Below are 72,089 nucleotides of genomic sequence, written 5' to 3'. Positions count from 1 at the left end.
GTTCCTAGGACATATAAGCTGTCAGTCTGCCACCACGATGATTTTTGGCAATCAAGAGTACCACTCATCTCTTTTTATTAAAATACTGGCATTATTAATACAATGACTAATTACCCAGAAATTATGTATCTTGAACTTTTTAAACTACCGAGTTGGATAAGCCTTGTTTTGTCACCTTGCCCAAATCAATTCCATTTTCTAGATCTTAGTTTACTCTTTTGCAAAATTTGAGAGTTGGAATAACTCGGTGATCCCTCAGTTGTCTCATGGGACACTGAGTGATTTTGTTATGTTTTAGTGGCTCAGTCCCCAAAGCATTTGTTGCTGAAAGGGTACCCTCAATCCTTCTTAGTAATCAGACCAAGTGCAGAAAAAGAAAAATGATTTTAGTACCTGCTTACTCAGAAGAAGGATAGATTTCACTGATATAAGGAAATCTTGGATGAGAAAACTATTTCCACTCGTTTAGGGTGGTATAGTCTATACAATTTAGGGCATGTAGAATGAAGTGTTTTGTTTAGAGTAATATGGCCAGTATGTTGTCAGGGGTTGGACTTGAACTGGGCTATTCTTGTTTCTGAGGTCTAATCTAGACCTAGATCCTTTTTCTAGTATCCCAGGTTGCCTCAATCTTCTAGTAAGAGGTTGCCTCTTATCCATAATAATTGTGTGTGTGTGTGTGTGTGTGTGTGTGTGTGTGTGAGTTGGGAGTGGAGGATGGACAGTTTGGGGGGATACAACAGGGAAATGAGAACAGAGTCCTATAAATACATGCAAGAATCTCTGCCTATTGCCGACTCATGGGGGACCAACTTCTAGAAGAGTGGAATGATTAACCTTTCAGAGAATACATGTATTATGTATCTTTACTATTGGGCTTATTGAGTGATAATGCAAAGCCTTTTTTGTCCATAGGCTGTATTGTAGTGTGAGAAATGAGGGCTGAGAGATACCTTAACAGCAATGAGATCCCCAGGCCAGTGTTGCAGGTTTTTTTGTAAAAGAATTCGCAGTCCTGATCTGCAGACAAGGGTTTGGCAAAAAAAAAAAAAAAAAAAAAAAAGATTTATTACACTGGGAAACAACTTCCCAAAGAGCCAGTTCCAGAAAGGAATTAGCAAAGGTAGGTTTTTGGCAAAGATGGGTTTACATTGAGAAACAACTTCCCAATGGCCAAATCCTGATAGTAAATTAGCAAAGGTTTAGGGTACAGAATCATTTTTTTATTAGTCTTCTATGGTTTCGGATTAAGGAGTGATTAAGGGCTAATTTTCAATTCAATTAAGGGTGGTAATTGTTTCCCAGACCAAAGTGATTATCAGATCATTTGGGAGTGGGAGATTCCCTTGGGGACCTGATAGCTTTCAGGGGAGATTCTGGTGGGTGGGGATCATTTTTAGGAATTTCTCTAGGCCAGGTGGCCCACCTTTTAAGAACATCTGAGAGACAGAGTCCTTATTACATCTGGTGAACTGGAACTGGGTGTGATCTTAAAAGGCATGAAAAACTTGCGAAATCTCTCTCTTCCTGATAGTGATCTGCTACAAATCACTTGGGTTAGAGAGAAGACGTAGAGCCAGTGGCTGGCTATTCTCCCCAAGTGTACTGATAAGAAACCACAAATGGGAACTTGGTGCAACTAACTTTCAATCTCTGGGTTTCATTCTTTTTCGTGGTTGAATGAGTGTTGGGGATAAAATAGGTGAGGCTACAGCCTTGTGAGGTTTAAAAGGGATCTCCTACGGGAAGTCTAGTGACTAGACTTCATACCAGAATTTGCTGGCAGTTGAGCTCATTGGGGAGCACAATCAGCGCTGAGAAACAAAGCTTGACCCTGCATGTGGATTGATGAGATGCTGCAAAGAAGGGATAGCTTGGAATAGAATGTGGTAAGACAGGATTAGTAGACACCATCAGGTCTGAGAATACTATCTTTAGGTCTGAGGAGGTAGAGGGGAGAGTGTTCCCAACTGTCCTTACTCTTATCTTCTCAGTAAGTTGTTTTTCTTGTTTGCCCTTTGTTCTCGAAAAAGACCATGACGTCAAAAATGTGATGCTATTCCATGCAATTGAATTAAATTTAAGTGAGGGAGGGCTATGTGAGATCACCTGCCTCACTTTCCCCTCCAGAGCCATCTGGGTCCAGTGGCCAGATATAGATTAGGAACCACTAGAGATGGCCCTGGATGCAATGGGAGACCTTGACCTTTTTAAGCTAAGAGCTTCAACAGATCTCTGTTTGACTGAGATTTAGTAATTAAAGTTGGGTAGCAATTGAAGCAAAGAATGGCTTCTTTCATTTAGTAAAAAACAAAACAAAACAAAACAAAACAAAAAAACAAACCTAATTAATTAATCTGGAAGGGAAACCCTGAGGGTTTCTGGCCAAAATAGAAATTATTGCTATTTGCATTCTCTTTGAGTCAATCTGCTTAACAGGATCATATTCCCTAATCAATGTTGTGTTTATAATAATATTGAGGATATATCAAATGACTAAGTGATATGGAGGATAATTATTGGGGCAGTTGATATTGGGGAGAATACTAGAATGAGGGTGTTAAGATAGATGTCCCAACCTTTCAGGGTTATCATTAGGATATCATTAGGAAGACTTGTAGCCAGCTGAATTCTGGGAGCCCAAACTGCAAATGGGCATGAATTAGGGAATTAAGTTGAGAGTCTTACTCGGTGAATTCTATATAGGAAGATGCAAAATGTCCCAGTTCCTTTGTAGATGGTGTTTGATATGATGGAGGGAGAGCAGCTTCCCCAGAAATAGTGACATCATGGTTTCTTAAATTGTCTTCAACCTCTCTTCCACATACTCTTTATTCAGGGTGCTTTTAGTAATGCTTATTTAATAGTGCTTAGTTTTCACACAAATTGTTTCATTTCCTTCTTCTTGAACAGATTGCATCCCATGTCTAAAAAGGTAAACTTTGCATCTAGGGATCTCTTTTTTTTTTTTTTTTTTCCTTTTGAGTCTTAATTGTCATTTTCTACATAATGTATTTCCTGATTCCTTCACCTGTCAGTATTTTCCTTCCCACCTTTGTATATATATTTTGTACCTGTTTATCTGCATTTATCTCATTTCTATCTAGTCAAATTAAACTTCTTGAGGGCAAGAGATATTTTATTTTAAGCATGGAGTAGCTGCTTAATTAACACTTGTTGAATTAAACACCTTGTTAAGACAGCATTGAGAATCAAGCATAAATATTCTTCTGGTTTCACATAAGAGTCCTAGAGTTGGAAGGCATTTTAGAAGTCACCTAGTCCTTGAAGGATGAATTTTCCCTACAACATCCCCAGCAAGTATTCATCTGATTTCTATTTGAAAACTTTGTACCTTACTTCATGAGATAGATTATATCATTTTCATATGATTATAATTAACATTAGGAAGCTCTTCTTTATATTAAGTTAAAAAATCTGCTTTTCCTTAACTTCTACCTATTTGTTCTTAGTTCTGTCTTCTGAGGACAGCTGAAGGCTAGAGTTGGATATACTGTTAGCCTTAGAGTCAGGAAGACTCATCTTCCTCGTTTCAAATGTGGCCTCAGATTCTTCCTGGATGTGTGACCCTGGGCAAATCACCTAACCCTGTTTACCACAGTTTCCTCTTCTGTAAAATGAGCTGAAGAAAGAAATGGCAAGTCCCTCTGATTTCCTTGCCAAGAAAATGCCAAATGGGATCATGAAAAATTAGATATGACTGAATAACAATGTCTTCTGAGGTCCAAAGCAGAGAAAGTTTACTCTCTTTTTTACATTTCACCCTTCAAATATTTGAAGACTGAAGATATTTTCAGAGGGTTGTGTGTAGTATATGGATTGAGCATTGGACCAAGTATCCAGAATATCTGAGTTCAATTACTGCTTTAGATATTTAATAGCTGTGTATTACCCTTGGCAAGTCACTTAGGTCTCAGTCTCAGTTTCCTCATCTGTAAAAAGGGGATAATAATAGCATCTACTTTACAGGATTGTTGTGAGGATCAAATGAGATAATATGTACAAAATAATTTTCAAACCTTAAAATGCTCTATAAATACTCTGCCCCTTTGAATAAAAGACAGAGTCATGAATCCCCTAAACCTTTATTTAACTAATTAATGTGACCAACACTCCTTCTACCTTCTTGTTCATTTTTCTCTGGATAAGGTTCAGGTAATCTATCAGTAGCCCACATAAAGCTTGGTATGCAAAAAGGTACAATGTATGCATTCCTATGTTCATTTGTTTGTTTTTTTTCCTGGCACTGCTCATTGCCTCTCTTGTACTCACACAATGTCTAAGTCTTATTGTATACCTAGCAGTATAAGGACTGTGAGAATTATAGAAGTAGAGAATATATCCTTGCTTCCTCCCTCCCCCTCCACCCCAAAGCTTACATTGTGAGAACAGGAAGTTGTACCTATAAAAAGACAATTCAAGGAAATATAAAATTCACATGTGAGATTGTTTAAGATAGAGCCTGTGTACCACTGGGTACAAGTCAAAGAGTAAATCAATCAATAAACATTTATTAAGCACCTGTTATATAGCAAACACTCTTGGGTTAGAAAAAGAAGCAAAAGATAGTTGTTGCCCTTGAGAAATTCCCAATTTAATGGAAGAGAAAATACACACACATATATATGTAAACGAGCTTTATGCAGAATAAATAGGAAAATAATTAATGGAGGGATGTTAGGATTACTAAGTGAGAACTGAGGTTGTCTGGATGGTGACAAGGTGAGAATTCAGGTTTTCTGGACAATTACAAGGTGAGAACTCAGGTTGACTTGATAGAGGGGGCAAGCTCATTGGCTGGGGTGGTTCTTCCCAGAAGCCCTTGCATTATCCCACGCCCATTCTCTGGGAGGATAAAAAGAGACAGCACTGGGCGCAGAGATCAGATCGGCCTGGAGAAGGACAAGAGCTGGAGGAGATTCAGAGCCAGAATTCAAGAGAAAGACTCTGCATTGCATCAGGCTTGACGGGGCTCTCTGCAGGAAGGGAAGTCACTTCTAAGGACAAGAGTTAACAGCAACTACCTGGAGACAACGGTTCGTTACAGGAAGAAGAATCTGTCTGAGAGATTTGAGTAGACACAGCAGATCTCTTCCCAGAGAGCGATCCAGCAGCTTCTAGAGACGACAGCTCGCTACATTTGGCGCCCAACGTGGGGCTCGAACCCACGACCCTGGGATTAAGAGTCCCATGCTCTACCGACTGAGCCCAGAACAGGCGCCCGAACAGGGACAGACACAGTCCTGATTCCAGTGGAAAAGCTTCCAATCTAGATCTCAGTCTCTCTGACCCAGAACCGTGAGTAACGAGGAAACTTTGTTAAAGATTAAGTGAGCGTGCTAATAGATAAATAAGGAACTTAACTTGTTAAGGGCTAAACCAGGAATCTCTTATAGCTGAAATGGGGCAGATGTTAGCTACATTCAATCCCTGGACCTCAGCCGACTCAACCCCAGCCCCAGAAGCAACCTCAGCTCCACCCCCATTCAGGAGTGGTACTATAGAGAGTATAATCAAGATAATTGAGGAGCAGAGTTTACTTGTAACCTGGGTACAGATTGCTAAACTCTTGGCTGCATTAAGACACACATCCCCTTGGTTCTTAGAGGAAGAAAAGATAGATGTAGATAAATGGAAGCTAGTGGGATATGAAATGAAAGAATTTCAAGCAAAAAATGGGCCTCGTTCAATTTCTGCAGAAGTATTTTATATCTACAACATAGTTCAATTAGCCTTAAACTATCAAGCAAGTTGTAGGAAAAGGAAAAGTTCTAAAAATGAACAGAGGAGGAAGTGTGAGGAAAAAAGGAAAGATCAAGATCTTTCCCTAGAGCAAGAGGATTTAAATGAGGAATTATGGTATGATTCTCTTGAAGAAGCTTCAACCCTGCCTAGAGAACAGATTATTGACAGGCCCACATCAACCCCACCTTCAGAGATGGAGGAAGAAAGAGGGGAAGAGGCAGAAACACAAACAGAATTGCCTGTGAAGCAGCCTAAGCCTATGACAAGATTAGAAAAAGCATTGGTTAAAGCTAAGAGAGAAGGACAGGATATAAGTGATTTTATACATGCATATCCTGTGATTGAAAATACTGACTCTGTAGGTAAAAAAAGGAGAAGATATGCACCTTTAGATTTGAATAAAATTAAGGATTTGAAAAAAGGTTGTACCCTTTATGGGGCTACATCAGCTTATGTCAAAATGTTACTAGATGGTTTGTCTTATGAAGTCCTAACCCCAAATGATTGGAAATCCATAGCAAGGACATGTCTGGAACCTGGAGAAAATTTATTATGGCTTGCGGAATTTCATGAATTATGTAAAATTCAAGTCAGATGCAATTTGGAAATAGGAGTTAACACACAATTCATTTTTGAGCACTTAGCTGGTGAAGGTCAGTATGGAGAGAATTCGGAACAGATTAATTATACCATGACAATATATGAACAAATTGCTAAGGCTGCAATAAAAGCTTGGGGTGTCCTTCCTGGACAGAAAGATCGTGGAGAGGCTTTCACTAAAATACAGCAAGGTCCCAATGAACCTTTTGCAGATTTTGTGGGACGTTTGCAAACTGCTGTCAAAAGAACTATTGGAGAAAATTCAGCTACAGAAATAATGACCAGACATCTGGCTAAGGAAAATGCCAATGAGATTTGCAAAAGAATTATATGGGGATTAGACAAAGATGCTCCTTTAGAGGAGATCATAAGACGCTGTGCTACAGTGGGAACAAATGCTTTTTACACCCGGACAATGATGAATGTGGAAAGACAGGGTCCCTCCTGGCAAGGGCCTTCTAGAGAAACTCGGCGATGTTTTCAATGTGGAAAAATTGGACATCTAAGAGCTCAGTGTAGGTATGGAGATACAGTGAGAAGACAGGGTGAGAGAAGACCTAAAACCCCATGTCCAAAATGCAACAGAGGACTCCATTGGGCATCAGAGTGTAGAATAATTCAGGGAAATGGGATGAGGGGCCCAGGTCCAGGGCCCCAGGCAAAAAAGACTTGGGGCATGATGGCAGCTGATGTTACACCCAAAGAACCTTTAGAAGGTCAGGACTATGATTTAATCAACCAGCAGAAAAGCAATCACATGGCAGAAAGGGATTACCTGATAAGTGAGTCAAAAGGCAATCAGATTGCAAAAATGGATTACACTTGGGGAGAATACAGGCCTTTTAAACCAACAGGGCTGTGTCCAGTGCAAACAATTCCAATGTAATTGCCAGATGATGAGAAGAGATTTAGAAAGTGGTAAATAGAATGTAATTAGATAGGTTAACTGCCTGGGAGAGAGGGTTTGCTTGTATTTCTTCAGCAGGAGAAGGAATCAGATGGGTGCCAACGAGTCATATTCGCCTTGTCCATCAGAGAAAGACAGAAAAAGAGAAAGGCCTCAAAATAAAGGAGAAGATCTAAGAAACATCTGACACTGAAAGAGCATGGATAATAAGAAGACTGTTAAAGAACTTTAAAAACCAGCAGGAATCATTGGACTTCCTCACACAAGATGAGAATAATGGACAATGGACTTATGGACATTTATAAATTTTCAATTTATGATTATTTGATTATGTTATATACTTCTAGCATGCGTTATGTTACTATGTTACTATATGCTTATGTAATTTATGTAATTATCTGTAATACTTCCCATATTGATGGATTTATGTTTCAAGGTCATTTATGTAATTATCTGTAATACTTCCCATATTGATGGATTTATGTTTCAAGGTCATGACTGTCCTATGTTCTAAATCAAAAGAAAGGGGGAGATGTTAGGATTACTAAGTGAGAACTGAGGTTGTCTGGATGGTGACAAGGTGAGAATTCAGGTTTTCTGGACAATTACAAGGTGAGAACTCAGGTTGACTTGATAGAGGGGGCAAGCTCATTGGCTGGGGTGGTTCTTCCCAGAAGCCCTTGCATTATCCCACGCCCATTCTCTGGGAGGATAAAAAGAGACAGCACTGGGCGCAGAGATCAGATCGGCCTGGAGAAGGACAAGAGCTGGAGGAGATTCAGAGCCAGAATTCAAGAGAAAGACTCTGCATTGCATCAGGCTTGACGGGGCTCTCTGCAGGAAGGGAAGTCACTTCTAAGGACAAGAGTTAACAGCAACTACCTGGAGACAACGGTTCGTTACAGGAAGAAGAATCTGTCTGAGAGATTTGAGTAGACACAGCAGATCTCTTCCCAGAGAGCGATCCAGCAGCTTCTAGAGACGACAGCTCGCTACAGAGGGAAGGCACTAGAATTAAGAGAGCTTCAAAAAAGCTTCCTGTAGAAGATGGTATTTTTAGTTGAGACTTAGAGAAATCCAGGAAGTTCCATAGGAAGAAATAAGGAGGAAGAACATTCCAGGTATGGAGGATGGCCATAGCCCAGGACCTGAGAAATGCCACATTCCCAGAAAGACGCCTGAAATGTTCTTGCTTCTTATCTTTGACTTTTAGAATTTTGGCTTCTGTGGCTAGAAACTGGAAGTTGAATGGATTCCCATCAATTGGAGAATGGTTGGGTAAATTATGGTATATGAATGTTATGTAATATTATTGTTCTATAAGAAATGACCAACAGGAGGAATACAGAGAGGCTTGGAGAGACTTACATGAACTGATGCTAAGTGAAACGAGCAGAACCAGAAGATCATTATACACTTCAACAATGATACTGTACGAGGATGTATGCTGATGGACGAGGATATCTTCAACATAAAGAAGATCTAATTCAGTTCCAATTGATCAATGATGGACAGAATCAGCTACACTCAAAAAAGGAACACTGGGAAAGGAGTGTGAACTGTTTGCATTTTTGTTTTTCTTCCCAGGTTATTTTTGCCTTCTGAATCCTATTCTTTTTGTGCAACAAGAGAACTGTACGGTTCTGCACACATATATTGTATCTAGGATATACTATGATATATTTAGCATGTATAAGACTACGTGACATCTAGGGGAGGGGATGGTGGGAGGGAAGGGAAAAGTTGGAACAGAAGTGAGTACAAAGGATAATGTTGTAAAAAATTACCCATGCATATGTACTGTCAATAAAAAGTTATAATTTGAAAAAAAAAGAATTTTGGCTTCCTTCTTCACTTGTCCCAAATGCCGTCTTTTGTAAGAGATCTTTCCACATTTCTCCAGATACTAGAATCTAAGGCTACCTTCCACTTCCTTTGTATGTGTCTTCTATTTATTTAAGTATTTACACATTGCTTCAATTATTAAAAAGTAAGCTTCATGAAGGACAGGGACTGTTTTTGCCTTTTTTTAAATCTCCAACATTTAGCCCAGCTGGCATGTAGTGCTTGTTGATAGAATATAGCAAGACATGATTGTGAGATCTGAAAAGCCTTCATGTATCCAGTTGTGTCATATTGCATTTTACTGGCTTACCTGGTCATTGTCATACTTGATGATTGTCCTTTTTTTAACACTTTAGATATGTATACATCAAATATTGCATGTATAGGTATATAATATATACTTTAAATATCTATGTGTATATATACACACATATATGTGTATACACACACACACACATATATATACATACATATACACATATATGTATATAGACCAAATATTGGATGTATACTCACAATATTTGGTATCCATATAAATATATATTATGTTTATATTGTATATTTAATATATCATATGTATGATTATATACACATGTTTGATATACATAGGTATGATTATATATTATGTATTTGATAGCTCCCCCCCTAAGCTAGCCTGACTTGAGAATATGAAAACATATAAGAGTGATAGCATTTATATTGAATTATTTTCTACCATCAAGGCAGTAATAACCTATACCATAAATAGAGCACTCATAACAACAGTTACATAGTTGTTATTTACCAGTTGCCCCTCTGGTTATCCTCCCTCCCCTCCCTGCTTAGTTCACATTATGGCTTTGACTAGTGCCCTTTGAAGCAAGCAGAGACAGATGAGCAAGCATCCTACCCATCCACCTTTTTTTCATTTTGGAGGGAATGGCTCAAAATGAGTCTCTTAGGATGGGCAGGCCTAAATGGGTCATAATCTCCATGGAAGATCTATTATGTTACCTTTCCATTCTGACTCATCTCTCTTCTAAATTTCTCTCTCAAGAGTTCATCACCATCCCTCTAGCTACCCAGTCTTACAAATTTGTTATAATCCTTATCTCCTCGTTTTTGCTCATCTCACATATGTGAAAAGTTGCTAAATCTTGTTTCTAGCTTTTCAAATGTATCTTCTTTTCTCTACAAATTTAGGACCTCATTACCAGTACAATTGGACTTCCTAATTGGCCTCCCAGCTTAAATTCTTTCCTCATTATACTACTACAACTTCCACAGACCTGCCAATATTCCAATGACTCCCTTTTACCTCTAGGATCAAGTATTAGTACTTCGGTTTGTCACTTAAAGTATTCACAACTCAGTTTCTACCTTAGTATACATCATTTCTTTTCTGCCTTTCTATGAACTAGCCAAATTGATCTTTTTGCTGTTTCTCACATATATAAAAACATGACTAAAATATCCAAATGTGAATAGGAAATTACGGGTAATAGTATACATTAAGCAGAATCACATAAAAAAAGACTAATGAATTGCTATTGAAAAATTTCTGCTGGGGCAGCTAGGTGGTGCAATGGATAGAGCACCAGCTTTGAATTCAGGAGGACCTGAGTTCAAATCTGATCTCAGACACTTAACACTTCCTAGCTGTGTGACCCTGGGCAAGTCACTTAACCCCAGCCTCAGGGAAAAAGAAAAGAAAAGAAAAGAAAAGAAAAGAAAAGAAAAGAAAAATTTCTGCTAAATGGATATCAGATGACTTGTTTGCTTTTTTTTTTTTTTTTCTCTTTTGCTATTGCTGATGAACATCAACACAGAGATAAACATGGTTCCTGCTAAAAAGCCACGGTCATTAACAATTAGATTTATTATTTGATTGGTATATGTTTTATTTTTTAATTAAGAGTATCTAGGAAAAAAAATTCACCTGTTTGCCTAGCTACATCAATATAATTGATCAAATTAGTGGAATAATTACTAACAAATAAATATTATTTATAAATCTGCTCTATATATGCTTATCAAACCTGAATAATATGCCATGCCATACCAGGAAACTGATTTGCTTCTATTGAATTGTCTTGGGAAGATTCTGAAGATCACCTGGCAGGATAAGATACCAGACACTGAGGTCTTTTGTTAAAATAAACTGCCAAGCATTCAAACTCTACTGCAGAGAGTGCAACTCTGTTGGGCTGGTCATATTGTTTGAATGCCAAATATACGCTTACCAAAAAGATTATTTTATGAAAAACTCATACAAGATAAGCAATCACTAGCTGGTCAGAAAAAGCAATACAAAGATATTCTCAAGGTCTGTCTTAAGAACTTTAGAACTGACTGTATGACATGGGAGACACTGGCACAGGACCACCCAGCATGGTGTGCCCTCAACAGAGAAGATGCTGTGCTCTTTGAGCAAAACAGAATTGAATTAGATCAGAAGAAATACAAAATATGCAGTTAGAGAATCTACCCCAAAAGTTCATAGGAACTGTTTGTATCTGACTTGTGGCAGAGTACTCCAAGCTCATATTGGTTTGATTAGCCACATTTGGGCACAGTGTAACTTGACTTTAACATAGAAATAAAAGTGTCATTTTGATACTCTTTGAGAACTAAGGACAACAACCAATTATCCCTCAGTACACACATGGAGACTTTTAAAAAATAATGAAGTATAGTCAATCACATTTGCTTTCAAAGCAAAAATTTTATTGTTCCATTAATAAATAAAATTTTAAAATAGTTCATTTTACTCTGATTACTTTAAAATTTTCTTTTTGTATATATCTTATAAGACACAGATTATATTAGCACAATAGCTCATGCAGATGATTTATAAATATACTTATGTTAGAAGTTCAGACATATATTAAAAAATGTTTAGAAAAGACTCCTCTAAAAAATTATCATAGGAAATGTGTTTTCTTTACTGTATCTCAGCAACTTGAAGCGAATCCCTGGCTAGATCACCATAGTCTGGATAAAAACATCTTGGCATATAGGATCCCAGGTCCCTCTTACATATTCTCCTGAGCAAGACTAAACTGCTTATGGCTCACCCTTGTTTCACACTTATTGTCCAACTGATTTGACCAAAGCATCTTTTTTTTCTTCCAACTGCTTTACTCTCTCAGGATAATGTCATTGAATTTAAAATTTGACTCTATTTCTGCTGAAGGTGGATCCCATAGACTGAAATATGTTTTAAAACACATGATCAAAAATGAAAGTACTTCCAGGTATCTATTTAGGAGTACATACAGGGCTAGCACTGATCAATCAGGGGTTGAGGGTGTACTTGGAAGCATTGGATCTAGGCATTGTGCAAGGGGAGGAAGAGATTGTAATGACACTTGATATTATAGATTGCAGTAAGACTGAGAGCAAGACAGTTGTGGTTTTGGAGATTGAGTCCTATGGTAATGGACATTCAGAGGTGTATGTGGGAGAGTGAAAAAGTAAGTTAAGGAGTGCTGGGGTGATAACTGAATTTGGGAGCCACAACGGATTTTTAGACTGGAAAGAATGTGTTAAGGCAGTGATATTGAACTCAGAAACCATCCCTGTTGCCAAATTGTTGGTTGTCCTTCCTTTTTGAAAACTAATTATTTCTTGACTCATATGTAAATCAGATTTAAGGGAGGCAGTTAAGTAAAGTCTTCAGCTTCATTCTTCTTCCAGAGTCATTCAAGTGCAGTGGTAGGACAAAAGTCAAAGGTGATGGCCTGGGATGCAGTGGATGATCTTGGTGTGTTTGATGTCTAAGTAATCCACAGTGCTTGCTTCAGCTATCTACATGCCCACTGGAATGAATTATTCTCATCCACCTATTCTACTGGGGAAAGTCTTCACATGCTTAGGGTGGACATTCTTCTAACTCATCTATCTGATTGAAAGATCAAATAATGGAAGTCAGTAATATTCTGAGCTACAATCTGAGAGCTAAGTGACGAAGGGAATAACAACTTACTTCTTCCATTCATCTCTTTGAGGTAGCAAATGGCAGTGGAAGCTCTGAGGTCTCCCAGATCCAATAGGAGATTTCATCTGGTGTCATTCTTCTTTTTACTGGTCCAAAGCAATATTTCTTCCTTGAGATAACTCACTTCTATTTCATCATAATGGATCAAAATCTGTAATTCTTTTATAACTAGATAACATACATTTGTCTCAAAGTCATACTGTTAATAGCTACTACTTTCAAAGTTCTTCTAAATCAGCCATATGCAAATCATATGCTAGGAAAACTTTGGCCAACTGCCCTAAATAAATGAATACCTTTCTTCTGTATGTTTTATCAATGGCTATTTATTTCTCTCCTTTTTAGTGAGTGAAACTACTCACATCTGAAAAGGGTTCTCTTTATATTCTTGTATATACTTAACTAATATATTCATATGTCTAAAATATAATAGCAACATTTGTCATATATTGGTGGAACTTGGAGATAATTTTCTGCTCCCAACTCATAAGATGGATCCCTTAAGGCAAAGTTTCTTTCTTTCTTTCTTTTCTTTTTTTTTTTTTTTTTTGTGGAGGCAAGTGGATTAAGTGATTACCCAGGGTCACACAGCAAGGAAGTATTAAGTGTCTAAGGCTGGATTTGAACTCAGGTCCTCCTGATTTCAGGGCTGGTACTCTATTTACTGTGCCATCTAGCTTGCCCCAGCAAAATTTCTTAAACTGTGGGTCATAGGACCATGTACTTGAATATGGGGGGGTCATGAAAAATTTGACAACAGTAAAATGTATCAAATATTCTGCTAAAATTTAACTCTTTATGTAAAAAAAAGTGCACCCATCTCATTAGCATGCAAATTTGCTTTTATCTTTAATAAATAATAAAATTATATGTATATCAAAGAATTGTGTTAAAATATATTTATGATTTATTATCTGTAAATATTTTATTTATATACTTATTTTATATACTATATGCTTGGGAGCCATGTAAAAATTTCTTGGCCAAAAAGGGGTCATGAGTGGAAAAAGTTTAAGAAGTCTTGCCTTAGGAAATGACTGCCCAGAATTCTAGGCCCTCTAAAGACTTACATTCCATAAAACCATAGCTCATGAGCTCCTACTGATATGTTTACATTTTGATAATTAGACCAAGGATATAATTAATTTAATTGAAGAAAGTACCATAATAAGAAAAGAAACAACAAAACATTGGGGTGCACACAGGGGGCACATATGTAGGAAATATGTGATCCGGGAGGAATACACATGTAGTTAACATGTATGCCCAGTGTTCTAGGACCATCAATGCTTTCTTGGAATATTAACCATGTTATTACTTGCCACTAATCTCAGTCTCCAATGGTTTGCTGCTCACAGGCTTAACATCCCTGTTTTTCTCTTTTCTGGTCCAGAGACTTAAATCTCTCTATCATCATCCTAGCTTATGGTGACCATTTCTAATAGCTCCCAAACTCTGATTTCTAAGGTTGATTGATAAACAAGGTGTTGGTTATTTGCATTATAACTACTAAACAACTTCAGAATAACCCAAATCTTTTCTGTTCTCCCAAGGAGATGAATTGGTGGGGAAAATACACAAAAATAAATTAGCAAAGTCCAGGGGTGAAGATTGTCTCTTTACTTGCTTAATAACCTGCTAGAATTTTTCATATTTAGTTACTGCCCAAAATCTGAAAGAAGCTTTGAGCACCTCTTTTAGAATATATATATATTATCTAAGCATATCATATATACAACTATTGCTTTTATATAAACATACCTAGCTGCATGTTACATATTATATATATATATATACAAATATATTTCTATATTACATAAGCAGATACACATGTATGTTATATATAATTCAGAAATAAATGTTTGATATTATGTAAATATATTTATATTTTTATTATGTAAATATATTTATATTTCTGAATTATAGAACAAGATTCACATGAAATATATAAACTGTATGTGTATATATGTATATATGTATTGTATAAACAGACCTAAATTTATCATATATATATATATATAAATATATATATATATAACTGTTATATAAGACCCCTATGTATGTGTTACATATGGCTTAAAAATATATATATTATATAATAATAATAGCTAGCATTTATATAGTGCTTTAAGACTTGCAAAGTGTTTTATCTTCACAACTTGAGAGGTAAGTATTAGATAGGCAGTGAGAACATCTAGTGTCTGAAACCAGATTTAAACTCTGGTCTTCCTGACTCTATTTCCAATACTCTTATCTACTGTACCACCTAGCTAGATTCATATGCATATACATGTTTATATATTTGCCAGTCTAGAACTTGCACCTCTAAATGGGATATATATGTGTATGTATGTACATATACATGAATATATAAATATGTTTTATATGGTATATATTGACATATACAAGATCCACAGGTTTGTGTATACTTTATATATGTCTCATTCATATCTAAAATAATTTAGCGATTCTCTCTCTCTCTTAATGTTTATATATTGTTAAAAAAAATAATAAAATTCTACTCAAAACAGATATACCCTTCTACATTTCGGCAACACATATTTGCCACATAGAAAGCACTTAGTGTATCGTTGTCGAATAAATATGAATCTTTCCCCTCAAATGAAAAACTCTTGACATTTGTTATATTTTAAAGCACAGAGGAATTTCTGGTGATTTTAGGAAACTGAAAGGATCTATAAAGATTTCGCTAGTAATGAATGAATGTACGTAGCATATTTTAGGAACTACTCTAAGGTAAAATTTAATGATTAAATAGAAGTGTTCATAACCACAGACAAATGATGAGGGCTTTATAATCACCCCCCAAAATCTCTGACTTATTGTAGATATATAAATTTTCTATACATGTATATTTTGATGAACAAATACTTCAGTGAGAAAACTTCATTTGAATAAATCATTCTTCATGTGGAGGAAGTGTTTGGGAAGATAACGACAGACACATTGTGGTTATTGTTCAGTCATTTCAGTCATGTTTGATACTTTGTGACCCTGTTTGGAGTTTTCTTGGTAAAGATACTGGAGTGATTTGTCATTTCCTTCTCCAGCTCACTTTACAGAGGAAGAAACTGAGGTGAACAGTGTTAAGTGACTCACTCAGGGTCATACCCAGTTAAAAAAGTAACTGAGATAGGAACTCAGGAAGATGAGTCTTTCTGGCTTGAGGCTGGAAAGTTATACACTGTATCACATCACTGCCTCTTGGCAACCATAAAAACACTAAGTAAGTGGTAGCTTTTATTATTCTATAATTAGGAAGAGGGCCACTGCCTCAGGTCAGGTAGGGATGCCTCTGATGGAAGGGAAACGCTTGCCAGTGGCTAGGGCAGAGAAGCTGCTGAAGGCTGAGACAGCTGGACTCTGCCCTCTAGAGAATAGCAGGAGGATCACTCAGTGGTGGTAGTATTGTTTTCAAGAGGCATAAGGTTGTCCTTAATGCAGCAAAGGAAGCTGTTTTTCCAGCAAGAACACAGCTCACAGGAGGTGGTGGCCCCCCAGCTGTTACGCCAGGAGCATTCAAATAAGACTCGAATTTAAGAGGCAGAGTCCTCAAAAGTTGTTAGGTCATTCAGGTTATTTTAGGAAGGTCATATCATCCTTGCATTGTCATCCCCAGTCACTGGGGGAAGTTTCAAGCAGAACTGAAATATGGAAGACATATAAAAATACAGAAACAACAAACAATTCTCATGGCCAGGAGAGACATGTCTAAATCTAGGGCATCTCTCAGGGAGCCCATAGAATGTAGCCATACCTTGAGGAAAGGCCAGAGGCTTAGCTGCCTCTGTCTCTCTGTCTCTATTTCTCTTTGTCTCAGTGAGAACAGCTGAATCTGCCAGTGAGTTTGCACTCTAAACACTGTTTAGTAACTGCAGTTACGACTCCACCTTTTCTTTCAGTCTTCTAGTATAAACTGGCTCTATTTATCAGATCTGTGAAGCCATGTAAAATAGCGGTTAGCACCAGCCCCAGATTATTGCAGCTTTGTGCTGATGTATAAAAGACCATCGTAAAAATAACTGCAGCTTATGTTACAGAGGAGGAAGAGGTTGAGAAATTTTATTAAAAACTTCCAAATTAAATCACTTATACTTTGGACTTCAATGCAATGGTGAAAATAGGAGAGGGTGGTTAGAAATATAATAGGAAATATAGACTAGATATGAGGATTAAGAAATGAAAAAGATTGAAAATAGCATAGGTCTATGATTACATATTATTATATAATTATGTCCATATATAATAAATATAATGACATTATTATCCACAATGTGGATGTGTTATAATGCCTATGAAATATATATATATATATATATATATATACATATACATATATATATATATACATATGTGCATACAGCACATATATGTGAATATATGTATACATAAGCACATACCTATATACTGATATATATGCACATACCCATATTATGTGTGTACAATGTCTATACAATTATATGCACATATATACACTATATAAAATATATACATGTGTACAAAGTATATGCAATACACATGAACATAAACACACACATAAATATATCCACATACGTAAATATAAAAATATATATACATACATATGTAAATATACACAAATATATGCATACATATGTAAATATATACAAATATATACATATGAATATATAAAATAAATATATAATTATATATATACACATACATACACACACACACACAAACACATAAATAAATATATAAAAGCAAGTAAATAAATAACTACATACCATCCTTTCTGGGAAGTATGCCTGGGATTAAGCCCCATCTGGTGACAGAATTGCTCTGGTGGAGCTAGTGAAATAGTGAATAAAATGCTAGGTTTGGAATGGGGAAGCCCTGAGTTTACATATGGCCTCAGGCACTGTCCAGACTTTAGGTAAGTCACTCAGTCACAATTTCATTTTTCTTAGTGGTAAAACAGGTATAGTAATAGCACCCAATTCCCAGGGTTGTAAAGAGCAAGTTATGTGAAATTGGTGGAGTGCTTAACCCAGTGCCTTTTCACATACTAGATGTTTAATAAATGTTTGTTTTCTTCCCTTCCTTCTTCCTCCTTTCCCCTTTCCCCTTTTCTTTTCCCCTCTCCTCTACCTTTCTCCCTCCTTTTTTCTTTTATTAAAAGACACACACAACCAGAAGGTTCTGATTGTTTTCTATTTGCCACCTTTTCTCCCATTCTTTGTTAGGATTTTAGGGACTAAGTTAAAGAGAATTGGCACCTGAACAGCAAGAACTGCCTGCTTGATAGATTTAAAAGGGAGAGACATTTTCTGTATTTAGAAGAGACTCTTCTTTCTTTCTTCTGAATATGTGACTTGGCATTTAGACACATTTCCCTCTGCCTCCATCCAATCCTTCTGGCAAACTGAAAGCATGAAAATATGTACTTGTCTAAGCCTGAAGCTGGATCTCAAAATCCCTAGCTGCCTCTTCTGTTTTGTGTTTGTTTTTTCTTGAGCACCAGTGATCAGTGATCCTGGGAGGTGGATGGTTTGAGCTTGATAGATAGATAGATGCCTCTGGTATTTGAGGTTCTGGTTCCTTAGTTAGTGCCAGCTTAGAGGGGAAGGTGACTTCTGAGAGGATGAGCCCAAGTCATGCCTTGGCTTACTGGGAGATATAGACCTTGAAAGAGTAATTCAGATGATGCAGTGACCAAGTGAAGGGGAAATGCCTGTTTAACAGTACCATAAAATGTGTCATATTTTAATGTTAATTATATTTTAACAGATAGGAAATGATTCATTACCAATGTGGGTGTCATTCTTGAATCAGCCATCTCTTTCCAGTCAGACCACAAACTTGTTAGAGCAAAGAGAAAAATGAATGCAAAGATAGAAGTAAGAATAAGTGAGAAAAAATTATGCAGTTGTTATGATTCAATCCTGACTTATTCAAATAAGTTAATGTTAATTAAAATGGGTAATGGACAGAAGAAAGGATATTGACTATAATAACATAATAATTTCATAGAAAATTTAAATGACATAAATTAATGAACCTAACAAGGAAGCTAAAAATGCCTCAAAACACTTAATTTGCAAATACTTTACTTATTTGCCAAGTGGAGGCAGATGGAAGCGGAAGATAATACTGATTTTGAAACATAGAAAAAAAGAAATCTATGAGGAATATCGATTGTACTCATCATGACACGTAATTAGATATACAAACTCTAAAACTTGTCTATCAGTATGATATCCAGGACACAGAGTATAAGTGGATTGAGCCTAAAACAAACTGAGCCTAAAATTAAACAGATAGGGAAGGATAAGATATATTGCCTTCAAGAAATTGCAAAAATCCTGTAACAACCCCAAACTTCTCCCAGAAACAAAGGCTCAACTTTTTAATGTCAGTAATCTACTATTATTATATGACTCTGAGATACTGAATACTTCTATCTTTGAAAAATTAAAAATTAATATGACAGTACAATATATAAAAAATAAAGAGAAATGAAGTTAAGGAAATCATAAGTGCTTACTCTGAGCAAAAAAAAAGGTCATCACATGACAAGAACAGACTTCCCAAGCATTTCATTGGTATCTCCAGAATTTCAACAAATGAAAGAGAAGACATTTGATCATCCTGTCACATTAGGTGGATCCTTATAAAGAGCTTGTGGGTGAGAAGTTTTTGGGAAGGAACATAAGAATACTAACAATCATGAGTCAAGGAGATTTTTATGCACAGTGTACAAAGATGAGGCATGCTAGTAAGTGGTTGCCTTATCCTACAGTCCCATGGGCACATAACGCTAAGGCATATGGTATACCCTGAGTGAGAACCCAGTGCCCTCATAGCTAATTGTTGTTGATGGGCAGATTCACAGAGAATGAAAGTGAGGAAGACTTTCAGATCACTTAGCATGTGATTTGCACTGCAACATCCCTTTTATCATTCATAAGGGCATTGTGATTATTTGACAATTTGATAACCTTGCATACATGGATTAAATGAAATTTGCTAAGTATTCATAAGTTTCAATGAATCTATGACCATACCAGTTGTTAAATATACAGGATTTCCCCAACATATAGGCAGGTCAATCAGTGGTCAGATATGGAGTCACTTCTGTCAGGGAGGGTTTAGCAATAAGTGAGATCTCACAATCCACTGGGACAGCCAAAAAGTGTAGACAGTAATTGCATAGGAGTAGCTGGTATAGATAGATTGCAGTCTAGGTCATTGGAAGGAACATTCAAATCTATGAGATCATAGAATTATGGATCATTCCATGATTCTATCTCCAACTATGAGAGTTGCCTTCATGGAAGGGTAACCCATTACCTCTTTGAGGCAAGTGATTGCACTATTTGACAGCTTTAGTTATTAGGAATATTTTTTCCTAGTATAAAGCATAAATTTATCTCTTAGCAATATCTGCTAATAGCTCCTGTTTCTACTCTCTAAAGTCAAGTAGAATAGCTATAATTTCTCCTCACAGACCTTTTATTTGAATATTAACTTTGTAATAAAAATTTTAAAATATTAAAAATGCTCTTTATGAACACTTGTTATTAATGCATTCTCTTGCATATCAGAGGTGTTTAATAAAGATGCATTAATTACATTTTGAAATAAATAATAGTTTGTTTTTCTTATGGATAAGGTTAGTATGTATGATTTCTCTGGTTATATTTAGTTATAGTACTTGTATTTATAGGAATATCTTTGTCTTCCTCATGCCTTTAGTACAAGAAATTAGGGGGCTTCTCTCTTTTTTTCTGGACTATTGTCATATAATGGAGAATGGGTCAATCTTGGAGTTAGAAATTCCAGAGTTCAAGTCATACTTCTCCTTGAAGGGGCACTAATGATAAGTTGTTTAACTTCTCAAAACTCTGACAATCTTTAAAGTCTTTAAATATTTTGCTGATATTCATTGGTAGAAGTTGAACATATCCCTATATTAGATCTGACACATGCTTCTCCACCTCCTAAAAAAATAAACCTTAACTTTATGATTTTTTACTGTCTCCTAAGTTTTGTAGGAAAGGAAGTCATGTTCATTTTATTCTATATTGTCTTACATATTTTATGTATAATATATAAGATTTTTGAGAGCAAAGGCTACTACAATTTTTGTTTTTATATTTATATATATAATATATATATATACATACATATATATATAATAGAATATTATGCTTTTTTTTTCTTAAAAGGGAGAATTCTGTTCCTTCCATGTCAGTAGTATAACTGTTTAGCCCTAACTTTATCTGGATCATATAGGAAACTATGCAACATCTCCAAAATTATGATTCTAGGGCCACAGATGAAGGATAAGTGTGTCCTCTCTATACTATGTCTGTATTTTTTTTTTCTTAAGGAAACACAGAAAAACCTTGTGGAGATTATCTTATACTTGGAATAAAATCAGTGGAAGGATTTACAAGTGGAAGACCAGCTAGGTTCATGCTCCTTAAAAATGTCACAGGATGAATCTAAAGAGAAAGCTATTAATTCCCCAATCAAACAATGAAAAAAAAAAGTTTATTGGCACTAAGGGGTATACATATAAAATTTCTAGCTAATGGTAAGTCTATCTATCAACTGTAAAATATGCATGTATTATTGGGTCAGCCTATTGTGTGTACTCAAGTCCACCTCCAGCCCATATTCAATTGAATCTTCCTCAAGTAAAAGAATGAAGAAATAGGAGCTATGGCACCACAGGGAGCAAGCTTGGGAGGATTGAATTGATGTATGACTATCAGGAGGATGCACTTCCTTTCTCTTACCCTTATGTAAGCACTTAGGGAGTCACCTTGCCACAGTTATGGCTCTACAAAAAAGTTTATGGATGTTAGAATATAGGTTACTGACCATAGATCTGGGATTCTGGATGGGATATAAATATAAAATCTTCTTGGAATTAGAAGTGGGTAAATGTTAAGAATGTTCTGTTTTCATCAGTCCATTTCCAGGGAAGTGCTCATGAGAATCTTGTCCAGATGTAAAGTATAAACAAAGCTATAGTCTTTTTGGGTAGTAGATAGAATATTGGACTCAGAGACAGAAAGATCTGGGTTTGAATTCTGCCTTAGCTACTTGTTAGTTAGGAAAGGTACAGCTAGTAAGTATCTGATTCCCAACACTCTCACTGTGACACCTTAGCTACTTGGTCCTGGGGTAAATCACTTATGTTCTCTTAGCTTCAGTATCCCGTTCTGCAAATTGAGGGGGTTGGATTTACTGACTGTGAAGTCCCTTGTAGCTCTTAATATATGGTCCTCTGAACAAGGGGGAAATATCTGTAATACACAATTCATACAGTTGTTGTAAGATCTATGTGTAAAATGTTTTATGAACTTTGAAACACTAGATAAACATCAGTTGCAATTATTTCTTCCATATTTGCTGTGCGGTATTGGACAAATCACTTAATTTTTTTTGTGAACTTATTTATTTTCTCACCTATGAAATGTGGAGGCTGGACTAGAGAAAAATCTAAAGTCCCTTCCAGCTCCAGATCTATAATCCAATATGAAAAATGACTACTTCTCTATAAATACATTCAATGAGAAATCATGGAAAGAACACGTCTTGGAAATGGAGAACACAGGTTTTGAATTCCTGTTTTGACACTTACCAACTGCCTGATTTTAAGTAAGTCAGGAGACATATTAAGACTTCAGTTTCCTCATCTATACCATGATGTATTAGAATTGTTGTTGTTTGTCCTTCATCTTCGAAGAGGACCAATGACATCAGGAAGGTGATGTTTTAACTTGCAAGTGAATTGTATTTAAGTGAGGCAGGGCTGTGTGAAGGAAGAAAGGAAGTGAGGATTGTCCAATTGGAGATAGTCAGTTGGGTCCCCAGTGGGCAGATATTACTACTCATAGATTTTCTGAAGAAACTTTAACCAGGAGTATTGTAAGGCTGAAATAAGATAATAGATATAAAAGTCCTTTGTAAAGGTTAAAATGGAACAGCTAGGCGATATAGTGGATAGAGAGCAGGGCCTGGAGCCAGGAAGATTCACATTTAGGAGTTCAAATCTGGCCTCAGATAATTATTAGCTGTGTGACCCTGGGTACAACAATTAGCCCCCTTTGCCTTAGTTTCCTCATCTGTAAAATGATCAAGAGTGGGGATTGGCAAGCCACTCCAGTATGTAAAAAACAAACAAAAAAATTCCAAATGAGGTCATGAAAAGTCAGCACAACCTGAACATAAACTTTAAAGTGCTATCTAAATCCAATTATTATTATTATTAGCCTATGGTTACTGGACTTCCAGTTTAATGATAACTTTATCCTACACTCTTGCTTAGATCAAACAATATTTATAGAGCAATACAAGGTGTGGTAGTAAACACTTAATAATTAAAGTTCATTTGTGTATGTTGAGGCTGAAGGGAAAGGATTGTGCAAACACACATTTTTGTTTAATCTGATTTATTAAGACTTAAAAGTTTGGACAATTAGCAAAATAATAAATCAAGCCTTAGGTTAGCTAAGTGGAATCTGTAGAGTTTAGGACCTGGAGTCAGGAGGATATGAGTTAAAATCTGACCTCAGATATTTACTAGCCATGTGACCCTGGACAAGTCACTCAATACCTTTTGCCTCAGATTCCTTATTTGTAAAATGAGTTGGGAAGGAAGTGATAAATCACTCAGTATGTTTGCTAAGAAAACTCCAAATGGGGTCACAAAAAAGTCAGACATGAGTTAAATAATGAACAACAACCACAAAAAATCAAATCTTGATTTGTAGAGATTGCTGATTTCTGAAGTATAAATCCTCATGCTTAAAATTTAACAATGACCTTTGACAAATTAAAATTGGCTCTATCACACCCCTGATTCCAACTAATTTTTCTGATAAAGCACTGCATTTGTCTTTGGATGTAATATATTACAATATAACATGTATATGATATGTAATGTTGTATATATATATATATATATGTCTCTATATATTTTGACATTACTTCTTTAACTTAATTATGCAACACTGAGTTTGAGAAATTCTTGAATGAGTAAATGTTTAAGAGGAGGGCTTAACGTCTTGAAAAAGTCTGAAAAAATTTTTTCAATGTGGCTCTTTTCAACAATGATATAATTCAGGCCAGTTCCAATAGTCTTGTGATGAAGACAGATATCTGCACCAAGAGAGAATACTGTGAGAACTGAGTTTGGATCACACATAGTATTTTCACTCTTTTTGTTGTTTGCTTACATTTTTTTTCTTTCTCATTTTTTTGCCTTTTCAATCTGATTTTTTTGTGGGGCATGATAAATGTGGAAATATGTATAGAAGAATTGCACATGTTTAACATATATTGGATAACTTGCCATCTAGGGGAGGGAAAGGAAAGGAAAAAATTGGAACACAAGGTTTTGCAAGGATGAATGTTGAGAGTTATCCATGCATATGTTTTGAAAATAAAAAGCTTTAATAAAAAAATTGTCCTCAATATATATATATATTTATTAATATTTTATATTTAATATAAGTTGAAGCATAAAACAAGGGAAGGCATAAATAAAATTAGCCTAAATTGTTTTGATACAAGACCTGAGCATTAAAGTATCCTAAATGATATCTATAATCACTCAAAAGAGTTCATCCTAACTATTCACATAGGAAAAAATCAAGTGGATGAAAATGCTTGTTATTCAGAGCATGAAATGTAGTTGCATAGACCACCTGCAAAACTTATATGTCAATACATATTTCTTGAATAGACACTGCCAATGGACAATGGAATGAGCCCAAGATTTAACAGAAGAATAAGTTATATTACTCTGGAAAATTATGCAGTTTTTTTTGTCCTAAAATATATTAAATCAGAAAAAGAACAACCTCCAAGATGTTTTTGTTTCTAAGGTAGAGGATGGCTTTCACCTTCATGATGCCTTGGCCATCAACCTGTGACTACTTAAATGAAATGAAAGAAATATTCAGAATCAATGGTAATCAGAAAGGTTGTTAACAATTGGTTTGCGAACTAGTTTTAAAAATATTTTGATAACTGCATTTCAATGTAATTGGTTTCCTTTATAATACTATGTATTTTATTTTATATCTATGAAAGCATTTTTCTGAGAAAAAAATTCATGGACTTTACCAGACTTTTAAATGAGTCTATGACGCAAAAAAAATTAGGAACTTCTGAACTAAATTATAATAATATAGAATTTTATACTGCAGAAACAATAGAAAGGTATGTTTTTGACTTGAAGCATAGAGCATTAACTAAAATTTTGAATTTTAATCCAATAATTATAAATTAAAAATATAAATTATCATCCTTAAAAGTTTTAAAAATAACATCTTCAAAACATAATTTCTCTATATGTCTCACAAGACTAATAAGATGCTAATTGTTTCTACCATGCCAATCTAGTAGCACTTCATCTCAAAGTTTGGATTTGAGCTAAAAGAAAAAAGTAAACACATCATTTATTTGGTTGATCAAAGATATTCATTGGCAAGATCACTCAAAAGAAACATATGTGTTTTACATCAACGTAATCATGTCTAGTCCTCAAAATTCCCAAACATTGGGTTATGTTGACAGAGAATCTACTTTGGATGATATCTAAGTGTCCCACATAGTGGAAAAAATCAGTAGATAAGGCACTATTATAACTTTCAGGAGTGTTACATTTGAATTCAGAGTTTGCTGCTGTATGATTTCTTCCTGTCCTTGACAGAGACCTAGAACTGCTCTCCAAGGTAAATGCAAGAGGATGGCAAAATGTATAGTAATATAGTTTTAAATATTATGAATTAGCAAAAATCACAGGCCCCACCAATCAGCTTCTAGCATTACAGAGTTATACAGTCTTAAGCAAAGCACTGCAGAGCATCCTAATCTTAGGCAGTCATTACTAAATTCATTACTAAATTATCAGGCAATCAATAATAAATTACTATATAGGATCTCTCAAATAAGACTATACTTTTTAATCATGTTATGATTCATGTTAATTCTATTAGAGCCTAAAGCAAATGCAAGGAAGGGGAATTGTATCCAGAATCAATTGCCTTGGGAATCTTATCTGGACCATATAGGAAATGCAAGAAGAACAAACAATTCCAAGAATAGGCAGGATGGGTACCCAGGAGTTGAAGTATGATAAATTGAAAAAGAAAGTTTGAGTAATGTATCTATCAAAGGTTACATAATTCTATAATGTTTAGATCTCCTTGATTGTCACAATTTCAAATAAATCATTATATATAATTAACCAAATAAGGAAACAATGTAGTTACAAGTAAATTACAAAACTGATTTAAAAACATTAAGTGACATGATTGTATAAGTGCTTGGAGAGAAATGGTAATAAAAAAAAAGTGGTTCCACTTGTTCAAAAGAGTTTTCTTTTAACTTCTTTCCCATGTTCACTTGTTCTCTGGGGAAAACAAGTTTTTTGTGGAGTTCTTATGTCTGATAACTCATCTTTCTTATCTGGTGTCTTGTTAGGATCTCCTGGTGGAATCTTGTTGACCAAGACTTGCCTTTCAAAATCAGATGCTGAGATAGTGTGAACTAGAAAGAATTTAAAAAAAATGATTAGAATCTTGACCATATTCTCAAGTGAAATTTTAACATGTTCAAAATCAAGTTTTGCTCTTTTCACACAGAACTTCTTTCCCTGAGCAAAATATTCCAGGTAAACCATTAGTAACAATCACTGAATCCACTGACTTAACCAGACAAATGGGTGGAAGTTTATCTGCCTTAAAAAGAATTAAAATAGAATGACCAAATCAATTAGTCAACATTGATTTAGTAACTTAGACTAGTGCAAATTATCCATCATATCTCTCACTTTCACTATATGACCATGTTGTTTTTTTTTTTTTTTTTTCTGGATACATAAGTCCTCGATAGAATCTTTTAGGCCTCTTTTCTAAAAAGTATTTTAATATTTTTAATAGTTTAATAATTCTTTAGGATCTAGAAGCATCTATGAAATGTACAAAGAATTGGAGCAAGAACTTAAGAGTATCTGGAAGATTTATAGAAAGACATAATAACTAAGTAATATAAAATATGTGAAAGTATGGGCTTGAATGGGCTATGTTGTATGTCATTGAAAGGGGTGACCACATTGATAAGATCACCATTCATTAAAGTATTGTGATTTAACTTGAAATTGGAATATTTTGTGTGTGTGTGTGTGTGTGTGTTCTAACATTGCCCAGTGTCTTGTTGTTCAGGCTTAAATAAAATATAATCTTAATTCTAATTTAGTTAGGCTACTACTAAGTGCCATCTAAGTAACTTGTATTTGAAGCAGGTTGTGCTTCTAAAGTTATGCATAATTAAGATTTTTAAAAAGAGATGATAAAAATCTGACAAAATAAGATTACTACCCATACCATCAAAAAGCAAGAATGATTGAAAATATATATTCTTTCATCTTACTAAAGAATATTTGTTTTTTATAGTTCCAGCATCATTAAGCAGAGATAGACAATCAGGACTCAAGAAGTTACAGTACTTTAGCTCACATTGATAATCCTAATGTTTGCCTTTTGTAGCTGAATATGGTAAAGCCATTGGGTTAGTTAGTCAAGAATAACTGGTGAGAGCAATCATCACTGCAGGATAATAAGGCTTATTGTTTTCTGGGGGAAAACCCCTCTCCTCTGAGTCACACCTTGACAACAGTCTACTATTAGAAGAGCCTGAAATACAACATTTTTTTCTTTCTTTAGCATGTTCTTTTCTGTCGAAGGGGATATAAACTTTTTTCACGGAACACCTACCATGTTTTATCGCTATCATCTTTTATTATTTAAATGGAAAACTATTTTCTTTGCTCTTCAGAAGCCTCACTAAAACTTCACCTTTTTTTTTTTTTGAAACTTCACTCTTAATGCCATACTCCATGCCACAGAGTGATCTTATAATTGACCTTATGTTACAATGCAATATTTTTAGAATTTCTGAACTTATATGTTTTTTCTCTTCATGCATCTCTAATTGAGCCTAACTTGTTTCTTCCTTTTCCTTATGTTGAATATTCTACTTCTCTTTTCATGTCTTTTTTGCACAGGCTATCCCCAAAGTCTAGAATGCCCTCCTTCCTGCCTTTTAAAGTTCCTTTTTTTCTACCTTTTAGAATCCCTAGTTTAGCTCATGTGCTACCTCATACCACTAGAAGTCTCTCCTTATCTTCCTGACTGTAGCTTAGCTCTTGCCCCTGCAATTTATTTTGTACCAACTTATGTATAATATTTCTTGGTAATAATCAATAAATGTTGCTATAAGCTAGAACTAGTGTTAAGCACTGTGTATACAAAGAAAATGCCACAAATAAAAAATTAAATAAAAGTCTTTGCTCTCAAGGATTAATGGGGAGACAACATGTACTTTAAAATAGTTATATACAATTCACACAGAGAGGAGATGAAAGATAACTTTAGTTAGAAAGGGATAGACAGCTGGAGGAGGTGGGCAGGAAAGGCTGCAGAAAGTAGCATTTTATCATGTAGTGGATAGAGAACAGGGCTGGGAATCAGCAAGTTAAAATCTGTCCTTAGACACTTAGTAGCTGTATGACCTTAGGTAAGTCATTGCCCATTACTGTTTGCCTCAGTTTCCTCATCTGTAAAATGAGCTAGAGAAGAAAAGGGCAAACCACTTTGCCAAGAAAGCCTCAAATGGGATCAGGGAGACTTGGATATAATTGAGATGAGTGAAACAAAAAGCATTTTATTATTGTCTTAAAGGAAGCTGAGTGTTTTCTGAGGCTAAGGGGATGAAGGAGAAATATATCATACACATGGTTAATGCAAAAGTACAGAGTCCAATGTGGGGCATCCTGTTTGAGAACAGTATGGCTAGATTGCAAAGTGGATGGAAGCAGAATGTAAACTTCTTGGGGGCAGGGGCTGTTTCATTTAGCCATTGTATCCCTAGTTCCTGGCTGGCACATAGTAGGCATATTTAATGTATGTTATATTCCCTAACAAAGACTCTAAAGCAATCTTCCTTAGTATAATAACATAAAGGGAAAAAATAGACTTGGGAGTCAAGAGATTAGGATTCTATTCTCATTAAAGTATGAACACCTTGAAGGTAGGGACTGATTTTACTTTGTTTCTTCAGTTCAATGGCTGGCACATAGTAGGTACTTAAAGAAGTTTTTACTTATTGATTGGATCCTGACTCTGATATAATAGCTGAATCAAGATGCTCAATAATCATAATTCTTCTGAGAGACAAGGCATTTTATAGCTTATAGATGCTGAGACTTATTCTTAATATTAACAAAAATATTTATAACAATTCAAATATGAATTATTATGAATACAACAGTGATCATTATCCTATTCCATCTCTTTAGTTATAAAGTTAAAACAAAACTGTCATTATTGCATAGGGAAGAGCACAGTTAAAAGGAGATAGAAAGAGAAGCCAGTTCTTTTTTTTCCTTTCTAATTTGAGGAAGTTTATGTTGCAAAAAGAAAAACAGCGAGGGGCAGCTAGATGGTGCAGTGGCTAGAGCATAGACTCTAAGTCAGGAGGATTTGAGTTCAAATTCAGCCTCAGACACATAATTCTTACTAGCTATGTGACCCTGGGCAAGTCACTTAACCCCAACGGCCTCAGCAAAAAAAAAAGAAAAAGAAAAAGAGCCAGCTAGCCAGATAAAAAGATGGAGAGAGGCAGATCGATAGACAAACAGGTCTATGGGACCTGGTGGCCCAAGGACACTAATCTGGGTAGAACTTATAAGAATGCAAACTAGTATTATTCTTAGCTCTGTCATTAATTAGTAGTGTAACATAGGGCAAATCATTTGATTTTTAGGGGGGCATTTTCTTCAGGTGTAGGTTAGATTAAATAATCTTTAAGGTTGCTTCCTGTCTATATGTCCTTTTACTGTGATTAAGGGAGTAAGGCAAATTCACCTAAGGACAGAATGATCATTGAAGTCATAGTCTTATTTTTGCTTCTTAAATGCATTTATGAATACTTTTTCTTCTTGTTTTAAAGTGTTTTGGTTTTTTTTAACCAATGCTCATTCATAATCTTCCCTTTCTTTGGAAATTTTCTTTGTGACTTACACACACACACACACACGTGCGTATATGTGTGTGTGTGTATATATATATATATATATATATATATATATATATATTTTTTTTTTTTTTTTTTCCCAAGGCATTTGGGATGACTTTCCCAGAGTCACACAGCTAAAACAAAGAAAAATATTTATGCAAAAAAATCCTACCTGATACAGTGACCTTTTCTGACAATGCATATATCTCTCCTGGTAGGTATCTATGGATACCTTGATACAGAAGTACAAGCTTCTATGGAAGCCTACTCTGTTGCAGGAGACTTAGCAGGGCAGAACGTTGAAGCTATTTCAGATTTCTTCAATGCTGTGACTCTCTGGGAGGAGGGGCATGGACATAGCCGCTTCCCTTACTTAAATTGTTTAAGGCTGGCTCTAGTATAGTACATTTAAATAAATCATCCTGTCAAGGACCCTGTGTCCTTCTACATTTGGCAAGTACACCACATTACATTTTCAACTGTGTCAAAATGCCCTGTCTGTATGTTGGGAGTGGAGGGAGGAGGAGACTGAATAGCTCCCTATTTTGGTGATGGCTTGGTTAGCTCTGGGTTTTTGAGGACACATCGGTCCCAGCATAGGCCCAATTTCAAAGATAGCTCAGGGCATCCAGAAGAAAGGTAGGTCAGATCAGATTTTTCCTGGGCTTTTAAAAGCAACTGAAATAATTTTATCTCTGGATGTCCCCTTCCCCAACGGTAGCTTATAACTTTAAGCTCTGAGCCTCTCCAAAAGAAGACCCAATGTTTTTTTTTAAATTCTAGATTTTTTCCCAAATTTTTATAGATATAGGTATTATCATGTTAAAAGAAATCATAACAACAGGTAGATTTCATCTGATGGCTGCTCAGAAATGGATTGTCACTGAAATCTCCCAGTACTACTGATTGCTACATCACATTACATTATGAAATCTAGCTTATTCAGAGCATTTTGGATGTATGGAAAACTCGAATGACAGGTATTTGCAATGAAATTTCATTTAACAGTTCTTTCTCTAGATATAGACAGTGCTTTCCTTAATATGGCTTTTGTAGCTGAAATCAGATTTGAACTCAGACACTTCTGACTCCAAGGGCAGTACTTTATTCACTACATTACCTAGCTGCCCCTCCTGCTGAGTCTTTTTGAAATATTTTTTTATAATTGTAGCCATTTACACACAAATGTTTTAAGAACAGGATTCTCTCTTATTATAAGTTAAATACCCCACTTCAATTTTTTTGTTTTTGAATACTTTACCAAGTAGCTCAGAAAAGTTGTTAAAAATTTTGAATTAATGTCATCTTTAATAGAATAATAAGTATTAGAATAATGAAATAATGTATGTTTTTGAAAACTAGAATTTACTCTGAGAGAATTTCAGGACTTTGTTTTGGTATTGTGTATCTAACATACAATCATGTTCCTATTTAATTTTTAATTAAAATAATGTATGATTTGTATAAGGGTCCCATGGAGTTTAATTGTGAGCTCTAGGAAGGCAGGAAATGACCATAGAGCCCTTTTCTATTTAAAAGGAAAACTCATGCTTCATAAATCAGTCCTGTTTTGGATTCAGTCTAAGGGAACTCTGTTACCTAAATACCAAAAGGGTATTTGGTATTTAGGTACCGTGTCCCATGGCATAAATTTCCAATGATAGCAGTTTTACACATGTGATACTGAGACATTTTATCCATATTTGAATTCAAATAAATGAGGATAAGAAGAATACTATCTTGAAGGATTATTGGAGAGATCTAATGATATAATATTTGGAAAATGCTTAGTATAGACCTGGCACATAGTAGGCACCTAATAAATGCTTAATTCCTCCCTTCCTTCCTTCCTTCCTTCCTTTTCCTTCCTTCCTTCCTTCCTTCCTTCCTTCCTTTTTTTCCTTTTTTTTCCTTCTTTTCTTTTTTCCCTTCTTTCCTTTCTTCCCTCCCTCCCTGCCTGCCTTAATAGTGGCTAATATCCATAGTGGGGAGAACAATTAGAAAATATATGGTTTGTGATTCTATTTATACCACTATTTGAAGGATAATAATCATGTTAGCTCAAATGAGATCCTATGTATTAGTTATTAATCTTACTACAAGAATATGTTGACTGAGCTTGGGTTCTTTCTATGAAATGCAAAATATATGTACTTTAATATGCTTGTGGGAATTCAAACACTTTATTATCTTTTATTTCTGGCACTAATGACTTGAATAAAGTCATAACTTATTTAAATCAAATGGTTGGTTTTAATAATATAAATATTTAAAAAAAGACTAAATAATGTTCTACTTCTTCCCTAGTGATTTTAACAAATAGGGTTAGGATTTCAGTTTTTAACTTGAGTCTTTTTAATTGTTTTATACATTAATGGACTGTTTAGTACTTCTGTACTTTAATTTAAAGTCCTCTAGTGAGGCTATACACTTATGAATCAGGAAACACTTTGATTTTAAAAACATTAAAATTGTCTGTATACCAAAGGGAAATCCAGGAAAGGTTTAAGTAGGCTACAGCCAATTACTAACAAAGACTTGAATGGAAGAAGCATAAATGAGATCAAGCATAAATGTATGTAAAGTTTTTTCGAGGATTAAAGTATTATAAAATGAGTAATACTAGTAAATGGCTTAAAAGATATCACCTGGAAAGGAGATATAACACATAGTGAAGATGAAAGATAATTGATAGGTACTATGATGTGCCTAAAATATGAAATGATTAAGAGAAAGTCATCTAGTATCTGAAGTAGATCCTTTAAGGCAGGGTTTCATAACCTGGGATCCATGACTTTGCTTTTGATATTTTGATATAATTGACTTCCTTTGTAATCCTTCATATTTTAGTTAATGCATTATAAACCATTGTTTTAATTATTCCATAAGCTTTATCACACTGCCAAAAATCCTTCTCTCTCTCTCTCTCTCTCTCTCTCTCTCTCCCCCCCCCCCCCCCCCCCCCCTCTCTCTCTCTCTCTTTCTCTCTTCCTCTCTCTCTCTCTCTTCCTCTCTCTCTCTCTCTTCCTCTCTCTCTCTCTCTCTTCCCTCTCTCTCTCTCTCTCCTCTCTCTCTCTCTCTCTCTCTCTCTCTCTCTCTCTCTCTCTCTCTCTCCCTCTCTCCCTCTCTCCCTCTCTCTCTCTTTCTTTCTCTCCCTCTCTCTCTCTTTCTTTCTCTCCCTCTCTCTCTCTTTCTCTCCCTCTCTCCCTCTCTCTCTCTCTCTCTCTCTCTCTCTCTCTCTCTCTCTCTCTCTCTCTCTCTCTCTCTCTCTCTCTCTCTCTCTCTCTCTCTCTCTCTCTCTCTTCTTTCTTTCACACACACACACACACACACAAAGTATTAGAATCTTTGCTCTAGGGAGAATTGCAGAATATTGTAGACTAAAATTAGAGTAAGAAGACATGAAAAAAGTTGTGGCTTCACCATTGGAGGAAATGGCCACATAGATGGAAATCACAGATTAATTTAAGTATCTAAAGAAAAATGTTACCACTTCCTTTTGCATGATCTTTAAAGAAAGAATTACCTATTTATCTCAACCATTGTCATTGTTATACATATGCTTCCTCTCTCATCTTTTTTAAATTATAGAAGACTTTTTGCATGAATAATCTACTTTTGGGCTTGTAGTGCTCTTGAAACTCTTCAGGAATGGATGGAATTATTCATATTGATTACAAATATATGAGGAATGCTATAGGCAAGAGACATTATTGCTCATATAGTTAGTATCAGAAATATTTACTTTCAATAGGTATTTACAATTCTACCAGCCTCACATATCATGCCATTTTCATTTGTTATCATCCTCTAGGAATCTACACTGCTATATGTCTATCTTCAGGAACACAGGATATATATAAATATATGTCTTAAAAGATATATATCAGATACATATCTGGGGGAAATTCCACTTCAACCTTGAGTGAATTGCAGCTCCCCATTATGGTTAGGGCACATTTTCTCTTTTAAATTTTCTTCTGTATACATTATGGATTGTTAGTTTTTTGACCTTACCTGGAAAAGAATCATCAGTTGGAAATGAATCTAATCTGTCATTCTCCTAGAAAGAAAAAATTAAGAATTGGTAAGAAAATATGCTAGGTTTTACAATGGATTGAGCAGCCCTAGGGGTAAGAGGACCTGAGTTCAAATGTGACCTCACCAGTTGACACTAGCTGGATGACTCTAGGAAGAGCACTTAACCCCATTGCCTCATACCACCCCGACCCCCCAAAAAAGAAAACAAAGAAAAAAGAAAATATGCATAATTTAAAAACATAGCAACTAAAAGAACAAAGAATAGTTAATTACCCTACTCTATAAAAACATGCCATTACTCTGTCTTTTCTTTTCTGATCTAAATGATTCTAAGCCCTTTAATATTTCTCTATATATTTTAATTTCCTTTTTTCAAAAAAAAAAAAGTTCTACTGATGCATTTTGTTTTTATATTACTTATATTTACAGATTACTTCTACTTCATGAGCAGTCTCTTGTAACAAAATAAGAGTTAAGTAAAACTAATATTTAAAAGTGTATATAATATTCCACATCTGTAATTTCTGCCTCATTTTGCTATTAAAAAAACTTATAAAAATCTATTTTCTCTCTTTCCTCCCTCATCTCTTACCCCAGTGAAGAAAAAAAAAAGGAAAAAATAATTTCTTGTAACAAATATACATAGTCAAGCAAAAACATTCTCTCAGTAGCTGTGTATGAGCTATACTAATAGAATGAGTTTCCACATTCCTCATTTTAATGAAATCACAGGTTTGGAAAAAGTGTATGTGTGTGTGTGTGTGTGTGTGTGTGTGTGTGTGTGTAAAATCTTTTTTATTAGATGATGAGCCCCAGAAGATCAGAGATGCTTTTTGTCTCTCCCTTTTTACCCTGTTCCATATACCTATAAAGTACAAAGATCTACAAAGATCTCTCTCTGTACCTACTAGATATTTATTTGTTGGAGTTGTTTTGTGAATCAGACAATTTTAATGTTTTTAAAATCAAAGTGCTCCCTGATTCACAAAAGACATCCTTTATCTTATAATGTGAAATATACCTTGGAGAATAAATGATGAAATATCATTTTATTGGCTATACTTTGTACTTCTAAATCTGGCCATGCAGTGAACTTGGAACAAGGATCCACAAATAAGTAAAAACATTCTTCATAGTCACTGAATTCCATCATCTTGATCAGAACTCCCAGTCTTTTGAGCATTTTTAAACCTTTCTGATTCTGATCATTGTCAAAATAATATGGCCTTGCTGCTTTGATGTTAAATTCAATTTTGATTTGAGACTTCATCAAAAAATTGGTTATTTCATCACAGCAACAATGGCAGGGACTATAGGAAAGAAACCAGGTAATGGTGTACTTTGAAGCGTCGAGAATATTTGCCATTAGATAGTCTTCAATTTCCCTTAAAACTAGGATTTCAGCATGATATTGGCCTGGGTTATTATAAGCATGGCCCCATAATTTCCAAAGTGTTTTGTCATCTTCTTTCAGACTAAAGCAGAGCAAAGTTTGGTGGGATGTTTTTATATTGCAAAAATGTTCATAGAATTCCTCTTCAGATATTTCTTTTTTTAATTTCAGAGGCATCTTTTAGCCTAAACAGTTGAGAAAAAAAAAGAACACATTGAGTATCAAATACATTATGTCCCATTGAATATATCCTTTTCTTCTAGGAAAGATTTTAAAGATGTTTCCCTGGTATTTACATTTTTACTATAAGAAACATTTTATGAGACTGAGAAATCATATGAATGTAAATAAATCTTTTTAGTTTGAATTTTTAGTCAAAAAAAGATTTCTAATTGTTGATACTTCTTAATAACTGTATGACCTTGAGCATGTCTTTTTACTTCTCTTTTGTTGTTCAGTCATTTCAGGGCCCCATTTTAGTTCTTCTTGACAAGGATACTGGAGTGATTTGCCCTTTCTTTTCCTTCTCCAACCATTTTACAAATGAGGAAACTGAGGCAAATAGGATTAAGTGACTTGCCTAGGATCACATAGCTAGTAAGGCTAGATTTGAACTCAGAAAAGTAAGACTTCCTGATTCCAAGTCCAGTTTATGTATTGTACACCTTGCCCCCTTACATGTCTGGACCTTCATTTATCCTTACTTATAAAATGAGGGGTTTCAGATTTATAAAGTTCTTTAAATTCTAAATCCTATGCTTTTAAAAAAAATAGTTAACTTTAAAGTGTAAAGCTTTTAAATCTGTCTTTTCAGCTATTTTGATCCATGGAAAATTCCAAAGTGAAAAATATAAAAAACTCTAATATCTTTGCTATGGAAATTTCTTAAGTTTATTTTTGAATTTTATAATAAATATAAACATATACATTATATAAGACTTAATTGCATATATATGTATGTATACATATAATGTATATAATGACCTGAGGATAATCAATGAAAAGCTTAGTGTTTATACTGAGGGGATTAAATCTAATAAGATGAAATTTACTTTGGTACAAGAAATCAATATAACAAGTACAAGATAGGAAGGACACACTTGGATATAGCTTGTTTGAAAACAATTTGAGTTTTTGATAGATTACAAGGTCAATATGAAAAATGAATATGATATTTTAAAACTCTAATATAATTTTGGGCTGCATTAGCTTTCAGAAATAAGAAATTATAGAATATAGTCTTCTAATAGGAATAATATAATCTTCAAGTAGACCTCAGCTAGATGGTATAGTTGATGATAAATGCATTACAATACTAGGGCTGGCATCAGGAAGACTCATTTTCCTGAATTCAAATCTGGCCTCAAACACTTAATAGCTGTTGACCCTGGTCAAGTCACACAATCTTGATTATTTTTGTTTCCTCATCAGTAAAATGAACTGGGGAAGAAAATGATAAATTACTTCAGTGTCTTTACCATACATGTTTATGGTACATCGTATCATACCATACATAGCAATCCAGTGTTTCTTTGTTTTCTTGCAGGTTTTTCCTTTTTTCTTTTCTGTGCACTTTTCACTTTATTTTCTTTTTTCCCTCCCCCAGCTACAATTAGGCGCATGTCTATAAATATTACATATGTACACATATAAACAAATCTATACACATACATATATTTATTTAAAAATATACAGACATATACACTCATACCCACATATGTAAGATCATACTATGCTTGTTTTTATTTGTCATCTATTTCTGGGGAGGTGTATAACATCTTCTTTCATATTTCCAAGTCTTTTCATCTTTTTCTAAATCAATCAATTCATCATTTCTTAGACCCTAGCAACATTCCAACACGATCACATCCTGTCTGAAAGATTGTTTATAAAAGTTCCCCCCCCCCCCTTTCCACATTCTTTCTATTCTTGGCTGCATAGGTTTTATTTGTATGAGAAAATTTTAATTTAAATTAATCAGAATTATCTGTTTTATATTTCCACAATACTCTTACCTTATTCTTTAGTATTTCTGTCAAGAAAACCCAAATGGATCATGAAAAATCCGACATAACTGAAAATGACTGAACAGGAAGAAGTCCTACTGCACTCTCATCAGACTTGCTGGAGTATTATGTTCAGGTATGGGAATCACAATTGATAAATGAGGCCCTCCAGAGGAGGGTAACCCATTGTTATGAAAAGCTTTGTGCTCTTGTCATATGAGGATCAGTTGAAGGAACTGAGGATCCTTAACTTGAATAAGAAATGAATCCTCAACTCTCCAAGTCTAAAAATTACATAGAATTATGGATCTTTTTCAGTGGAGCAAATATATATTGGGAGTTCCCTACTTTGACAAAATTACAGATTTTCACTCTTCCCCCTCTACACTCTCATTATTACTGTTTATTTACTACTATTTATTTATTTCATTTACCTCTATAGACTACTCTCATTTTATATTATGATGTAAAAGTTCATTTTATAAATTTTCTCTTTGGAACTTGGAACACATTTTCTTGTAGAATTAGTGTTATATATGGTGGTTAGCTTCCAAGCTTGCCTGCAAAAATTCATTTAACCAATCATGTGTTCTAACTAAAGAACCATTAATAGGATAGCCTTCATTGTGGCCCAGGATTGGGATAGAAGTGAATAGAGGTGTTTAAAAAAACCACTGATCAAAGTTCATTCCTCAACTCGTGTATTGACACAAGATAGATAAAGGTGGTGGTATTAATTAGAAGCATAGTGCAGGGTTTATATAGTATATATTATGTAAAGGAAATAGTCCTGGATTTGGAGTTAGAAGATGTATGTTTGAGTCTAAGCTCTGATGGTCACTAGTTATGTGATCTTGAGCAACCTAACTTCTCTGAGCCTCAATTTGCTAATCTATAAGATGGGGGGACTATTTCATAAGATTTTTGTGAGAAAAGTGCTCTATAAATACGAGTTATTATAATTTCATTATAAGGAAGTGATTCCATAAGAATTCAAAGGGAATTTTGATAAAAGGGCCCAGTAGGTGCCAAAGCTGGATTTATGAGAAATAAAGGAATATGAAGGAGATACGGTACTCATCATTTCACAGATAGATATGAGTGATTCTGCTTTTTCATTGGCAAAATCAATTATTATAATCAGAATTTATATACAAACTGGATAAGTAGTAAGGGCTTGGGAATACTAGGATATAATAAATGGAAACTAAATAATGAATGCATATATTGAATAGTTTTGTCTAATCACCATGAGAATATTAATTTTGGTTAGGATGACAGCCCAGATTTAAGGGACAGAAGAAAAAAAAGGCAAATTCACTTGAGTTTCCTTCTCTACTCAAGAGATGAGTGAACAATATAAAATTAGATTTAAAAATTGCTAATGTTAGATTACTGTAATGTCCCACTAATTGGGAACAAACAAAGAAGGGAGAAGGAACTTCAGACAATGTTAAAAGTGAAGTAAACAAATTCAGGGAGCATAGGGGAAAATATTCTGATTATAGTGTCACCATGCAAAGAGATCAGTCTTAGTTTGGTGTGAACTGTCTTCTCTCCTAAACTCCTTCAATTCAGGGAACATTTCCTTCTACCAAAGCTTAGTCCTTAGCCCTATTTTTGCACAGTGCTTAAAACAAGGAGAATGGCAAGACGACTATAAGAAATGTTCTAATGTGGCAGCTTGGGAGTGGCCAACAGCTGTAGTGTCTGAGTAAATGGAAGTACTTCCTCACTCCTGGATAAATGTAGATGTTATGTAGCCCTTCTTTTATCTTGAAGCATCCTCGGTTGTTAAGAAATTCCCCCTTATCCTAGGTCTCTTCCTATCTAGACAGTCATTCTACCTTCTGGTTTTACTAAAAAAGATTTCTCCTGAAGGCATCTGATCTTTAGGTATCCATTCCATGAATGGCTTCCTCTTCTTTGGAATATACCCTTTTTACTTTCAAACTCTGACCTGCCGCTGAGACAGGACTCCTCTCTACAAAACCCCCCAAGTGGTCATCTAACCTTCTCCCAGAGTCTCACATGACAAAGGCATCCACTTTTGGAAATGCTAATTATTAGGAAGTTTTCTTTATTTTCTTTATGCCCCAAAATGTTGTAATTTCTATCCCTTCTTATTTTGCTTTCTGAGATCAAGATAACATTTTAATTCTTCTTCCATTTACTAGTTACTTAAATTCAAAACCGGCTATTATATTCCCCTATGTCTTTTTTCTTTTTTTTTAGCTAAGAATCCTCAATTCCTTCAAAATAATTTTTTCTTGGTTACTCTCTTGAACAAAATCAATGAACCATTGTTTTACAAAACTAACCTTTTAGATCATGACGATTCTTCTTCCACCTGTGGCTTCTTGAAAATACCTAGAATAGTTAGATCTGCTATGGTTCAATGTTCAGTTCTACTTCCGAAATGAAAGAAAAACTTGGCCAAGTTTTGCTTTCAGTTTCTTTTGACAGTAAAAAGGGCCATCAAATGGAAAGTTTCATTATATCCCCATCTAGTGGCTAATACTATATATAAAGAATTTATAGCTAAAAGGGAATTTAGGAAAAAAAAAAAAAAAAAAAAGAGAATGTCAAAGACCAGTGTTGGAATTGGAAGGAAGCTTGATTTTGTGGAAGGAACAATGGATTGGAAGTTAGAGGACCTGAGTTCAAATTCTTACTATTTATCACTATCTATCTGAATTTGAACAGTTATTTAATGTAAGAAGGGTTGAGGCGGGGATTAGGGTAAATTAAGGACTACCGTCCCTCTTTAAAATAACCTAGGAAATGACATTTGTTTAGAATTTATCATGTTCCTAGATCAATAATATTTGAGAGGGCAGAGAGTTATAAATCTAGCCCAATATTCTTCTTGGACAGAGGTCAGAAAAAAAAGACCAAACTCCCAATCACATTTCTTTTTTTTTTTTTTTTTTTTTTTTTTGTCCCTTTCAAGGAGGAATTCAAAGTCTCTCCTGGAGAGGAGTGGATTGGATTCCAGAGATACCTATCTATGTCACCTTTATACCAATCTACCTGGAAATACTTATTTTACATGACACACATAAATAACTATTACTAAATTCTCAAAAATTGTTAATTATAATTCATTTTAATTAAAAAAAAAAACCAGGACTTTTTAAAAGATAGGATAGGATGGAAGATAAATGTGAAAATGTTACAAAATAATACAACAAATCATCACAATTCCAAAATGGTTTAAAATCCTTGTATGAAATAAAAAAAAAAATCTGTGGAAATTGGGAAGGTACTTGTCCTTGTCTAAATCCAGGAAGTATTTAGGAACTAATTTAACAGTTTAGAAATTTGGGATTGAAATAATATAAAGGTTTTTTTTTTTTTTTTAACCAAACACCAAAAGTATTTAAAAATCTAGTAAGATTTTCTTTTGGGATTTAAGTGTATAAAGTGTAGCCTTGCTTTTGTGATGTAATCTGTAAAAGAAGAACTAGTTCAGGGTTCATTAAAAAAAAAAAGAGAGAGAGAAAGAGAGAGAATCATAGTGGAAGAAAAACAGAGTCTGAGCAAATATAGCTACCTAAGTTTTACCAATGTTTTGCAAAACCCTCTGGGATTTGTAGTTCTTTGCAGTTTTAGAAGAAATGAAACTAAGAGGACATCAATTTTTGAAGAGGAGGGAAGCAGAATTCCCTATGAGGTGGTGGGGATGTGAAGCAACTGATACTTGCAGTTCCTTTTTATTTTTATTTTTCAGAGTTTTGAAAAGTGGCCTGGGGGTAAACAACCCAAAAATTGTCTGTGGCATGCTACTCATTCCACAAACAGAAATGCTGAGAGAAAACCATACTCAACCCCGATGATTCGTGTGTTCTAAAAAATTGTTAGAAGACTACATTTGTTGGATATTTAATATTAATTTTGTTAAAACTCTGTGATTGATATTATCTTTAAGTTGCTTGGTGTGCTTTATTTGGAAGAGGAAGTCATGGGAGTAGAAAGAGGAACTTTTTTTTTTTTTTTTTTTCTTTTTTAGTACCTCGGAAGCTAAAACTCCAGCCCATTGTTAGGGACATCTGTTTTTTTAATTGGGAGCATAAACACTAAGTTCAAAATAGCTATAAATCCTAGTCTTATTGCATATATTTTCTTTATAGACCTGAATGAATGAAGGTTGCAAATGACTGATAAGAGCAGTCTTGTATGTGACAGAAGAGCAAAAAGTATACTCCTTTATGGGAGATTTGAGGTAAAGAAAGGAATGTTTATGCATGACCAAATATAACATATTATGAGAAATTTGTTTGCTGAACTTTGTAAAAGACCTTGATATGGAATGGCCCACAACATAAAATATATATATTTTAAACCTTTTACGGTGTCATAGACCTCTTTGGACATCTGGAAAAATCTGTGGACCTTATTTAGGATAATGATTTTGAATACTTGAAAAAAAATGTTAAGTTTCACTTAGAGGGTAGGGGAAAGAAAAGATATAACTTTTTTCTTTTTCTAGCTTATGAACTTGTTAAAATCTATCCAGTGACTCCATGGAGGCTTTTAAACTAGATTTAAACATAGATACGTGCATATGAGATAAATCCCCTACAGATGTGGGATCTGTATTTGTGGTGTATGAGATAACCTATTACCTACCATGAATTCCTGGTCAAGTCAACCCTCCTTTTACCCCCTCAACTAATGGAAATGTCCCAAAGCCCCAGGGTAAAGCAGAAAATGAAGGTGTGATATTTCAGAAGTGGGAACCCTTCAGGCATAAACCTTCCGAGACTAGTAGATTGCAGTACTTGATTGTGGTATGACAGACCTGGGAGGTATTTCTCCAAAATGGAGATTGAACTGGCACGTTATTGTTGTTCATCCTTCAGTGTCAAAAGAAAACCAAAGACATCAGGAGGATAATGTCTTGACTTGCAAGTGACTTGGATTTAAATGAGACAGGGCTGTGGGAGTTATCAGTCTCATTTTCTCTTTCAGAACCATCTGGGTCCAGTGGCAGATATAGACCAGGATGATGGAGATGGCCCTGGCTACAATGGGAGACCTTAACTTTTTTAAGCTGAGGTCTTTCCTAAGTCTCAGTTTGTCTGAGGTAGAACAGGTACATAGAAAGTGGACCAAAAAAAAAAAAAAACCCAAAACATGTCTCAAACTGACTGTGATAAACAGGTTATGTTTCCTTGTAAGTCTCACTCAAGTAGAAACAAAGGCATATTCATGTACAAAAGCAGGCACAGCATCTTACACTTTTAGAGATCTTGAAGATAAGAGGAACTGAGTACATTTGCTTATTATATATATTATATTTTGAAACCTGGCCTAGAGTTGGTTTGACATCTAATTGCTGTAAAAAGTTGCTTTGCCAAACTAAAATAGTTGTGAAGGTTAACAGTTGAATGCCTGAGTTGAATCCACAAGTCCAAAATTCTGTATTGAATTATTCTGGATTGCTTGTATGATCATATGCTTATGCTTTCTGCTTAGATTCCTATTTCCCAAACTTAGCTTTTCCCAGGTACTGCCTTCATCTGCCTTTTGCAGATGCCTTGTACCAAGTCAGCTAAGGAGGCTTTCATCTGGAAACAAGCTCAGACTTTTTCCTCTACCCCTTTAGAAAGGAATCCCAGGAACAAAATTTAATGAAATTCAATTAGGTGAAAAATCTCCCACTGGGGTCAACATTTTTCTGTCTGCCTGTGGAAGAATTTAAAATTCTCGCTCTTAGAGAGTTTTTGGGTGTCTTGGGAATTGGGCAATATCATTTTTGTTACCATGGACTTTTGATATTAGTAAGACTTATAGTTTGCATCAGAATATAGGAAGATAAGGCTTGGGGCCAACTAGGATGAATAGGCCTATTTTTTAGGGGTAGTAAAAACCGAACATGGCACTGCTCATTTCTACCTGATTCTGTGTATCCTTTGGAAAACAGTTTTAATCTTGTCAATCTCTTATGTAATTATTTCTATAACTTTGCAGTTCAAACCAAATCAGTAATCAGGCTAATCTGGCAGATTAATATAATAGGGGCAGGAATAAGAGCGTACAAGCATACCACCTTTTATTGTGCTTTTCTGCAGCACTTTGTAGATATTGCATTTTTTTTTGAATTTTTAAATTAATTTTATAATTATAATTTTTTTTGACAGTACATATGCATGGGTAATTTTTTTTTTTTTTTTTTACAACATTATCACTTGTATTCATTTTTCCAAATTTTCCCCTCCCTCCTTCTACTCCCTCCCCTAGATGGCAGGCAATCCCATACATATTTAATGTGTTACAGTATAACCTAGATACAATATATGTGTGTAAAACCAAATTTCTTGTTGCACGGTAAGAATTGGATTCTGAAGGTATAAGTAATCTGGGTATAAGTAGCTAGAACGACAATAGTGCAAATAGTTTACATTCAATTCGCAGTGTTCCTTCTCTGGGTGTAGCTGTTTCTGTCCGTCACTGATCAACTGAAAGTGAATTAGATCTTCTTTATGTTGAAGATATCCACTTCCATCAGAATGATATTGCATTCTTTTAAACAAATTGAAGATGTGCAGCAACCCCACGCAAGTCAATTAGTACCATTTTCCCAGCAAAATATGTTCATATCATGTCTCTATGTCACATATTGGTAATTTGCAATAGTTCAGATTTTCTTCATTATTATTGTATCGCTTATGGTGATCTATGATCAGTAATCTTTGATGCTAATATTGTATTGTCTGGGGACACCACAAACTGTGCCTACATAAAATAAGAAACTTAACTGATAAATATTGTATATATTTTGACTGCTCTCTACCAACTGGCTATTTCTCCATCTCTCTTCTGGCCTTCCTATATTCCCTGAAATAAAACAATATTGAAATCAGGCCAACTAATAATTCCTGAATGATATTTAAATGTTCAAATGAAAGAAAGAGTCAATCAATGGGGCAAGTTTCATTGCTGTCTGATTTTAAGAAATTGCCATAGCCAGCCTAACCTTTGGCAACAACCAACCATCAACATCAAGGCAGGACCCTCTACCAGCAAAAATATTACAACTCCTGGATGGATCAGATGATGGTTAGCTTTTAAAAAAGCAATTAATTAAGACATGTACATTGTTTATAGACATGCTTAATAGACTGTAATATAAACATAACTGAAAAACAAAAATAAAACTTATGTGACTTGCTTTGTTGTAACTTTGCTTTATTGTGGTGGTCTGGAACAGAGCTGGAACTATGTCCATAGTGGCTATGAAAAGTCTAAGGGGAAAGGAGCAGAATTTATGGAAGAGAAATAGAAAACAGCATGGAGATAACATTATGGTAGATCATAGTACAGGAGTTAGGGTTTAGAATCTGCTGGACAGAAAATAAAGGAGAGGAACACTATAATATCCAGTTTACTTGATAGAATGCAGATTGTAAAAGTAGACTATATGCAGAGACTTTCTTTTTTATCTTTGCATCCCCAGCACTTAGGTCAGTGGCTTGCATGTGATACACATAATGAATGTTTATTGCTTGATTTATTTTAATAGAAAGAACTGGGTATCTCTAATGTAGAGAGCCTAGCCTCTCTGATTTGTGAATTTTCTTTAAATATATATTCTGAATATGCAATGGTACCCCATGGTTTGAGATCATAAGATTTCATAAGTCAGAAGGTCCTTCATTCTATTCTGGATCTAGGTCTTGGAAAGACAACATGACAATATTTTCGATTGTCTTTTAGTTGTGATTTGTAGCTGAAACTATCCAGTTGAGAATCCCTAGCTAAAGGACTTCTCAGAGAAATAAGTATAATGAGATGAAATGGAATAAGGGAGAAATTACTCCTATTTTTCCAAACAGAAGCTTCCCTGAAGGAAGTATTAAGTTAATGAATCCAAAGTCCTTGAATCAGATACCTGTTCAGTCTATTTTTATCTTACTTCCTTTAAATCAGTTGACTGATTAAATTACTCATAAATGGCCTAAAAGCTCTGTGATCTCCAAAGAGATTCATGGTTCATCATCATGCTATCTTCACCAATAAAATAAATGGGGGAAGGAGAAAAAAAGGAAATGCTTGAAAATTTTAAAAAGATAATAAATACAAAGTTAGTAAATACAAAATATATGCCATTTTGATTACTGTCACTACTAAATATTGACTAAAATATTTCCTACACATCAATGTGCTATGAATGCCCACTTTCAATACCATGTAATAAATTTCAGTAGCTTCTAAGAGCTAGTTGATTCTATGTGTATGTGTGTGTTTACGACTATAAATGAATGCACTGTAGTCTCTGATGTCAAGAAATCATGCCTCATTCTTCTGATCCATCTTTCACAGACATAGAACTGAGAGGACTTCAGAGGCCCATTAGTTCAACCTTCCCATTTTTTTAGAGATAAAGAAAAATATAGTTTGAAAGAGACCTGGGAAGACTTGTATGAACTGATGCAGAATGAAGTGTCCTAAAACTGGAAGAACAATTTGTGGTATAATATAAATATGGCAGAAACAAACAATTCTAAAAGATTTAGAAACAATCAATTGAATGATCAATCATAATTTTAGAAGGCTGATAAAGAACACTTCATAACAGAAAGATGATAGAGATGTATGCAGAATGAAAAAGAAATTTTTGGACATGGCCAATGTATATGATGTCCACATGATGTAGGAATATTTGCTTTCTTGCTTGTGTTTTCTTTTCTTCTCTGTCTTTCTCCCTCTTTCTGTCTCAGTCTGTTTTCTATCTCTTTCTCTCTTTGTCTTTTTCTCTTTTTTCTCTTTCCGTCTTTTAGTCTTTGTCTCTCTGTCCCTCTCTGTTTTTATGTATCTCCGCTTCTATTTGTTTTTTTCTCTTTCTCCCTCTCCGTCCCTTCCTCTCTTCCTCCCTTCCTCCCTTCTTTCCTTCCTCTTTTCCTTTCTTTCTTGTTTTCTCTCTTTCTTTCTCAGGGAGAAAATAAATGCATAATTTCAATTTAAATATTTGATATTAAATTCATAATTGAAATTTAAAAGAAAGAAGCAATAAAATTTCATACAAAATGATTTGTATAGAAAAAAATCAAATAAAGTGAATGAACTTAACTGTAACTGTTTATGTACTTTGTTTCTTAGGTAAATAGGAAAGTTATTTAGCCAAACATGATTATAAAATATCTATTTCTCTTATGGTTTCAATGAGCAACTTACTTAAGGAATATTGGTTACCTTATTCTGGATTAGCTAAGTACAAAGGATAGTATAAAATTAAATTTAGAAAGCCTTACTGAGTGTAGAAACTCTTGACGTACCCTATCCTTGGAACATGTTCATTGCTTTAAGGTAGGCCAATGACTATTAAATTTGTTTTCTTTAAATATGTTTTCCAAATCAGTTGTTTTTTCTATGTCTCAGATTTTCTTCTATTGTTTTAGTTATTTGACTTTGTCTTATTATTTTTTTTTCTGTCTCATGTAGTTATTAACTTCCATTTAGCCAATTCTAACTTTAAAGAATTTTTTTTGGGGGGGTAAGGTTCTTTTTTCAAACATCTTTTATTAGGCTGTTAAGTTGCTTTTTTATATTTTCTTCCATAGTCCTAATTTCTTTCCACATTTCTCCTCCTCTTTTGTTACCATTTGGTTAATTTTTTTTCTTTTAAAAAAAGAACCCAATCTATTTTTTTTTTTTTTTAGCTCTTCTAGGAATTATTATTGAGTTTGTGTCAAATCTGCATTTTTACTTGTGACTTCTGTTGTAGATAATGTTGATAGATAATTTCATATAAAGTCATTATCTTTTTCAGCTTGAGCTTCTTTGTAATGATAATGGCTGTAATTGGGTTTGCAATAAGCCTACTTTATGTTTGGGGTCTCTGCCCTGGATATTCTAATGCAGCCTTATGTGCTAAGCTAATGGTTAGAATTCTACTGAGTTTCTGCTCTGTCCTTGGGCTCAGAGTCACAGCTACATTTCTATAATTTAATCCTTGTTCAGTGCTCAGAACCCATGCTCATTCATGACTGCTCCTTTCCACCCTAGATCCATGATCTGGATTTGGGTAATGGATAACTAAACTGTCAGATGTCACTGTTTCCTGTATCCAGTGCTAGTTCATGTATCCCTTCAGATCTTTTTCTGCCCAAGGGCTTCTTGACTTTGTGCCCTATCTCAATACCCTTTCCAACCTTAATATTAAAGCACTCCCTACTACTCCCAAGTTCATGTTCCTGGTCTTTGACCCCAGTATCTGCAGTTCTCTGTCTCCTTAAGCTGCCCTGAATTGGAAAAATGATTCATTATGATTTCTCTTTAATTTCTTGATCAGAATGTAGTCTAGCCTTTTCTCTGATTGTAGAGGAAGTGTTTTGGGTAAACTAGGCAAAAACATTTCCTTTCATTGCTCCATTTTTGACTCTGCCTCCTCCCCCCAATTAAAAAAAATTCTTTTCATATGAGGGCTAAGATCTTTCTGAGTACTCTTTACCTTGTAACTGAAATCTCTTCTAGATTTGATAGCTTATTAACCTAAGTTCATATTAGGAACTGATGGCTACTTTTGGTGGAGTTGTCATGTATTGAATTTCCAAAGTTCAAGATGGAGGAGAGACATAAGTAAAAGAAAATTTCCAAAGTTTACTCATATCATATGGTCAGCAGGGACACTTTGATACAAGGGTTATATTTCTGTATGAAGGACAACACCTTTGAAGAGATCATTTGTGAGGAAATAGATGAATATCATAATTTGCCAAATAGAATATATCTGATATCCAGTCATAATAATTTCAGAGGAAAAAATTTATTTGGCATCAGGAGACCGGTGTTTTAACTTCTGTCCTCCATTTACTTGTCATGTGGTCATAGATAAACAACTTTATTTTGTAAATTTTAATGTTCTCTTTTGTGAAGATAATACTTTTACTATCTATCTCAATAGGTAGTTGTGCAGAAAGAGCTTTATAAACTTTAAGGAATCTATATAAATGTGTTATTTTTCAAATTTGTTCAATTAAGTACATATAAATAAATATTTATTAAATATCTACTACACACAAGGCACTAAAGCTATAAAAATTAAACAACACAATCCTTGTCTGCAAAGAATTTACAATCTATAATATAGGAAGATATGACAGTTACACATATAAATATAAAACAAGGTAGAATATAAAAGTGCAGACATGATTATATAAAAAATTGGAGGTGAGAGAGGTAATTTCCACTGGGGTTGTGGTCAGACAAATTCTTTAAAGAGTATGTGATTTTTGAATTTAGTATTGAAGGACAGAAAGAATTTCAATAGCAGAAGATGGGCTGGAAGGAATAGGAAAGGACATTATGGAATTGGGGAAATGGTGTGAGTAAGGGAAGAAGGTAAACAGTCAAATAAAGAATTTTTTTGTTATGTGTGATTGTATTCCAGCATTCAAATTCTTGGAATCTATTCAGTTATATATTTAAAAACATTGCATGCAAGCCCTCATTTTTCTCTGATTCTCCACCAACCAACCAAAATTATATACATGATTTTAGAGAAAAGAAAAAAGTACATTTGCTCAAACTAGAACACAAGGTAAATAATGAGGAATTGTAGTAAGCATCAGACATTCTTTTCTTTGTTTCCCCGAACTAAAACTCCTTTGTGACCTAGTTCTTGTCAGAGTTTGAGTCCATTCATCTCCACTCCCTGAGTTTATGCACAGTGATGGAAACTAGTGAGCGGAAAGAATATAATGACTTGCTCATCAGATGAACACAGAAACCTCAAAGTGGAATAGATCCACTAGTCTTTGGTAACCAAAAGGATGCAGTGGTGTGATCAAAGAGAAGCCTCCCTTTGGACTAATGGTGGACATCAGATGCAGCTGCAGGCTCTCTGGGCCTGCTCTCCTCTCTCCATTGCTTGAATTTCTTGCATTTAATCTCCAACTCCATCAAACTTTCTGGTCATCATGATTCCTCCTAGATTTATAAGGACTATAGATAGGGTGGAATCTGTGGAGAGTTGCTGCTGTTTATGTGTGGGAAGCTTCTCCTCTCCCTTTTTAAAACTGCTATTTTGTTTAATTAATTGTGTTTGCTTTGGTTTACATGTTATAAAAGGATCACAGAGTGAGGGTTTGGAAGCTGTCGTTTTTAGTAAATATTAAGTAGATATTAAGCCAAAACATTTCTTAACAGGTTTGATTTTAAAGAACCTAAGCTGAACAGAACCTAAGGTTCATTAGTATCAGAGCAAAATAATTTCAACAGTTATTGAACAATCTGTATCAATCGATGGACATTACCGTACATCATATATCTCCTTTCAAAATCTTATTTTGAAACAATATATAATAGTAATTTCAGTTTTGCCTTTTGGTATAATATGTTGTAAGAAAATTCTTCAACTTATGACACAGAGGAAGTGTGAAATGTGTTCTATGAATAAATTTGAAACTTGTCTGCCTGATCTGAAAACAGATTGGAAAGTCTATCAATAACACTAAGTAAGAATTTCTCCTGGGCCTCCTAATCCAATAAAAGTCCCTAGCTTGTCTCTTCAGGCTTCAAGCAGGCTGTCAATTCTGACCAACATTTCAGAAATCAATATTTCATATGGGGATAAGTTGGGAACTTCAAAAGATCATGCTCCCTAACTTCATAAAACAATTAAGATTATAATAGCATTAAGGCAAATAGCAATTTAGTTCCAATATGAATTTTAAGGAAGATTAAATTTTCATGTCAAAGTTACTAAAAGGTCAAAATAGCATTGATCCAACATTCACAAATGCATCAGATTCTCTATATTTGTCAGTGCAGTAACATGCAGATAAATGTTATTATATTTCTAATGTGAGTTCTCTCCTTATAATCTTCCCCCCCCCCCCAAGTTCACTATGGTTTGGAGATGACTGTAGGTTTTTGAAAGGTATGCTAGTGGATGACAGTCTCCAGCAGTTCCTCCCAGTTCTGAAAGGCTTTGAGCATAGATTAAATGGCAACCTGTTTTGTTTTTTTGTTTTTTTTTTTCCCTAAATAAGCATAGGAGAAAGACATCACCAGAAATCTGGTACTAATATTTTTTTGGGTGCATTACCTCATGATATCATCTATTAAGATGTGGAAGGATTGATTGCTATTTGGAACTTTGGCAACAAAGTTCCACATCTAGTGATGTGAGGATGGGTCACTACTAAAATATCACTACCATGAAAAAAAGCATTTCTGGCAAAGAAATTAGGAACATGAACCTGAACTAACAATGTACCAGTACCTACCACTTTCCCTTTGTCTCAGGTCACCACCACAAAGGATTAGAGAACATGTACAGTAGCTTTGATGGAATTTTGCAGGATATGAACACAACACACAGCTTATTAATATAAGCAATGACAAAAAAAGAGAAAAAAGCAAAAAAGACTATTTTTAAAAAAAGCAATGCTTATAGCAAGGTGAACAGAAAACCAGTGTGAATCACTTGAATCTGCTGTTAAAAAGGCCCCAATTCCACCCCTCTGGGATTTGGAGAGAGGAGGAAGGATATTTACAGAAATATTTTTCAAGGTCATTTAACAAATATTCTGGGCTTCTCATCATAATAAGGGGAAAATACTTTTGATCCATTCTCATTGCAATACTTTAAAAATTTGGTCCTCTTTTGTACTTCTTTGCCAAATGCTTTTAGACAAAGTTTGGATATATCAGGGTGAATTTCTGCTTTTCTTTTTAAAATGCATTTTAAATATTCAGGCTATAGATTGAACAGATGGGAACAGATGCTTGTACTGATGTATAGTATTATACCCATCAAGAGGAAATAATTCCCCCCAAGCAATGAATATTCTTCCCTGCATGTTAGAGAATTCATTACTATTGGTAAAATATTGCCATCTAGTAACATTAGGGTACAAAGCTGGAAGAGCAGCATGTCCAAGTTGTGCTTGTTATTTGTTTTTCAGTCTGGAATACAACTATGACATTAGGGAGGTGATGCCATAATGTGTAAGTGAATTGGATTTGAGGGAGGGAGGGCTGTGCAAAGTCACCTGTCTCACTTTCCACATGACTGGAGATAGCCCTGGATATACTGGGAGACTTTTGGCATTTCAAAGCTAAGGTAAAGATAGTCTGATTGAGGCCATACTCAATCAGTGATTAAAGCTAGGTAAAAAATGAGGTCTCTTTTAACTAGTTTAAAAAAGTTGATCTGGGAAGGGATTTTTCTCCAAAAAGAAACAATTGGTATTTACACTCACTCTGAGCCAATCTGGGCCAGTGATCAAGTGGAGCTTGGTCTGGGACTTAATTTTTTTTTTTAATAAAGCTTTTTATTTTCTTTTTTCCATTTTATTATTATTATTAAAGGTTTTTATTTTCAAAACATATGCATAGTTTTCAACATTCACCCTTGTATTTTAATTTTTTTTCTCCCTCCCTTCCATCACTCTTTCCCCTAGATAGCAGGTAATCCAATATATGTTCAAACATGTGCAATTCTTCTATATACATATTTCCACAATTATCATGTTGCATAAGAAAAATCAGATCAAAAAGGAAAAAATGAGAAAGAAAACAAAATGCAAGCAAACAACAACAAGAAGAAAGTGAAAATATTATGTTGTGATACATTCAGTCCCTGATTCTCTGGATGCAGATGGTTCTCTGCATCACAAAACTGTTGGAAATGGCCCGAATTACCACATGATTGAAAAGAGCCATGTCCATCATAATTGATGATTGCATAATCTTCTTGTTGCTATGTAATGTTCTCTTGGTTCTACTTACTTTGCTCAGATCAGCTCATGTAAGTTTCCTGGCCTTTCTGAAATCATCCTGCTGGTCGTTTCTTATAGAACGATAATATTCCATAATATTCATATATTGTAATTTATTCAGCCATTCCCTAACTGATGGACATCCACTCAGTTTCCAGTTTCTTAACACTACAAAACATTTTTGCACTTGTGGGTCCTTTTCCCTTTTTTAGGCTCTCTCTTGGAGTACAGGGTCTGGGACTTGATCAGTCAATGACAGCTGGAGTGATACGGGTTTAAGGTCCTTGAGGATATGGGTCATGGGTCCTTAAGAAAGAAACCTAGCCTATAAAGCCTAGAACCAATAGAACATTTATTGGAATGGATCAAGAGCTGTAATTTTCTTTGCTATGTCAATTCCCCAAAGGGGAACAGGTAATAACTAGGAATGAAATTAGCTGCTCCAGGTAACAGAGTCAGTGACAAATAGTAAGGAAAGTTCTTTTTAATTTTGCAATAGATGTTCTATAAGGTAGAGCACAGGTTTTGTAATGAGAGGACTGGATTTCAAATTTGGCTTCAGACAGTTAGTAGTTGTGTGACCCTGATCAATTATTTAACCCTGATTGCCTCAAAAACAAAACAAAACAAAACAAAAAAAAAAAAAACCAATCAAAAAACAAAACTGAAAAAAGAGGAGCTGTTGTCTAAATGCTTAATTCTAGCTGGAACCCCCTTAGGATAGCTCCTCCTCCTACTAAGAGGTTGTTGTTTGTCCTTTGTTCTGGAAGAGAACCTCAACAATTAAGGAGATGATGTCATGACATACAAGTGAATTGGATTTAAGTGAGGGAGGGCTGTGCAAGGTCACCTGCCTCACTTTCCCCTCCAGAGCCATCTGGGTCGATCGGCCAGATAAAGATCAGGCTGACTCATTTCCAAGTCAGATGCAAGTTAGAGATTATCCCAATGCATTTTATCTATCACAGGTCAGCAAACACTGTGATTCTGAATGCCACCAGAGAGGTCATTTCATATAATTTTCTCATTTTGTTTTAGAGGAGATTCAGGTAAAATAATATAACTAGCATCTAAGTGACACAGTGAATAAAGTGCTGGACCTGGAATCAGGAAGATGAAATTGCATTTAAATTCTAACTCTTTGTAATCTTGGGCAAATCACTTTAATTTTTTTGAACTTCATCTGTAAAATGGGGATGATCATATTTGCATTATCTTCCTCATCACAAGGAAAATGCTGTTTAAACGTTGTGGTATGATGCAAATATTAATTACTAGGTAGTCATTTAAATGGCTTGTTAAATAAAGTTGGTTCTATTTTGGGGAGAAATGGGACTTCTGACAGATGAACTTTTGGTTTATCTTACCAGACCTTCATGCAATTTCTGGTCATCTCCATATGATATTTCCTCACAAATTCTTCCCGTCTTCTATCCCTCTCTTCTATTTTCCATGATTCATTTTAGCATGTTAAGCACTTAATAAGGGTTCCTATCCAGAGTGTGCTCGCTGATAAATGTAAACAACTGGATTTCTGAAAAGAAAATTCATGGCACATTTTTCTATTTAATCTGCAGTATTAACAATTTCTCCATCATTTTCTAAAATCTAGAATATTGACATAATGATCAATAAAACCTTGATTTGCAGCATTTGCTGCATTCAGAGGTTTAAATGATTACAGTGAACATTTGTTGATTCTGGTGAGCCAGTAAGAACGGTTTCAGCATACCCCTGGCTCGTTCACTTTCTATTTCTCATTTATCCATCTATTTATCTTTGTTGTTAGCCAGGATTCCTAACCTATCGAACACTTATTGCAATGGATCAAGAACTGTAATTTACTTTGCTATGTCAGTTCCCCAAAGAGGAACAGTAATAACTAGGAATTAAATTAGCTGCTCCAGGTAGCAATGAGTCAGGTGTCAAATAGCAAGAAAAGTTCTTTTTAATCTTGACTTTCTTCTAAATAAAATATATGCTTCTTGATTTTTCAGTCGGCTTTAGCATTCCAAATAGGTACATAGATGGCAAAACACATTTGGTGAGGAAGGCTGTTCCTTGTAACTTTTAAATGTTAATTCTGAAACACTAGGTGGCAGCCCTTAACATATTTTAAATTGAAGTTAAAAATAGGGCTCCTATCAGAACTGCTGAGAAAGATGACAATCATTTTTCAAGCAATTGATGTATCCATATGGATCCTTGCTGATGAAGGAATTAAAAATAAAGCACACTCTGATTTAACACTTTCAGGGATGAATATTTTTGCTATCTTTATCCTTTATAAAGACCAATTTATGTGCCAGCAAAAAAGCCTAAACTATTTTTCAAAAATGAAACAAGGGACTATTTGTTCTTATGAAAAAATACATTCTGATAACACCATTATTAAAAAGAAATAAATTGGACAAAAATATACAATTTTGCCCTTATAGATTTCATTTAGTTTATAGAATTAGAGAATCCTAGTGGACATGTTTATCTAGCAGAATTTAGGCTGGGATCAAATAGACTGTTTACTTTATGACTGGCTTTATTCCAAATGACAATGAAGTTCAATTTGGGTGGGGCTACTAAATTTGTAGGTAACATACTTTATTTTTATTTTTTTAAATAGTATTTTATTTTTTTCAAATACATGTAATGAAAGGTTTTTTTTTTTTTTAACATTTACCTTTGCAAAATCTTGTGTTCCAAATTTGTCTTCCTTTTCCTCCATCCCTCCCCAAGACAGCAAGCAGACTGATATAGGTTAAATATGTTCAATTTTTCTAAATATATTTCCATGTTTATCATGCTACACAAGAAAAATTAGATTAAAAGGGAAAAAATGAGAAAAAAAGAAAAACACAAAAGAAAAAGTAAACAAATAACAACAAAAAGGTGAAAATGTCATGCTTTCATCTACATTCCGTCTCCATAGTTCTTTCTCTGGATGCAGATGTCACTTTCCATCTTAGTCTATTGAATTGTCTTGGATAATCTCATTGTTGAAAAGAGCCAAGTCCATCACAGTTCTTGATTGCTATTGCTAAAAGGGTCACTGATTCACTGAATGACCTAAATTAAATTCCCTCTCATTTATATTTCTCTTTTAAAAATAGATATGTTAGGAGATTACAGATTTGCATTTGGAATGGAGCATAGGGATCATCCAACTCAATCTCCTTATTTTACAAATGAGGAAATGTAGGTGTGTTATACATACTATTCCTGATACTGTGCTATTCTGGATACTGAAATCATTCAACCTCTCTCAACTCATTTTCCTTAACTGAAGAGGCTCAAGGAGGTTAAATGATTTACTCAAACCCACACTAATTACTAAGCAGTGGAAGCCAGGATTTGATTTCATAGCAGCATTATTTGTACTATACAACCTTGCAACTCATAACAATCTCTTCTACTTTGAGGATGCTGGGGGAGTTATTCAAGTTCTTGTGATGAGTCACTATGTTAAAGCAGAACTTTAATCAATCTAATTGGAAAATGGAAATGAATGAAGAAATTAAATTTTATCTTGGACAAAGCAAAATGTTCCTTTGTTCAACTGGAACACATATTTGTAGTTCAAATTTTTATAATAAATCTTGGCTTAATGACTAATACTAATGTAATGACCTTATTTCACTTTTTATATTATGAAAAGGAATCATTATACAACAGTCTAAAGGAAGTTCATCTGTAATACTTGAGCAATTCATAACATAAGATTAGGATATATTATCTTAGAATCCTTTGGACTCAGTCAGATTTACATTTGTATTTTTCAAGAATCAATTATCCAGTAGGGATTTAAATGCCACTATGTGCTAGTTATTGTGATAAATTCTAGAGCTGTAAGGAGCTAACTTTTTTTTTTTTTTTTTTCCTGAGGCAATTGGGGTTAAATGACTGGTCCAGGATCACAGAGCTAGGAAGTGTTAAGTGTCTGAGATTAGATTTGAACTCAGGTCCTCCTGACTTCAGGGCTGGTATTCTATCTACTGCACCAACTAGCTGCCCCGGGGGCTAACATTCTATTGGAGGAGATTGGTACACACATATGAGTATATGCAAATCCACTAAACAAAGGCAAATACAAAGTGACTCTTGGGTCTAGGGCTCCCTTCTAAGTCTACAGTGATAAGGGGAGAGTATCAGAAAAAGGGGCAGAGAATGCTAAGAATTACATGGATTTTAGACTGTGAAATAAATATCTCATGTTTCGCTAAAAGTTTCTGACATTTTTCTTGATACTTATTATGTTATTCTGGACACTTAAGCCCAGCACCTTATGTTCTCTAAAAGTTACTCTAAATATTTCATAAGATAGTGCTCTCGATGTGAGAGCTTTGTCCAATGGCCAAAAAATAGACCATGCTATTGGAGGAGTTGTCATACCAATGTTGAAATTTCTGTTATAAGGGAAATCATAAGAAATTGCAACCACCTGGAAGGATGAATCCTCAAAAAAAGGCAATTAAAAGACCAGCAGCAACCATTGACCTATATGCCTACTTAACCATCTGTACAAAGTCATTGATATTCATCTCTAGAATCACTAAGATTAGCTCAAACATATTTATACAGAACAGGCAGACTTTCATATGTGTTATTCTACAATTGAATCATCCCATTGATTGAAAGATGTTCAGAATATGAGATCCCACTGTTCTTGTTATTTGTTTATTATGAAAAAGTATTTGATTCGGTATAATAAAGTTCTACCTTAAGGGCTTTCTTTCAGGCAGGTGACTTCTGTATTCGTATCAAGATTTTTCAGGGTTCCTTGAAAGGTAAGAACAAAGGGGCAGCTAGCCCTGAAGTCAGGAAGATCTGAGTTCAAATGTGATCTCAGACACTCAAAAACTGGGTGACCCTGGGCAAGTCACTTAACCCCAATTGTCCCAGGGGGAAAAATTTTTTAAGTGCCCCATTACTTTTGAAAGGTTAGTAACAACCCTGAGGATAAGAACTATTCAAAGTTTTTCTTTTTTGTGTTTCTTGAATCTAACACAGTGTGTTGCACATAGAAGACATTTTCATACTTAATTGATAAGATTTTTTGATACTCAAAAGTATGTTCATTCTGGGATTACATAACAGAATCATCAACAGAATGCCAGATCTGTTAGGGTCTACCAGCTTACAAAGATTTGAGTGAGATTCAATAAGGACCAGCCTGCCGATCCACAGAATCATTACCAGGCTGGCCACCAGGTTATTAGTTGTTTGGCCTTAATATTTTTTACATGGATGTTTAAGATATAATAAGGTATTAGGAACACAACAATAGCTGCTTTTTTGTTGTATTGTTTTCTAAATTTTGTTTTGACACAACAGATTTTGATTCCCAACAAATATCCCACTCCTCCATAAAGTATAAAGGAGTTAGAGGTTCTACTCTCTCTCTCTCAACTATGGCACTTGCCTTGGTCTTCTGATGACCAAATGTAGGTGCTGACCCTTCTCTAGTTTTCCTTGTGCATTCACTTACTGGGAGTCAACTGTCGCCAGGGAAAGCTTTGGTTAGATAAAGGTGCCTGAGATGACATAAGTCGTCCTAGAGGGACTCTTCCCTTTGCAGTTACCTTCCAGAAGCTGTTTTTTGGCTCCTTAGTCTTCCTTACACAAACTAGGGCTGAGATCCTGCTGGCTTCAGGTCCTATTTACCAGTGAGAGTGCTGACTAAAGACTTCCTTGGCATTCTCCAACTCCATTCATTTTCTTCTATAGTACTGGGCTGGATAGAGGAGATTACTGACATTTTCCCTTGGTTTTATTGATCTGGTGTCCTTTTAAAATTACTGTTGACACTTTCTGGAGGGAGCTAGGAACAGGTATGATATCCCCTTTGACATTTTGACTAAAAATTCTCTGAGTCTGTGCTGGAACTTTTCATATCTGGAATCTTCTATTCTTGGAAACTTCTAGCCTGGAAATATGTAGTTACCCAGCTAAAAGACCCCATCCTGCCTGTGATGGCAGAAGCAGCAAAACAATGACACGTATTATATGAATCCTGCCCCTCCCTATAAGATACCTGTCCTTTTTCCTGTTCCCTGATCTGGAAAAGCCCTGATGCATTGGTGAGGTTGGACCCAGGAGGGCCAGTAAGAACCTGATAAATCCATATTACAAATTGTTTTGCAAGATCCTGTAAGGGCCTTAAGACCATTTTGTTTGAGACTCTTTGGCAACATCTCTGCTTGTGTTCCTTCTCTACCTTTTCCTATGCTACTCTGGTGGTATCAGTGCTGGCCATCTTGTGGGGTTTGTGATAGGAATGTTCTCTGACTCCTTAGAATCACTGCTAAATTTTCAGTGTGATCATTATTAATACCTTGAAAACCGATTTGAAAGTTGAATGGTGCCAAAATAGCACCATATATAGAGTATATAGAGCTATAAGGGATCTCAGGTGTCACTTAGTATACATTTCATTATTTCCATACATGTCAACAGAGGTGATATTTTAATCAGTCGAAAAATTTAAGATTATACTGCTCAAAAGTATACCCACACCAATAAAGTTAAGTGTTCTTTAGGGATTTAGGTAAACACAAAACATGAAGCTATCCATTTTTTTTCAATAGTATTTTATTTTTTCAAATACATGTTGTAAAGCATTCATCAGCATCCATTTTTGTAAGACTTTATATTCCAAATTTTTTTCTCTTTCTCCCTTATTTCTCCCCTCCTAAAAGAGCAAGTAATCTGATATAGCTTAAATATGTGCAATCCTTTTAAATATTTCCACATTTGTCATGTTTGAAGAAAAATCAGATCAAAAGGGAAAAAAGCAGGAGAAAGAAAAAAAAGCAAACAAATGAACTAAAAAAAGTGAAAATACTATGCTTCAATTCACATTCAGTCTCTATAGTTCTCCATCTGGATGTGGGTGGCATTTTCTATCCCTGGTCTATTGGAACTGCCTTGAATCACTGCATTGCAGAAAAGAGCCAAGTCCATCACAGTTGATCATCACATTATCTTGGCTATTACTGTGTCCAAGGTTCTCCTGTTTCTGTTCATTCACTTAAAGCTATCCATTATTAATAACCAGTAAAATTATTGCCACAATACAAATTTATTTGAAAATTTTTTGATTTTATTAATCTTAAATCACCACAGAAAATATATGGTGGAAGCCAAGATCTTTGACTACTTTTGCCTTTATCAATTTCAGCCTTGTTAGGCAGAGAAATATATACCTGTGTCAGGTAAAAATAAAAAATTTGGAACAATCATTTCCCAGAGAGAGTATATGCTATATGTATATGCTATAGTAGCTGTAAAGAATGTGAAACATGAAATCATAAATTAACTAATGATTTCAACCTTCCTCTATTACCAAATTGTGTACCTAGTGAACATAAGTAGGAAGTAGAAATCAGCATTCAAATACAGATTTTCTGACTCCAGTGTTTGTTTTGTTCTACCAAGTGAGGGTCACCTCATTACTTTTATTTTTATCATCTAGTAGCCAAGTAAAAGAAGTGACTTCTTAATTTCTTTGTTATTTTATTTTATATTTTATTTTTATATTATGTTTATATTATTCATATGTATTATATTTATTTTATTTCTTTGTTAAGCTTGTTTTTTTATTTCTTCCATAAGACATCCCTTCAAATACTGAAAATAGCTCTCATTTCCATATCTTCTCTTCTCCAAATGAAACATCCCCATTGCCTTTGACCAGAATTTGTGCAGCATAAACAGAATGCCCTTCATCTGCCTCATTACCCTCCTTTTCTGGGCTTTCTCTAGCTCAAAGCTGTTCTTCGTAAAATATGGCACCCAGAACTAAACACATTGTTCCAGATATAGTTTGACCAGGGAAGCATAGAGAGAGACTACCATTTTGTTACTCTTGGAAGCTATAACTGTCTAAAATTGTGCTATATCATAATGTTGATTCATATTGAGTTCATGGAACATGAAATTCTCCAGTTGTTTTTTTTTTCCATGTGAACTACTAATTAGCAATCCATTCCTCCTTTTGTACTTTAGAATTTATTTTTGGAAATCATTATTAAATTTCATTTTATTGTTCATGATCATCAGGACCTTTTGAATTCTCTTATCCAGTGCATTATAATTATCTTCTCTAGCTTTGTGTTGATGGGCATGTTATCTATGCCTTTATTTGCATTGTTGATAAAGTGGTAAACAGGATAGGACCAAGAAGAGATCTCTAGGGGACTCCATGTTATATTTTCAAGCTGACAACCAACCACTAATGGTAACTCTTTGGGTCTAGTCACTCATCTAACTCCAAATCCATCTAATTATTCTATTGCATATGTCACACATCTCCATGTCCAGAACAGATTCTATATTAGTTGAATAAGAATTTTATCTCTCCTTTTTTTTTTTTTTTTTTTTTTTTGGTTGGTGTATGTTTTTATTTTTTGTGCTATAGTTTATCTTTATTTTTTTAAATTAAGTTAAATTTTTGTGATATTTTAAGTTCTGAACTATTTCCTGCCCTCCCTATCCCACCCCACACTAAAAAAGGCCACTATTTCACACAAACACACCCACCACCCACCCACCCACACACACACACATGAAACCATTCTTTGCCTGCTTTGTATTTATCAGTTCTCTCTCAGGAGGTAGATGTCTTCTTCCTCTATAGGTCCTTTGTAGTTGATCTGAATGTAATACTTAGAATAACTTAGCTGTTCAAAATTATTTTTTGAATTGTATTGCTGTTACTATATACAAGACTTTCTTTTCTGCTCATTTCACTCTTCATTATTTCATGCAAGTTTTCCTATGTTTTGCTAAAACTAATCTGCTCATCATTTCTTACAGCACAACAGTATTCCATCACAATCATATATCACAAGTTGTTTAGCCAGAATATCATCTTTCAATGATAGATATTCCTGTTGCTATGTGAACATTGACAGTACCTATTTTTTGTGCCTTTCCATTTGACCTCCAGTCACTTGATACTGGGCTGTTCTTCTGTGAAGGTGGAATGACTAAGACAAAAATTCTGGCAGAGGTTCTTGGCTACCACAATGTATTTTCCATGGGGACTTTAAATGAATAAAATGAAAAAAAAAATAAATTTAAAGCAAAGAAAGTGTAAAAAACAAATAACCTAATAACCAAGGGTCAGTTATTATTGGTCTATTAAAAGTGAAATTATCTTTTTGGCTTAAGTTGCAAACTATGTGGGAAGAGATTCCTTTTCCTATATGCTCTAATGATCAGTAATATTAGTTTTATTCTGTGTTTGGAAATTTGAGGTAAGATATGCATTCATTTCAGTGGCAGCAATAAAAGGCAGTACAGGGAAGGAAGGAAAGAAGGAAAGAGGGAAGTTGAGAAAGAAGAAAGGAAGGAGAGAAAGAAGGAAAGAAGGAAGGAGAAGAAGAAGGAAACAAGGAAAGAGGAAGGAAGGGAGGAAGGAAGAAAATAAATATTTTTCATCTATTCTGTCAAGAGAACATTTTACAGATGTTCTCATTTGATCCTCACAACAACTCTGGGAATAGCTGCTACAATTAGATCCATTTTGTAGTTAAGGAAATGGAGGGAAACAACAGGGTCACACAACTAGTAAATATCTGAGGTGAGATTTGAACTTAGATCTTTTGGACTTCAGGTCCACATGCACCGCCCAATTTACCCATGGGGCAGGGGAAGGAATACCAGACTTATAATCAGATGACCAGGGTTTAAATCTGAGCTCCAATATTTGCTAATTCTGTGATACTGAGAAAATTATTTCACTTTTCTGGACCTTATGAGTAATGTCATCAAATACCTCATGAGTAATGTCATCAAAATTGGGTTAATTGCCTTTAAGATCTCTTTCAACTTTAAGTTTATGATCTTGGGGCAGATAGATGTCACAGTGGGTAGAGAGCACAGCTCCTGGAGTCAGGAGGACTTTAGTTCAAATCTGGTCTCAGACATGAAACACTTATTAAGTTCTGAACAACTCACTTAACCTCAACTGCTTCACAAAATAATAATAATAATAATAACCTCATGAATAATTCAGAGTATTTTGTGGAAGGATCATGGGATCACAGATTAGGAGCCATTTAGTCCACCCTTGTCTTTAAAGAAAAGGAAACTGAGGCACACAGAGCTTATTGACTTGACAGTAACATATATATATATATTATATATATATGTATATAGGAAGAAGAGTAGATTTACTTTGCAATTGAAAGAGACTAGGACCCTATCCCAGATTTTTGCTGACATGTCACAGATTAGAAGATATAGAGTAGTCTCCATGAAAGAAAAACATTATTTTGATGATAGGAATTACTGAGTTAAAGTGATTCTTATATTATGTCATAGTAAATGAGGGGAAAAAATGTCTTTCATTAATACAGATAATTTCTAAAAACACCTTAGGAAAAGAAAAGCATGCAATAAATCTGAACTCCATGGGGTTTTGACATTATCAAGATGATTGACTTCTAACCTTAATATATATTGATTCAATAAGCCGATAAAGGAAATTGTCTCTAGTGATGAGTTAGATGAAGAAGAATGAGCTTTCAGAGAAGAGGAAGGTGCTTAGATTTTTCCATAAAGATCCCTAAAAGCATTGCTTTTCCTAGGTAATTAACTAGCACTTATAAAATGGGTTCAAATGGGGCAGGTAAAACACCCAAACTATACACACAGACACATACACAACACACAAACACCAAACTTCACATTCAGGAAGATTTCAGCTATAAATGTCAAATATAAAATGTATTAAATGATATTGAAATTAATAATTAATAATGACTTAAATTTAATACATTTAAATGGTCACGGCAGATGCTTTGAAGGCCTTTTCCAGCTTTCAGTTTGTAATCCTATAAGTATTAGGCTAAATTCTGTGAAAGGGATCCCATGGGAAAGGGAAATAGGAAAGCTTCGAACGGTGCTCTTCCAGAACCTTCACCATACTATAGGGAATGATTTCTTTTATCCAATAGTATGTAACTGCAATAGAGAAAAGATGGACTTTGCTTTGAAAGACAAAATGGTTTCCTGGGGAAGAAATGTACTAGATTTGTAGCCAGAAGATAAAGATTCAAATTTTGGTGATATCACTTACTATTTAGGGGAGCTTGGAACAATATCTAAACTCTTGGAGCCTCGACTTCATCATCTGGAAAACAAGAAAGTTGAAAGGGATGGGTTCTAAAGTCAGAGAAATGAATGATAGTTTAATCTCTTGACCTAGTATGAAATCCTATATCCTAGTATGAAATAGTTCCAGGATTAAGTGGGGCATAGAACTATAGTAATCTTTGGAGCAATCTCTTTGGAAGGGAGTGACAAATGGGAATAGTTTGGATTTAAGTAAATACACAGTTAAGGAGGTGAGTTGCCTAGTCATTCCTGAGCCATGCTGTCAAACTCAAAGAAGACTGGCAGTTTGAGATCAAGAGTTCAGGCAAGAATCTAGGCAACCGATAAAGCAGAACTTCATTTTGAGATAGCCTTTTTTCTTTTTTCATCCAAGAAGCTTTATGATTCCTGTTGGGACAAGAAATAATTTTGGCTTAGTCAGCCTAGAATTTATAGGTGAAGTAAGTAGGTAAGTGGATGGCTTAAAGTGGGGACAATCAGCTAAATGTGGACATACTTCAAAGGCTTGAGTATCCCTCTTAGATGTCTTATTCTACATCTTTATCCAGTCTCTTGATCCAGAGTATTCTTAGATCTATATTTCTAGACTAGGTTTTCCTCCTGAACCCTAATTCCATATCTGATTGCCAGCTAGACACTTCTGTTTGGCTGTTTTGCTGATGATTCAAACTCACCATATTAAAAATGAAATTTACTATTCCCTCCCTCAAAAAATCAGTTCTCTTTGCAGACTGTCTCTGAAAATGGAACTGACTCTCCTACTCACAGAGACTTGAAAGCCCTTGACTCATTTTTAATTCTAATATCTTCTTCCAAATTCTATCAGTTGATTTTATTTCAAAATATTTTATACATCTCCCTTTCTTTTCATCTTGCCATTAACTTAATTTAGACCTTTTTTTCTTTATACCAAAATTATTATATTGTTATTGTTGTTCATATTGTGTCATATTCTTCATGACCCCATTTAAAAATTTTTTGGCAAAGACACAGAAGTAGTTTGTCATTTCTGTCTCCATTTCATTTTGCAGATGTGACAAAAAGAGTTAAATGACTTGTCCAGGGTCACATAGTTAAGTGTCTGAGGCCATATTTGAATTCAGGAAGAATAATCTTCTTCTATTCTTTTTTTTTAATCATACTGTAGGGAGAATAGAGAATAGGGCAGAGAATGGCAGCAAATTTAGCATGATATGTCCTTATGTTTTAGCTCTGCCAGTTACAATGGGATCATAGACAAATCATATAATTGGTAGTCTATCATATAAAGTGCTTGATAAATCTTTTTTTTTATTCATTTATTCGCATAATTTGCTTTTGTTCCAATTTTTTACTTTGCAAAAGGAGAGCATTATTATTTTTATTACCTATTTCACAGACTTGTGAGGAAAATGCTTCATAAATTACAAATTACATATAAATAATTATTTATTGTACATAACATTGCTATTTTGTACATGTTATTGTCTTTTTCTGAGGGCAGGAGCCACACCAACACTTTGACATTTTAGGGTCTACAAGTTCCTATCTGTATGTTATGTGGATATGCTTGTTTGGAGTGGAGACTTTGGGAATAAAGGAAAATACTGACCCCAATAATTTGTTATTATCAGAAGACTGGAAAAAAGCAACAATGATTGCAGAATCAGAAAAATAATAGGAGCTAACCTTGTGTGGTTAGTTTCAAGGTCAAGAAAGATAGTCTAATAATTACTTGCTTTTTCTCCCCAATTTGCTACTTATTTACCTTTAACCCTGAAAGTTTTCCCCAGACCTTGACCATTGGCCTCTTACAATTGGGAGCCACTAAAACATACTGTTATTTAGTTTGGAGTGATAGAATTACAGATATTTAGCAGCTTATGTTTTGGGACCATGATAACAACTTTGGCTAGAGCAAAGATGGCATCAAGTCATTCTACTTTTATGAAGTAGGATTTTCATGTAAAATGAAATAAGAAGTAAATTAATAAATTGTCAAATGGCTGGAGACTACCAATCTCTACTTTCTTTTATCTCTTGGTATCTCAACAAAAGTACTTCAAACTGTATTGTCATGTGATTAAAAAAAAATCAGTAAATAAATTTTACTGTATAAAACAAACAGCAATCCTTAGTGTATGCTGATGACAGTTATTTTCTACTAAAGATGTTTATTAATAACATTTTCTCCCAAATTATTAACTTAGATAGATACATATTTTTATTAGAAAATCTGTACTCAGGAATACAGGCCCTGGTATAGCTAGCCTGTAATTCCTGAATGTTGTATTCATTTCATCTTTGATATTTAGCGTGGCAAGCATCCATTATTCCTTAGATTAATAGTCTGTGTTATTAGAATAATTTTTAAAATTAGAGGAAAAGCATGACATTGTTCCTTGGTCTGCATTTTGTTCCTTGCATAGACTTGTTAGATTGTCATGCTGGGAGAAGACCAATATTCAACAATGGCATATAATTAATGTCATTATAATTCACACCCTTTGATCTCAAACTTGTGCCTAATTCAGATTCATATTTCTGAGAAGGGACATGGCATATGTCATTTATGAAAACACAGTTAAGTACAAAGAATTTCATTTTAAAAAGGCCTGATTAGGACCCCATTTAAATCAGTGGAGCAGTCCTACTAGTTTTGACTTTGTTTGAGAGTGGAAACATGTAATCTGAAGCTCAGCCTAGCAAATTTCACAGACTTAGTTGTAAGATATTGAATCTTTTTTGGTCACAAAATTTCAAGATGATTTCTCAGGGCAAATGGGGCTGTGAACTCTATTGTTGGAAAGAATAATCCATACTGATGAAACCATGGATTCCTGAAGTATTGACTTGAGGCCTCAGAAGGAGAATTATTCTAGGAATTAAGTGTTATAATAGGATAACAGGTTAGTAGAAGAAATCAGCAGAAAAACCTGGAAAGAATGAGGGAATAAACTCTAACGGTGGGTATCTGAATAATTTCTCAATTCTTCAATTCTTTTAAATCTTCTTAGATTTTGTAGTTAGAAAACAGATCAAGATGTATCCTTTGGTAGTTATTTGCCCCTACCTTTTGTACCACTACTAGGTCTGTATTCCCCCCAAAAGACAAAAAACCAAAAAAGAGAAAGAACCTATATATACAAAAATAATTATGGCAGCTCTTTACCAGTGGCAAAGAATGGGAAATTGAGGGGATGCCCAATAGTTGGGGAATGGCTGAGCAAGTTGTAGTATGTGATGATGATGGAATATTATTATTCGATTAAAAATGATGAGCAGGATTCTCTTAGAAAAACCTGGAAAGACTTACATGAACCAGTGCAAAGTGAAATTAGTAGAATCAGAACATTGTACAGTAATAACACCAATATTGTATGATAATCAATTGGGAATGACTTAACTGTTCTCAACAATACAATGGCTCAAGACAATTCTGAAGGACTTATGATGAATAATGCTATCCATTCCCAGAGAAAGAATTGAGGGAGCCTGAATATAGACTGAAATACATTAAAGTTTTTCTTTATTTTTCTTGGGGTTTGGGTTTTTGGTCTATGCTTTCTTTTACAACATGATTAATATGGAAATATGCTTTGTATATTTCAAGGTTATACATATAACCTATATCAATAACATACATCTAATTGTTTATCTTCTCAATAAGGGGGATGGAAGAGAGGTAGGAAGAGAATAAATTTGGAACTCAAAATTTTAAAAATTAATGTTAACATTGTTTTTACATGTAATTGAGGAAAATAAAATACTAAATTGTTAGAATTACAAGGTGAGAACTCAGGTTGTCCTGGACAGTGACAAGGTGAGAACTCAGGTTGTCTGGACAGTGACAAGGTGAGAACTCAGGTTGTCTGGACAGTGACAAGGTGAGAACTCAGGTTGTCTGGACAGCGACAAGGTGAGAACTCAGGTTGTCCTGGACAGTGACAAGGTGAGAACTCAGGTTGCCTGGACAGTGACAAGGTGAGAACTCAGGTTGACTTGACAGCTCTTTGGCTCAGACCTTTGGTTCCGGCCTTTAAAGGGAGTTTACACCTTAGGAATTCTAAGAGGAGCAAACTCATTGGTGGAAGTATTTCCCCACGCCCCATTGAGTTCTCACCTGTCTGTTCTCTGGGAGAATAAAAGAGGACAGCACTCTACAGGGAGAGGAGTCTCTACTGTAGGTCAGAGTTGGCGGCTCTCTACAGCTGGCCGAGAGATTGAGTTGAGACAGCACATCTCCTCCCAGAGAGTGACCGGCAGTTTCTGGAGACAGCAGAACTTTACATATTGGTGTCCAACGTGGGGCAAGGACTTTTGCTTATCCTGACAAGGACTTATTCTGAGCCTTTCAGAGGAGCAAGCCCATTACCTGGGGAGCTTCATGGACCTGAGCACTTTTGACTTTCAAACAGGGAAAATGCTCATGAGTAAGATGAACAAGAATCAACAGAGGTTGTGTTCTAACCAAGCCAAAGGAAAACCAGATTTAAATACAGCACTCCCTGTCCGGCAAACAACATCTATCTTCAAACAGCCTGTTACCAAGATTACTAACCATCCCAGTAATAAAGTAAAGAGTGATCCCCAGAAAGCCATGGATCAGCCTCGGCAGCTTTTTTGGGAGAAGAAACTAAGTGGACTGAATGCCTTTGATATTGCAGAAGAGCTTGTGAAAACAATGGATCTCCCTAAAGGTTTACAAGGGGTTGGCCCTGGTTACACTGATGAAACCCTTCTCTCTGCCATTGCCAGTGCTCTGCACTCTAGCACATTGCCCATCACTGGTCAGCAATCAGCAGCTGTTGAGAAGAACCCTGGGGTGTGGCTTAATACCTCCCAACCACTCTGCAAAATGTTCACAGTGACTGATGAAGATATCAGGAAACAGGAAGAACGTGTACAGCAGGTGAGAAAGAGGCTGGAGGAGGCCCTGATGGCCGATATGCTTGCTCATGTGGAAGAGATTGCCCGGGATGGGGATGCTCCTGGGGAGAAGAAACTGCAGAAGAAGCAGAAGACGATGAGGAGGAGGAAGAGGAGCAGGACCAATACCACGAGATGGAGAGTGGATAGTCCAGGAAGATTCAGCCAAGATTTATGTGTAGAGCAGCAACAGCAGCAGCAGGGCCAGCACAAGCATTCCCAAAGCTAGGCACGTCCAAGGACTAAATGGCATCTACCATACTTAGGAACAAGCTCCCTTGACCACTAGAGGAATGAGTTGGGCAGCAGAGAGGAACTCTTTACTCTTTTGAAAGATACTTCCCCCTCTTTTTCTTCCCCTTTTCAAAGGTGGGGAGGAACTAAATGGGTTTATGCCAGATACACAATCTCCCCCCTCTTATTTAGGGGGTGCTAGTTCAGTATGGTAAATTTTCCCAGGTCTTTGATACCTTTCACTTTTTGATCTAGGTTCAGCATTTTCTCTTTCCTTTTGGGTCTTTTTTTTTTTTTTTTATTCATTTTTCCAAATTATCCCCTCCCTCTTTCCCCTCCCTCCCCCCATGACAGGTAATCCTTTTGGGTCTTTTTTAAAGTAAGTAAGAGAGGTGGTTCTTCATTGCTTGGCCTCTCTCCAGTAACCTACATGATAATACAACTCTTTAGAGACCATTTTTATGTTTTGGATTGTTGTTCCATACATGAATTCAGGTTATTGAATTTTATGCCCAAATTGATCTTGGGGGAGGAGTAAAATGAGGGTGTGATGCTCTTCCAGTCTGCTTTTTCCAAATCCAATGCCAAAATTCCTTTCTGCAATATTCAGAACTGAAGCTAGTATAAATTGGGAAGATCTGTGGGAACCACATTCACCTGTCATGCTCAGTTTCTTCAAACTTCTTATTCTGTATTGTCCTTCCTTCTGCTTCATGGAACTAAGCTGCCTACAGAGGTACTCCCAGAGTAGTCTGTTCTCAGGGTCCTCAGCATCCCATAGATGGGCTAGCAGAAGAGAGAAGTGGTCTGTTCATGAAAATTTCAGTGTGGTTGCTCAAGTGAGGTTGGGGAAATGCTTCCAAGCCAAACAGAAGATCCATCAGTAAGAACAGAAGGACTTGATTCTGTCACCAGGACTTCCGTCCCTGCAAGAGAGCAGTCGTGGAAGACGTCGCCTTTACTTTGTTTGCACGACTACATAGTACGTGAAGCTGTGATAGTCTCACCCTCATTTTAAAAAGTTCACCTTTCTTTAATAAATTGGTAATATCAACTGAATTGAATCCTTTTTTGAACATTTTAACCTTTTCTATTTGCTGCACATTGAAGTGAACTTTGGCCTTTGCTGAAGAGAAATGAAATGTAGTCAAACTGTCTTAATGGAGTTCTGAATCCTCAATATGATATGGGAATCTGGACTAAATAAAAAATTAAGACCCCAAAAGGAAGGATTTGCCTCTTTCTAAATAACACCTAAAATGTGCATAAGCAAATTCTTAGCCTCAAAAAAATTCGATTTACATAGAATTACATGATTACTTAAGTAATCATGTAATTCTATGTAAATCGAATTTTTTGAATTTTAATTATGTAAGTAGACTTACATAAATATATCAATCAAAGAAACAAATTACTAACTGCTTACAGTCGTAAAACATACAAATGTATAAAAATGTATATAATTATGCTTAAGAGAGTAAGTTGATATTAGTGCCTTTAGCTTGTCCTTTAAAGACAATCCATGGGGGGGGGGTGGATGAAAGGGAAGGGCAGGGGATGGAAGTCAACAAATCAACAAGCATTTATTAAGCTTGTTCAGGCACTATGCTAAAAGAAAGGAATACAAATACAAGCAGACAGTCCTGTCCTCAAGAAACTTATATTCTAATTAGGGAAGATAACAAAAAAAAAAAAAAAAAAAAGGAAGTTGAGGAACAACACCAAGATAGGACCCAGTCTAAAGTGCATTCTTGGCATGTACCTTGAAAAATTGTCTGGAATTTAGCTATTCAAATATTCCATTTCCTTAAACTGGCTCTTGATTTTTATCCTGCTTGGAGGATATTAAATTAGATATGATTTAACTACAATTTGGTAAGTTCCAAGTAGTAAGAGCTAAGCAGCAGGATAAATATTTCTTCTTTTTGTTCTTAATCCTGTATGTTCTCAAATTTTTTCAACATTTGGGAAACCTCTTCAGGGTCAGAAGTTGTTAACATCAACAAGTATTTATGTTTATTTTGCAAAATAAATTTTTATTGATATATTTTGTTTCATGCCACCTACATTTTGTTTTATATCCTTTCTCTTCCCCCTCCTAAAGCGCCAATCCAAATAATGAAGTATTCTTTTTTTATAATAGCTTTTTATTTTTCAAAATACAAGCAAAAATAGTTCTCAACATTCACCCCTACAAAACACATGTTTCATATTTTTCTTCCTCCCTTTTTACCTCCTCCCTCCTATAGACAACAAACAATCCAATATAGGTTAAACATGTACAGTTCTTCTATACATATTTCCACACTTATCATGCTGCATGAAAAAAATCAGATCAAAAAGGAAAACAAAATAAGAGAAAAAAATAAGCAAACAACAACAAGAAGGAGAAAATACAATGTTGTGATCCACATTCAGTTCCTATAGTCCTCCTTCTGAAAGCAGATGGCTCTCTCCATCACTGGAGATTGCCTTGAATCATCTCAGTGATGAATCATTCTCATTCATGAAAAGAGCCACGTCCATCAGAATTGATCATTGTATAGTCTTCTTGTTGCTGGGTACAATGTTCTCTTGGTTCTACTGACTTCACTTAGCATCAGTTCATATAAATCTCTTCAGGCCTTTCTGAAATCATCCTGCTGATTGTTTCTTATAGAACAATAATGTTCCATTTTACATACATATAGCATAATAATATATTCTTTTTAAAGAAAAGGAGAAGGAAAAGGAGGGAAAATCAGCAAAGTATTATTACATCACCAAATCTGGCAACATATGTTGTTGTTGTTTGCGTATTTGTCATATCTGACTCTTTGTGATCCCATTTGGGGTTTTCTTGGCAAAGATACTGAAGTGGATTTCCATCTCCTTTTCCAGCTCATTTTACAGATGAGGAAACTGAGTTAACAGAGCTAAGTGCCCTAAATTGCCCAGTCACTCAGCTAGTAGGGTCTGAGGTTGGATTAGAACTCATGATGAGTCTTCTCTCTATCCACCATATCATCAAATCTCACCTTTTTAGTACTTCTTCCCTCTCTCTCCTTCCCCTACCATTACTAGTACCTTGCCTCTGAGATTACATCCCATTTACCCCATTTAGTTGTCTTGTATGTACCATCATGGCTTACATGTCATCTCCCCCACTAGAAGTTGTGTTCCTTGAGGGTAGAGGCTGTATTTTTGTGTCTCCAATTATTATAATGCCTGGCATGTAGCAAATGCTTAAGATACTTTTTAACTAAGTGACTGACTAAATATTTCATAGGGGGTTCATTGAAGATACTGTGGATCTTTAGATGCCTTGACATTGGATGGACAGTAATAGAACATTTAGGCTGTTCTCTAATTCACATTCTTGACTGGATTACTTGGGTTACCTCTTTGTCTAGTTATACATTCCTCTTCATTGTACTTTTGATGATTGACAACATTAATTTTTTAGAAATTGGTTTTTCTTGATTTAGAGCCATACTGT

The 72,089-nt window shown here is 35.0% G+C and overlaps 1 protein-coding gene and 1 pseudogene across 2 annotated transcripts; one reads left to right on the top strand and one right to left on the bottom strand.

The window, feature by feature from the left end:
• Positions 1-25,557: 25,557 nt before the first annotated feature.
• LOC141560744 (single-stranded DNA cytosine deaminase-like) lies at positions 25,558-40,064 on the bottom strand. Of its 2 annotated transcripts, none has more exons than XM_074299389.1 (4): positions 39,941-40,064; positions 35,242-35,798; positions 34,197-34,242; positions 25,558-26,651 (listed from the first exon to the last, which is right to left on the bottom strand). In XM_074299389.1, exons 2-4 carry the CDS (start codon positions 35,788-35,790, stop codon positions 26,470-26,472), a joined length of 777 nt encoding a protein of 258 aa, XP_074155490.1. In that variant the 5' UTR covers positions 35,791-35,798; positions 39,941-40,064; the 3' UTR covers positions 25,558-26,469. The 2 variants fall into 2 exon arrangements, with proteins under 2 accessions (XP_074155490.1, XP_074155492.1); XM_074299391.1 differs by lacking the exon at positions 39,941-40,064 and adding an exon at positions 37,629-37,784.
• A 27,781-nt stretch (positions 40,065-67,845) lies between these two features.
• Positions 67,846-68,527, top strand: LOC141561936 (methyl-CpG-binding domain protein 3 pseudogene; annotated as a pseudogene).
• Positions 68,528-72,089: the final 3,562 nt, after the last annotated feature.

This window comes from Sminthopsis crassicaudata, chromosome 3, assembly GCF_048593235.1.
Source record: "Sminthopsis crassicaudata isolate SCR6 chromosome 3, ASM4859323v1, whole genome shotgun sequence".
NCBI lineage: Eukaryota > Metazoa > Chordata > Mammalia > Dasyuromorphia > Dasyuridae > Sminthopsis > Sminthopsis crassicaudata.
The sequence above is the reverse complement of the archived record's forward strand: the minus strand, read 5'-3'. Positions and strand labels throughout refer to the sequence as shown.

What these genes read in the sequence shown, in the direction of transcription:
- LOC141560744 (XM_074299389.1), bottom strand. Translation starts at nt 35,790, where the DNA reads ATGCCTCTGAAATTAAAAAAAGAAATATCTGAAGAGGAATTCTATGAA. An exon ending in TTCATCATTTATTCTCCAAG is followed by an intron (nt 34,243 to 35,241) that starts GTATATTTCACA and finishes TTTTCTTTCTAG; the next exon opens with GAGAATGACAGATTAGATTC. An exon ending in AACTGATGATTCTTTTCCAG is followed by an intron (nt 26,652 to 34,196) that starts GTAAGGTCAAAA and finishes AATTCTTTCTAG; the next exon opens with TTCACACTATCTCAGCATCT.